This window comes from Onychostruthus taczanowskii, unplaced genomic scaffold (assembly GCF_017590055.1).
Source record: "Onychostruthus taczanowskii isolate IOZ18803 unplaced genomic scaffold, ASM1759005v1 scaffold29, whole genome shotgun sequence".
NCBI classification, from domain to species: domain Eukaryota; kingdom Metazoa; phylum Chordata; class Aves; order Passeriformes; family Passeridae; genus Onychostruthus; species Onychostruthus taczanowskii.
The window spans coordinates 2887336-2948283 of NW_024500239.1; the positions used below are offsets into that span (position 1 = coordinate 2887336).

A 60948-nucleotide genomic window follows, 5' to 3' on the forward strand; every position below is an offset into this window, starting at 1 on the left:
CAGACCTTACAACTATTTGAATGTTTTAACTTCCATGTGGCCCAGTGGAGCTCAGTGAGGAGTCCCATTCCTCATGTGGACACCGGAGAGGGAAAGGCACACTATTAGAGGACTCAGGCAGAGTGCCTGGAGCAGACAGCATCCATGTCCCCTCTGGAAGGGTGATCCTCTTCATCCAGCTGTCTGTGTATATGGACAGTGACACACTTGTATAACCTTGCAGCAATTCCTACACTCACCTTTTGAAACAAGAATGGATCCAATTGCGATCCTCATACTGATTGTAATCAAAACACTCTCTTAAAAGGAATAGGTACACTTAGGGTACATTTATTCCAGAATGTATCTTTAGAGTAGTCTATCTCCTCTAAATTGAGAGTGAAGTGCCAGACATTGCATGTGTACTTCATGGAATCACAGAATCAATGGTTTAGGTTGGAAAAGAACTTGAAGATCATCCAGTTCCAACCCCCCTGCCACAGGCAGGGACACCTCCCACTTGACCAGGTTTCTCCAAGCCCCATCCAACCTGGACACGAAGACTTGCAGGGACGGGGCATCCACAGTTTCTCTGGGCAACCCATTCCAGAGAATCTGAATTATTAAATTAATTCACATTCAATTTTCAATTTTTAAAAATCACATTAATGTAAATAACTATCTAAACTATTTGAAGATGTTACCCTTTAATAGGAAGAACATATTTTGTCAGATTTTTCTGCTGATAAAAAGCTCAGACACCAGGAACAAGTAACACCCCATGTGAAGTGCCTGACTGCAGTGCCAGGTGTGGAATTCAGGGTGTTGCTGGACAGGCCCAAGCCCAGCCCAAGGCATCTCCTGATCAGAAGAGTAGCAGGGGAAGGAGTGATGGTGATGTGTGCCCTGGGACCCCTGACACTGTGCAAGGGCTGCCAAACCACCCTGTGTGTCCAGTTCGTGTGTGCCCTCTGAGTGAGACAACCCCGACAAGACACTGGGAAGTTGAGTTGCTCCGTCTGTGAGTCTGGATTTTTGCAGAGGTGTAAACAGATGAGCTGTGACAGCCCAGGGAGAATCAGGCACCCTTGATCTCAAACTGGCTTCTGGTTGGATGATCTGCAACCTGATCCCATTTGTGTGCTTAGCTGCAGAGCAGGGCTTGTATTTTGGGGAAAACAATTCACCCTCACTTAGAAACTACCCATTTAGAGAGGGGAATCCAGGCATAAACTGTTGATGTACTGAGGCAAGCAAGCTGACTAGCTGCCCTGTTTAGTGTGGAGTGAACTGATTTGGCATGCACACCAGCAAAACCCTGGTATGACTGAAAGAAAACAGAAAAATACTCTCACATACTTTCAATTGAAGGAAAGCATTCAGTTCTTGCATTCATCAGTAACTATTTAATGAATAATAAAAACTGTCACTGGGGATTCATTGACAGGTGGGAAGTGATTAACTTCTAGCAACTATTGTGAAAATGGACTAAATTCTAATGTCTGAACGTACAAGGTCTAATTTTTCTTGGCTTTTTTTTCTAATTGACTTTTTGTATTTGGAAAAGATGCCTTCATTTATTTACTTCTATTAATAAACTAAGAAAGGAAATGCCAACGTTTTATTCACAGATTTTCACAGGTATTTTGCAATTTTAATTAGACTGCTGCAAAAGTTTCTTTTTAATTATATTCATTGTCACACTTCTCTGACAGAGTCTGAGAACATAAGGAGAACAGAAAATAAAAACCTGTTTGATCCTGAGTTACCCATTAACAACATATTTCCAAGCCGTCTAACTATAGAAGGAGCTGCAAAAAAGGCAAGAGTGGTAACTCTCTATATAATAATAATTCCTGGTTTTGTCTTTAAACTGCAGCCTTGGCAATGACACAGCCCTTTGCATCAGATAAAAAGAAAGCTCCACCTCTCTTCGAAGATCCTTCTGTCACCCTGCATAAAACCTGTAGGAGAGACAGATTTTGAAGCATCTTCCCATTTTTAAGGAAAGGGGCCAAGGAGCCACGGACGTTTCATTAAAATGTCACAAGATTTATCAGCAATACCTGAAACCCCCAAAGAAGATGGCAGACCCAAGTGGGACAATAAGTTCCAGTATCTCTTAAGCTGTATCGGATTTGCCGTTGGCCTGGGTAACGTGTGGCGGTTTCCATACTTGTGTCAGATACACGGAGGCGGTAAGATTGGAACGGGACTTTGCCAAAATACTGAACTGCAATTCTCATGCAACTATACTATCTTCTGATGGGCATGGGAATTACATAATTTATATCAGTTGTATCCCTTTTTAAAAATGCTGATTGTCATTAATGTTTTGCACCAGTTAATTAGCTCTTTCCATAGAAAGATATTTAATTATAAAATGATATGTTCAGTTAGGAAAACCAGACTGATGCTGACCTGACTGATGATAGAACAAATATATGTTGAAGTTTTTATATTGCTACTACAGTCCCAATGGAAGCAGGAAACTGAACCTGCAGCTGGCTACCTTAAGGAGAAATGAGAAGCCCTGGGGAGGCCTGAGGGAACTGGCCCCTAGACAAATGGCCACTGAACTTCCCTTTGGGATGGTGAGTGAGCCATTCGCCACCCATGATCTTAGGAGGTACCTCATAATGTGGAATTGCCTCTGAACAAAACTAAATTGTGCTTTTGGTTGTCTGTGAGACTGTTTAAAACGCTCAGCTGATGGAGCAGCAACAGGAGCCTGCCAGGTGTCACGGACAGCTGCCTAAGCCTGTGCCTGGGCATCAGTTCACAAAGAATTGCTTTGGAAGCAGACAATTAGGATCTGAAAAGAGTACTTGGTAACTAACTGTTCACAGAAGTTTTTGAAATCTGCCACAGTAAGCTGTCTAAAGAAGAGGGAGCAAATTGTTTCAGCCCAGTATTATTAATCTTTCAATTAATTGGAGAAACCGAAAATTCACACCTGGAGAAACTGTCAAGTGACAGAAAATTTTATCACATCCAAGTGTGTTTTACTGAGGTGTCTGTATTTCTTGATGAACTACATATATTTCAATCAAGCAAGGAACGAAGAATTGATATAGCCTGCAAAGGAAGGTGTTTCAGAGAGAAGCAGCCACTTAGATAGGGACTATGGTGAGTAGCTCAATGAATGAGCTATAGCAGGTTGCATCAAGAGAAAGAACCTTGGCAGATGTAAGCAGAACACTAGGAAGTAGACAGAGATATTGCTGCCTATAGTAAGATGACTTCTGAGTCTCTGACTTTTTCTGAAAGTCCACTTTTTGAAGTCAACATTAAAAATTAGACAAAATTTTTGAAGACAAAATGCAGAAAAGTCCCAGCATTTATTCAAGGGTTAGAAAACTTCTGGGACACAAAACAACTCAAGAATTCAATCTATTTAGGCCATGAAGTTGAAAATTAAAGAGTATGATTAGCATAGCCTATAAACAAGAAAATGGAAATTATTTTATGACAAGGAGCCTTTTAAGGCCGAATATGCAACAATTGAGAGTTACACAAACAGAAATAAGAAAAGACAAGAAGCAGTAGATTAGATTCCTCCCAGGACACTTGATGGTTTCTGTTATTTATTTCAAAAATGTGACACCCAGTGAAACTCCCACAGAAAAGCACCATCAGTGGGTGGTTAGAAAGCCAGGACTGCGCACTGTTTCTCTGCATTTGTCCAGAGAATGGACAAATTGGGAATTACTGGGAAAAAACCTGTCAATTTAGTTAATGATACTGGCATTTATGAGACATGATGAACATCTTTAGAGAGACATCCCCATAGCAGATATGGCATGAGACCTGCAAGGAAAATATTCTTATGCAGCAGGAGCTATAGGTCAAATCTCAGGTGATCTTTCTATCATGGAAAGCAAGGGGAAAAGCATTCAGGATTAACAAATAACATAATAAAGCAAATACAATGTGATGTTTTTGTAATGTAGTGAATGATTAACACAAAGTGCTCAGTGGAAAGTTTGAAAATCCCAGGCAGGGCCATAGGAAGATGAAGCTCCTCCACACATTTCATTGCACAGAGCAGCTTCTAGAGCCACCAGCTGCAGGAGGCTGCACAAAATTTGTGCTAAATTGGGATTAAGATGAAATATTGTTCTACTGGCCATAAAAAGGCTCTCACACTTTCCTATGAAGTGCCAATTGTTGCTTCTCCTTGGCCAGTTATGGCCAGTGGTATTTCAGATCCCAGCCTCACTTCAGAAGGAAGCAGCGCTCATCTGTTCCTGAGGTTTGATCTCTCCCCTCCACCCTCCCTTCTGGGGTTCCCTGCACCCCTATCCTCACTGCCCCAAGAGAAGGTGACCCCATGAGGTCACCTGTCTTATGGACTTCGCAGTGCTCAGAAAGCCTGCTTGCTTGTGCATCCAGCTCCAGAACTCCACTATTTCCCACAGGAACTTCTAGGGACAAGCAGGTTTGAAGAGGGTAAAAACAGGGAAATGCTGCAGGGGCAAGGGCTGAGTTGCTCCTTTGCTCCCTGAGTAGTAATGCTGCCAGTGAGAAACCAACTTAAAATAGCCACCAGACTCAGGAATGGCAAACAGCTGCTTTGCATCACCACCAAGAGTGGCACAAGACAGTGGTGAATTAAGGTCAATGTATGGATTGGCAGCCAGTGTTTGGTCTCAAAGTGCTCAGTAGCAGGATGGACTCTCTAACAGAGAGTGCTGTGAGGTTTCTGAATAATTTATACTAGAAAGCTGGCATTGGAAAAGTCGAGTGAGTTATGAAGATCACTGAGAAAACAGAACTCTTGCATTTACATCTGTGTGTAAGGTAGCTGCATTTTTCTTCTGTTAATTTAAAGCAGTGACGTGGTTTGGGTTTGCATTTTCAAAAGCAAACAACTCAGGTGCAAAAGCCCAACAGATTTTCAGGGGTACTGGAGCACAAATCCTGTGTGTATGCATGTGAAGATGTGCACATGGGAGACACCAGCAGCACTGTGTTTAACTGGGAGCCCTGAGAGTTGCCATTGCTTTCTGCATGCAGCCATAACCACAAGCATGGAGAAACCAGGTATGGATATGGCACAGACATCCTTGCAGGCTGGATGGCTTCTGCGGTAGTTTTACAGCTGGTTCAGGTGATATCCTCATTTCTGCATCTTTTCAAAAACAAGAGATGAAAACAAGTGCTTGTACATTTGTCTCATGTCAGCTGTTCCCATCAGACCTCTGGCCCTGATTCATTGCACATTAGTGTTACTCAGTAACTCAGATCTAATATAATATCAGTTCTGCTGACATTTATCACCTGCTGCCGTTACTGATTATTTGGGTTTATTGCCTGAGTTAAGTTAGCTATTTACTTTTCATGACTAATGGGTATGAAGGTTGTTTGCCACAGTTGGTAGAGACAAACACAAACGTTCCCAGGCAACTGGGATTGAAAAGAATTCTCTAAATAGTCCAGTACAGACTTTGTCACTTAAAACTGAGACACTAACAAGTCATGCATCTATATGTGTACACAGAGTCATCTGAGTATACTTAGAGAAACAAACTCAGTTCTAGCTAGAACTGACTGCAGTGGTTTACTTTGGATTATAGCTAATGTGTATATATATATATATTTATATATATATACATATATGTCATATATATGCATGCTTGCTTAACCCATGGGTATTAAAAATGTGTATGGTGCCTGAGCCTATAAAATTACTGAAAAATATCTGTAATATAAAATACAGTTTCTTTCTAGGAAAAGAAAAACACAAAAACACTACTATAGGTAGCAGCAACCACCATCTAAACCCCATGCTGTTACACACTACAGTCATGCTACAAATGGAGAACTGTTTACTTCTGGGACAACCATTTACAGACTTTCATAACTCGTGGCCTACTGGACCTTTTGCTCAAATTTGAACTAAAATGTGCTGTGAAATGCCTGGTTCACTGTGTCCTCAAAAGGAAAACAAAACCTAAGAGGAACAAATTGTATAACTGAAAGATGTAAAAAAAAAAAAAAAAAAAAAAAAAACCAACCAAAAAGCTAAGCAGTAAACCCCAAAACAAACATAGTATGTTGGGAAGAGCAGAACTATTCACTGTCTGACAGAAAAAATTGGGTTACAGCTAGTAAAAAACTTCATTTTCCGGTTTATTGCCATATCCTGCTTAAGCCCTTGGTGAAAAGATGTGACCTACAAAGTCAATCCTTTCATAATTTGTTATATTTGATTGCCCTTTACATCTCAGGTTGGTTCCTGCTTGTATTTGAAAGCTGCCTGCTTGCATACGTCAAATTTCACAGGGGAGTTTGCTAAGCTTATTTTATGAGTTATCTGTGGGTGTTACCCATCTTCATTTGAAATGGCCATTGCCCCTTTGGTTTTCTGGACAAGGCTTTGGCTCCCTCGCTGTAGCTCAAGGAGGTATAGTCATTTATGTGGGAAATTCAACCCTGCCAAGCTTCAGTCAGTAAGCTGTGCCTGAAAGGCAGTATCAGTGCCATTATAAGTGTGCTGCACAAATAGAATGTTTAGAGTAGCTCATACTTTTCATCTGTATTGATGCATGTGAGAAGACATAAAAGAGGTCATGGAGTGCTGTTTTCTAGAGAGAGAGCTGAGTGTGATTAAGTTGCTTTTTTTCCTACCTGATGTCTTGATGTAATTCCTTGCTGTGTTGACAATACCACACTGCTTAGCCACTGAACTGCCATGGAGAGAATGGTCAGGTCTGAAAATCCACTTTGAATAGCTAATATCTTTCTCTGCATCTGAACAAGTAGTTCTCACCTATTGCATAAAATTGCATAAATTATCTCAGGTATCTTGCCATTAAGTTCTTAGTCTTTTGGAAAAGTACACCCATCCCTGTTCCTCCTATGTACCAACAGAACTGATGAAGTGGATCTTTGAATGCTTGCTGCATTTTATCACATCGAGATGTGCTTTCTGAATTTTTCAGACCCTACGGATGCATTTCCTTCAAAACTACTATTTTGCCACTTTCAAGGTCATTTCAGTCTTTATTATCATTCCTTTTTCTACTCCCAAATTGCTATCTGAAGGAAAAGTATTATTCATGTTCTGGACTTTCAGATGCTGTTGTGTCTTTGAATCATCATTTCAAGTCACTTGCTTTTCTTCTGCTAGCGGATTCACAGGTACTGGTAAGATGCAAGACTGAATCATGGATCAGTCCTTCCTGATTTTTGATCAGTCCTCCCTACAGTTTTCTCCACCATTTAGGAAGTCTTAGTACCCCAATATCAAGCGAACCTACTGGGTCTTTTTCTCTGCTTCTCACTGAGCCACATCGATTTCTGCAGGTCTTAGTACAAGTAGATTAGGAGGTTGCCCCAGCTGATACTTCAAACTGCTTTACATTTCCACTAGCCCAGTCTGTGGGTCTCTCTTTCCAAGTGACAAACCCAATCTGGTTGTTTCACTCTGCTTTGCTGGTTGCTGAGAGCCAACTTTAGACTGTGCTCCTTCCGGAGCCTCCTGGTGTCTCTGTCCCGTGGATCACTGGCAGCTCTCCCCAGGCTGCCCAGAGGGTCCTGCACTTCCCCCCCAGACTGTCACGTGCAGGTGATACAACAAAGGTTGTGCCCCTCAAGTGTCATTTTGCTGGACATGGTTGGGCAGCTGCTGTCCTGACCTGACTTGCCCGTGCACTGCAATCGAGGGGTCAGGTTTTAAAATCCCTCTGTGTATCTCGAGTGCACCGGCTCCTTCCTTTCCTACTGCTGTGGCTGTGGAGCTGTCTCCACTCCAATGGTTCTTCAGCAGTCTTGTTACACAGGGGTGCTCCTCAACACTTGGGACTCTCTTGCAAATGACACCAGCTAACCAGTAGTGCAGTTTTTGATAGCCTGATTTGAAAAAGCTTTTGTAGCCTTCTGTGCCTTCTCATGTGCAGGGGATTGTTCCACGGCTTTGTGATATCCTCGTGCAGGATTCCTTCCAAAATAACTTTTGACTCTTGCAAGTTCTGAAGAGTTTTGGGGTTTTTTTTCCCTCGACCTTCTTTTAGTACCACGTGTTTTTACTTGCAGGATTGATGCTTTATGAGTCTTCAGTGTCTTTCTGACAGAAGGAATGTTGTAGACTAAAATTTTCCAGAGTCACACCCCAGGGATGGAACTAAATAATGCTTTGGCAATACTTGAATATACAAATACAAGATAATTTGTTGCTTGTGCTTTATGATACTTTGGCAATACTTTTTATTTTTATGGACATTTCTCCATGATTTTAAAGTATTTAAAAATGCTTCACGACTATAATTTTCCTTTTTCACTTTTCGAGAGGAAAAAAGACTCCTAAACTCTTTTTTTTTTTTTTTTTTTAGGTAGAATATACAAATACAAGATAATTTGTTGCTTGTGCTTTATGATTTTTTCTGCTACAGTTTCCTTTTCTCATGCCCCATGGAAGCCAAATCTACAGAGTTTTGCTGTGCCTGGGCTTAAAATCACATGGGTTCTGCTGAGGCTTTGCTGTGCTTGTGTTTTGAATGCTCTGGTTTGTGGTACCTGCTGTGCCTTAGGTTCTCTGCTTCTTGGATTTTCTGCTTGCTTTCTCCATGGTTAGATTTCTCATGGCATTTTTTAAAATAGGTACTCACTTTTTGCCTTCTGGCACATCCTTTTCTATCTATTAATCAGAGTCCTCAACTATACAGTGCTGGAGGATTCCTACTAACTATTCCGTATCTGATAACTTACTGTTAATGTTTCTCCATGTTTTTCTATAGGTGGAAAAGAGTAAGCTTCAAGTGCTTCAGCAGACTGTCTGCTCTTCTTCTCTGTTTTTTTTTTTTTTTTGACTAAAAGTATTGTGATGCAAAGGAATGAATAACTAAAAACTTTACACTACAAGCCATTTACTTGAATTAGGTTTGAGAAAGATTAGATTCATAGACTATTTCTTGTTAACCCATTCCTTTACCATATTTTCATATTTTCAGATAGGAGATTATTTTATACAATTCTCATGGAAAACCAGTATTTTTTTCCAAGTGCGACATCATGTTTTGCCATGCTGTAAATATGCCTGAAGATACACACAAGCCAGCACAAAGTAAACATGCTCTTATCAGCAGAATGTCTAAACACGCTCTGCTGCCAGTGGTTCAACTAGCAAACAGAGAAGGGGAGACAGATAACAGTTTGCACTAATTATTACCCAGTTATTTCCCAGGAGATATGATATGGGAGATAGGCTGGTCTCTTATGGAGTGCTCTGCTAGCGAGTGCTCAGCACAGATTGCAGCACGGATTGCAGCTGCTGCCCAGAGCTGGTGGAGAGCCAGGCAGATGGATGAAGAAGTAGAGCACTCCATACTGCAGTGCTCTGGTCACTTGCCTCAATAGTTTGCTCTTCTCAGGAAATAGCCCAAGGCATCAGAAGGGCTGGGCTGGCACCCTCAGATGTGCTGTGGAGAGGGATACTGCATCAGGTTTGAAACAGACCATGGGACTGAGCATGGCAACAGGTTACTGGGTTCTTCTTGAAGGGACCTCAAACTGAAAATTTAACATACTGGGAATTAACTGTGAGGTTCCTTTTTCAAATCTGCTTCTCAGTTAAAAACATTTCAAGAATAGAGATCTTAAGGTGAGACATTTATTTCCAAGTTTCACAGGTTAAGAACAGTTCTTTGCTGAGTAGAGATTTTTGATTTTTGTTTCCACGCATAACTTGATAAAAGGCTAAACCATCCAACAACACACCTTCTCTGGGTGTTGTATTTATTGCAGCATGTAACAAGAGGTAGCAAAGTTATTGCAATACAACACTAGCTCAAGAGATTAGATTTTATCTGCCCAGCCTTTCTAAATAGCCATGGATTGCAGAACCCAGGCGCCATTCCAGGTGGAGACCAGAAATCCTTGTGCATTCCCCCACCTCTCTCTCAGGGCCAAAGACAGAGCATAGAGAAAGTTTCCTGAGCTGGAAGAGCAGAGGTAAGCAGACCCAGATAAGAGGCCTGGAAGTAAATCAGAAATGGCAGAACACGGCACAGGTTTATTGACAAAGCTATGAGGAGCACAGAATCTGCTCCCTTTTTAGGAGGATGGGGAGGTGGCTGAGGCAGGACTTCTGTCTTTGTCCCCCTGGAGAAAAGAGACTTTGTGGTCACAGTTGCTGGTCATGGCAATAAACTTCAGTCTATTTCACCATTTCAGTTTAATTGGCCATTTGGGCAGGTGGTACAAACATACTAATGAAACTTCTGGTCTCATGAAAGTCAGCATCTGTGCAAAAGAAGGGAGACCCAAATGTGTGTCCCTTCTGGGGGAAGGTGGGGGAAATGAGGCATGGCACACAGTTTAGCAGGAATCAGCCAGGCTGTTGGTAGGACTGGTCCCTTCCCACAAGCAACCAACAGGACATGCTGCTTCTGGCCCAAGGGAGATGTGAGGAAAACAGAAAAGATGTAAAGGACACAAACTGGGAAGAAATGAAGTTTCATGGCTCACATGTCTCAGAGAACAACTTCAGCCTTGCTTTCAATTTTTCATTAGCTAGAGGCTCTGTCGTCTGAGCAGAACTTCATGCAATAAAATAACCTGGTCTCTTGGGGTTATACAGCACATAATCCTGCTTTTCCAGTGCAGGACAGAGGAACACAGCCCTGAGAGCCTTAAGAAATGGAACGAGGCAATGCACTGAAGGGAAAACAGATGGAAGAGGGGACAGGCAAACCCTTGTGCTTTATGAGAAGGGGGACAAAAGAAGATGCTTAAAAGAAAGGGAAATGGATGAAATAGCGAGGCTACTTATAATGGGCTGTAGCAATGCCTGAGGGAAGTGTCCTGCAGCACTAAGCATCCCTGTCCCTCCTCCTTCATCTTCAGTACCAAAATTACCAGCAAAAGATGTCACTTGTAGGTGTACCTAGCAATGATCCCGCTCTCAACACATCCTACAAGGACTTTGTTAGGCTCATAAAGCAAATTACTTACAAACCAATAATTTCAGTGAGATGCAGAAAAATCATGTGGCTTAATCACACTTAAATGTCTTTTCAGGGGCTTTCCTGATACCATACTTCATTGCTCTTCTTTTTGAAGGAATCCCACTGCTACACCTTGAGCTGGCCCTTGGGCAGTGCCTGAGGAAAGGCAGCATTGGAGCCTGGAACACCATCTCTCCTTACCTTGGAGGCGTTGGTACGTCCCTTCAGCCCCAGCTCAAGGAACTGCAGACAGCTCCCACCCAGCACTCACTTCCTACAGACCTGTGCCTGATGTGTTTTAGGATATAAAAAGAAATGAGTGTTAGGATTAAAAAGAAATATTTTGTAATGAGGGTGGTGAGATATTTAGGGGTGGTTTCCCTAGAAACATTCAAGGCCATGTTGGATGGGGTTCTGAGCAACCTGGTCTAGTTGAAATGTCCCCGTGCATGGCAGGGAGGTGGCATAAATGATCTTTAATGTCCCTTCCAACACGAACATTCTGTGATTGTGCAACTGTGTATTCCTCTCAGCAGGCGTTACTCCAGGCACATTTTAGGATCATTTGAAGAGCCTAAAATGCAAACCTAATAACCTTTGCTGTGGGGAGCATAATGAACCTGGGCTCAGCTCCTCAACACTGCCCCATACCAACCAGACCCTGGTGCTCAACAAAAGCTGCCTGCCCACAGTGCTTCTTGCTCCTCTCTCACAGGCCCTCCAGGACCCAGTCTTCTCTGTCCATGAATAGCCAGACTTGAGGAAGGACAGAAAGACAGGAAATCAAGGATCCTGGTACCTCCTAATGAGTGCAAAGCACATGGGAAGGCTCCCCTCCATCAGAGGGTGGGGCTACTGAAGGGATTTTGTCAACACCGCTGGGCATGAGGGACAATCCACATGACATAGTGCATCAGACTGATGTGCAGTCCTCTACTAACAGCTCTTTTCTACTTATTTAATATATGAAAAACCACATCTGGTGCCCCATGTCCACCATTGTTAGGCTGCAAAAAGTGATCCAGAATAGCCACCAGGAGGAGGTTAAGGCATCGACTCTACTGGGTATTTGACAACACCCCTGTGCCTGCAGGGCAAGGGGAAACTCCTGCATGCTTCAGCCAGCTCTGCTTGATCATGACCTGCTTCAAGCAGGTGCCTGAAATGCGCTTGGCACTGATAGCCCTGCCTGTGGGCCTGTGTGGGAGGAGAAGGGGAGGGTAAGAGGGGTCAACTAAGGGCTGGAAGGCAACAAGAAAGAAATACCAAGTTGCAGGTGGTGCTTCCAGCTAAACCCATCTCCTACAACCAGGCATGCTCATACTCCCTTGCAAAAATGCAAGAAAGCAGAAACTGTGGCGTTGATAGTCTTCCCTCCTCATCACAGGAGTAAAACAGTGCCCAATTTAGGGCACCTGTGCATGATTTGGGACAAGAGTGGCCTCATGCAGCTACAGCACACTATAAAACTTTGGTCTCTTTTGCTCTCTGCTATTACAGTTGTCCAGTTGTATTGTAGAAAACAATGGACTACATACTACAGCAAAGATTTGAACCCTTACCTTCTATGTAAGTAGAGAGTCTCAGCATTCCTGGAGCAGGGCTGGTGATCTGGGGGATTGTGCACCAGTGTTTGGCTACTGAGGACACAAATGCCCATCCTTCATGGGAAAATCTCAGGATGGCGTCAGGGGGATGGAGAAGAAAATCTTGAAAAACTAGGAAATGTGAGCTTCTAACAGCTAGTGCTGTGACTGACTGATAACCTTTTCCAAAACTTTTCTGAAGTAAGATCTTGTGCTTTCTGTAGGAGTTGGTTCATGGATGGTGTCGGTTCTGGTGAGCTTATACTACAACACCGTTTTAACTTGGGTGATGTGGTATTTTATAAACTCCTTCCAAGAACCTCTTCCTTGGAGTGTCTGTCCTCTAAACGAAAACAGAACAGGTAAGTACACCTCCATGAGCACTGCTAGCAAAACATCAGACTCTGGGCTAAGCAAGAAACCACATTTTATTTTGCCCCGAACTGTGCACGAGTCCTGGTTTGATTTCCTTTTAAAAAGGTACAAGAGTCATGCTAGCTTACTCAAATTCATCATCCTCACAGGAACAACGATAGCCAGAAAGTCCACGAGTCCTTTTGCTTGACTTTAAAATGGGAAAGAAAATAAAGAGCAAGTTCTGTTATCCATTACAAAACCTTTACTAAGACTAAAGAGAGACAGTGTACATAAGCAGAATAAGGAAGAATGCTCTCAGGTTTTAAAAATATTTTTAAGCTTCCTTTTTTTCTCAGAGCAGGAGAGAGAACAAGTTTCAGGGCACAGCAAGAAATACCACCTGAGTAAAAGGCTAAGAAAAAAGACAAAACATAGTGGAATTAAACTTCCTTTTGGAGGCCTTAGGACTGCTCTGGAGTAGGAAGACAAATGGACATCACAGGTTGCAGTGTACACCACGTTCCCAGTTCCCTTTTCTTCAGGCACAGAGCCTGGCTGGGGAATGCCCTGCATACAGATGCCTGAAGTTCCTGTTCACAAAAGTCCTGGAAACTCAAAGAGGCCAATGCCCCAATGCCTGGGTCTTTCCCCACCAGAGGGCCATGACAAAGCCAGGGAAGCCTGGACTTAAATGTATTCTCAGGTGCCTGAAGTTTGTTATGGCTCCACCAGCTTGTAGCTATACAGCTAAAAAATTTCATTGTTTTCATTACAATTAGTGTAGGTTTTACCTTGCACTGAGTGCAACACTGTTTCTAATCAGAAAGTTATCCCCTGTATAAAATGCTGGTGATATTCTGGTGAAGGTCTCTCCTAAGTCTCACAGTCTCAGCCTGCTGTGAGTTTGTCTTGCTGTACATTACAGAGAGTGCAGAAAGTCCATCTCTGTATTAGACTTTGCAACCCACAATTTATTCTAACACGTGCCACTTTTTTTTTTTTCCAGGGTTTAATGAAGATTTTGCAGCCCACAATTTATTCTAACACTTGCCACTTTTTTTTTTTCAGGGTTTAATGAAGAATGTTATGAAAGCACTGCAGTAAATTATTTTTGGTACAGGAAAACTTTGAACATAACACCTGATATTGCTGAGAGTGGCACATTCCAGTGGTGGCTCATTTTATGCTTAGCAGCTTGCTGGGCAATCGTCTATCTCTGCACTATCCGAGGAATTGAAACCACAGGGAAGGTATGGAAAGGGCAGAGAAGTGATTATCCTGCAGTTTGAAATCTTGCCCTCCAGACACTGAGTTTTTACCACAAGGAAAACCCCATTTGCCCCATTTTACCCCATTTACCACACTGCCATTCAGTATGCTCCCCGTCCAACAAATTGAGAACAGCAGTACAAGTGGCTTAAAATGATGCTTCTCTCTTTTTCCACTGCAAACACTTCTGCCCTACCAGCCTTCCCTCTCACAGTTTTAAGAGCCATTTTGTTACAAATATGTTCTGCAAAAGTACCCCCTGCTTATGTGAAAGATGGCCATACTCATCTGTAGCTGTCTGATCTAATATTATTATTATTATTGTATGTTGCAATATTTTAAATAGGATTGATTGAACTTACTGCCAGTAACTCTCTGTCTTCTGACCTCCTTACTTTAGGCAATTTATGTAACAGCAATATTTCCATATCTGGTCCTGACTATATTCCTTATTCAAGGACTCACTCTACCAGGAGCCACTGAGGGTCTGATTTACCTCTTCACCCCTAATGTAAGTATTAATTTTCCTTTTACTCCTCCTCAGATTTCATACCATTTTCCAATAACTCCTGGTTTAGATGTCCATCCAAGAACTCAGCTAAGCTCTTTTTCTGAGATTAAGCAACTTATTTTAATATATTCTCAAAAGAAAATAAGCAGCAAAAAATTTAACTGTTCAGTAGTAAGCCTATAAGAAAATACTGGAAAATTAAGTTTAAGAATGTTATGGGTGCCTCAGTCTTTAATGTGTAAGTGAAACTGATGTACTTCACAAGTACATGAGAAATATGGGATTTCCCTGCCACTGCTACAGAATTGACACAGCTTTAATCTTTTAAGAATTTACAAAGAGAACTACTGAGGATTTACACCGTAAAGTGATTTTTTTTGGAAGGCTGAAAGTAATTTTCCCCTGCCCCTGTTTCTTCACAGTATTTCTCCACTGCCCCATATCTCTTCCTAAAAGACAGAAATGCTGGAGAACAGCCCTTCTCCCATTTTTCTTAACTTCTCATATGTTGAACTTCTCACATGGACAGGAGTTCCAGATCCCTCCACATGCTGGCCATTTCAGAAGCACCTTTCCTACACTGTCCTTGGCAGCATTCCTAAATGCAAAGTCAAACTGTCCTACTAAGTGGTTGCTATCCACTAGAGGCTCCTCACAACTCTGCCTTCATGGCTAAAAAGCTCCATGAAGTGGTGGGTGTAGAGGAGGAAAAGCAGCACTCACTGACAGATTCTTGAGCATCCGCTGCCTCCACAGCCACAGCAGTGCTTCAAACACAGGAGCACTGAACTTTTCCTTTCCTTTCCTACAACAAGAACACAGATATTAAAGAAAACATAAGCCAAGAAGCTCAGATATTTTATACGTCACGCTGGAAAAGGACAAGAGCAAGAGAAAGCTCACATGAGACACTGTTTTATCCCTCTTTCTACAAGCCCAGTGGCACAGACACCCATTTAATGCTGCCAGAGTTCAAGGACAAGCTTGGTTTTTACAGATGATCAGGATATTCACTTATATTTTTGAAGGGGCAGACAGGACTGGAAGCAATGTCTTAGGGAAGAAAGCAGCTTTGACAACACAAAGAAACATGCCTCAGCCTGTCATCAGTTGGTCTCAGCTAGGCTGTCAGGTTTCTCGGGAAGAGCTCAGGCATTTTTGGAATTTAGTTTGCAATGATTCTGAACTGAATGCAGGAAACTAGATTTGTGTGTACTCACAAAGCCTGGAGCTATTGCAGTGCTGAGGAGGAGCAGATCATCGTAAAAGAGACGGATGGATTTGTACACTGGCAACAGAAGTCAGAATGAAAATCCACCTGCAGAGAGCCTGCAGTCGATGGTCAGCTGGTTTGAGGAAGCAGATCCTGGGCACATTCATGAAAAGTCGTCTGAAGATGGTTTTAGTGATGTTCTTATCTACAAATGTGGAAAAGCCAATGTAACAGCCTGGTGAGTGTATATCGGTGTTGCCATTGCACAGAAAGTTAGCGTAGCACAGATGGCTTTGTTGAACTAACCTACCAATTGCTACACAGGGTTGTGGCACTTCAAGGACTTCAAAGGCACAGTAAGCACGCAGCTTCAACACTGCCCTTCTCTCTTCATCCCTTTACTCCACAGCTGCAGTACCAGTATTGCTTTTGCTGTTAGGCTATTCCCACCCTCCCTGTGAGCAAACACCAGCTTTTCTTTTACACCTCCACAGGGGATGCCTCAAAGTGAGTTGTACAGCAGGGCTGTTATTTACAGGGCAGAGATGTACTTGGCCCACCCAGACTCCACCAGTTTACAAAACTGTAAAGCATATTTCTCAAATGTGTGCTGTTTTCCTCTTCTTTTCCTTTTTGCAGAAGAAGTTTTAGCAAAATAAAGTAAGAATTAAATCACCTACTGTCTGTTTCAGCTTGTTTTAAAAATACATAACATCAACCTTCTTGACATTTTTCCCTGACTGGAGGCAATATTTTTCAACTTCTTTCCAACTCTGCAGTGCAGCAGAAATTGTAGTTTCTCTGTAACAGCTGCTACACCCATTATCTCATAACTGTGACACCTCATTTTTGTTTGTGAAAGTCTGTGAAAGTAATACCTAGCACAAAAAGTTCCATCTTACCCAGTTTCAACACCATAGCCACCTAACTGAATTTGTTTTTCTAAACCACAATTTTTTGAAGTTTATTCACTTTCCAAGCTTGGAAAGTGTTAATAAGTACCACAAATAATAAAAGCATACATATGGATTTTAATTATGTGAGGCTGTGTTTTTATTTTCATGGAAAAATACACAATCAGCTTTTGTCATCTGACACACTTTCCACCTTAAATTTCAGAATAAATAATTAATACTTCTTTTCATTGACTTTCAGACATAAAGAAGTCTGATGATTCACTCACTTTCTCGAAATTCTTGGTTACTTGGAAAATGAAGCTACCAAGAAAACAAAAAAGTATCCTGAAGTGACACCTGAGGTGAAAGCAGAAGTTGCACGACGATGAAGCCACACAGGGGCTGGAACAGACTTTTGGAAAGGTTTTTGGAAAACATGTAACCAGAGGCAGCAGAAATAAATAAACTAGATTCCATCATGCATCAGCAACAGTCTGCATGGTTCAGCTTCAGGGGACACCTGTGTAACCTAAGGAATACAAATATCTCCTTCTCCAGTCTCTTTCATATTTGAAAGAACTTCAGAGATTGTAAATATTTGGAGGTTCTCTGGCAATGAACAATTCCAAGAACTTGGTAGGGAAACTGTTGCCTGTGCCCAGAACTGAGCAGCTGTTTAACAAGCAGAGAATGAAAAAAGAAGAAAAAAAGAAAAAAAGAAAAAAAGAAAAAAAGAAAAAAAGAAAAAAAGAAAAAAGTCAGCACAGACCCCAAATCCTCTATTCACAAAACCATCAGCTGTTTTTACACCAAAATTACATATCACAGGGATCCCAGTAATTTCTAATTCTGTTTCTGTCTGTGCTTCACATATACAAGAATCCAAACACCTTACTACTCACGAGGGAGCAATTATATCTCCTTTCCTCCTTACTCCCCTGTTCATTCATTAACACTGATTGTATATCTTCATCCACATGTTTCTGACATCAGCACATTTTTCTTCTGAAGATAGGCTTATAAATCTTATGCCATACAAATACAAAATACTTTTAACAATTTGCTGAAGACCAGATAATGACATTGCTACCATTACATGCTTTCTTGCCCATTATCTTTTCAAGTTTGGGGGTTGATTAGTACCTTTTGGAGTCAATAAATGCACTGCACATAGTACCAGTCTAAACTATCTCCAGACTCATTTGCCAAAGTTCTCAGTGAGAAAGCCAGACTTTTAGGAGTCAGATCTGTCAGCATCAACTGACTTGGCAGCACTTAATCAAAGTGTGAAGGCCACAGAGCCATATGAGTGCCAAGTTTCTGCACTGCACCAGCACCTGCACAAGGTCCTGCCAATGAGCACTCTGGCCTTTGAGGGCTTGACTATGATCTTCCAAAATAAACCTCTAGAAGGGTTTACCTTTGCTGAATCACTTCAGCTGGCAATGGTTACACGAATCTGCTTGTTATGTTGTGTTGTAGAAGAGGTGACACTGGTTCTGCTGTGGTCAAAGCACTGGCCTCCCTGTGGAGAGAGCACCTGCAGTAATGGCATTGCCTGAATCCATCCAACCGAGGTGGACCCATTGTTCTTGCTCTTCAAGCTCAGGCCGGCTTCAGAGAAACCCAAAATGCTATGAAGGGTCTCGTGGCGTACTTACCTCTCACTCCTACATATGTTCCAGTCATGGACTTGGATCACTAGCACAGGCACACAGACACAAAACACACAAGCTGTCCTGCACAACTGGGATGCAGATTTGACTCAGACTGTTGCAAAACAAAGTGAAATAGTCTACAGTCCCAGCATCACTTTTGAACTATCTGGCTTTTAAAACATTTTCAGCAAAACATTCTTCTAGTCCCTCTCCTTGATAATGGATCAGAGAGCAATTCACATGGTAGGATATAACACACCACTTTGTAGTTTCTGCAGTAAAATAACATTCATTGATCATGTTTACATTTTGCGCATTACTCGTGTTCTATCTCTTTCTTTTATATAGATTTCAACATCAAGACTCCTTAGTGGATCTATCTAAAACTGCTTAATTTTCTCAGTAATCCACCAATCATTGCTTTTTAATTTACCTTCCTGTATCATACTGCCCTTACAAAAAAATTCAAATTTCACTATCAGTTTCTCCTCTTTTCTTGTATTACCTATGCTGACATTCTATCTTTTATTGCTGTTTTCACAGCACTTTGAATAGCAGATGCTGTTCTTAATAACTCTCTTCTTGCCTGCTTGTACTTTTAGTCACTTCTATTAAATTATTTTTTAAGCAAATTTGGACAGCTACAGAATCACTTTCCATCTTAAAACAGTTTAGGTTTAGTATTTGTTTATAGAGTTTTAAGAAGACAATATTCTTTAACTGCAGGTTAAGTATGTGAATTTTTAAAAAAAGAAAGTAATTGAGGAAACATGTATTTTCCCTATTGTGTTCCTAGTGTGGTCTATCACTTAGAATCACATTTTTATCATCAGACAGACAAAGATAAAGAAGATTCTGTAATTGTTGCACACATTTAAAAGCCTCAATGACACTCTTGAAAACACCTGTTTTACTGACCTGTTTAGTACCTATTCCCATTTTCATAGTATTCAGATGGCAACTCAGCACAAAATTCAGAAATGAAATAACAGATGAGCTATGAGAAAAGAGAAAAATAAATTTTAATTTAAGCCATGTAATAATACATGTAATACATGCATTTATTCTTATTATTTCAGCTGAACACTTTGAAAAATCCCCGTGTATGGCTTGATGCAGCTACACAGATTTTCTTCTCTCTCTCTTTGGCTTTTGGAGGGCTTATTGCATTTGCGAGCTACAATCCAACAAAGTGAGTAGAACTACAACCTTTATTAGCTGGCTGAATTCTTGCTGCATTTTGTGCAATTTCTTTAAACTTTCAAAATGTTTCCCTTAACTTTTCTGAAGGATCTTTAGAAAAGTATCTGTCTTTCTAAAAGGCCCACTAGATTTTCTAACAGAACAGAGAAGGGGAGGGAGGGAGAAAAGAAATTTTAAAAAAATGTTTGCATTAATAACTGCATCACAGATAAGAAAACCTGCCTTTTTAATCACTTCACTTGTTTGAATGCTATCTCTAGAAATGACTGTGAAAAGGATGCTGTGACAGTAGCAATTGTGAATAGCGTGACATCTCTCTATGCTTCCATCCCAGTCTTTTCTGTTTTGGGGTTTAAAGCAACCACAGCCTACTGGGACTGCTTGGACAGGTGAGAAAGTTGTGTTCCCAAAGTTATACTGTGGTTTCAGTGCCTAAACAGATAATGTGATAATGTGTTATTTGAAAGACATCTATTTGAAAAATTTATTTTCATTAGAAAGGAAAAGCACCAGTATGGAGAAGTTTAATGTAAAAATATAAAGTACTATGGGATTGAGTCAAGGGTGATCATTTGTAAGAAGCAAGACAAATTGCAGAACAACCCATTTCAAGTAGTGAACCAAGGCTTGCACCTTACTCTCAGGCTAGAATTAGAAGTAGTAAAAATCTCCACCTTTTTCTATTTCACCAGAAATTTATTTCCTTAACTTATTAAACACAAGTAGTAGAAATGGTCTGGAAACCTGATAAAATAAAAATGTTTTAGAGATTGCATCTGTATAAAGTACTCAGAGTTTTTGTCCTAGACAACATTAAATAGTCTGAATATTTTCTGTTTTATATATAAGCTGCCAAATAATATTCTCCTTTATATTGTAAACAGCAACACAGAAAGTAAACACGTCTTTGAAGTAGCATCTGAATACACAGCATAGCATTTCCAGCCACATCATCTGCAAACTTTTAAACTAAAGTTTAAATATGTTGGCTTCTCTGGCAGGAACATTATCAATATCATCAATGAATTTGATCTTCCAGAAGAAAGCATCATGCGACAGAACTATACATACTGGATTAATTTTTTGAATTCATCATACCCAGAAAAAATTGCTGGACTCAAACTGAAAAGCTGTGACCTTCAAGAATTTCTTGATCAGGTACTGTAACTGCTTTCAACAGGTAATCCTTAAACAAAGTTAGGTAGAAGAACTGGTATCTTCCTTTCTCTTTTAAGTACATGCACTCTGTCCTACCTGCAATTATATATTACACATAATCATGCAACAAATCAACATTTCTTGCATGATTATGTGTAATATATAATTACATCTTTCAACATTTGAAATAACAATAGTGCTGTAGGATAGTCTGAATGTATAGCTGTCTGTTATGGCAAACAAAACTATACATTATTACCACAAAACCCATCTTCCAGGATGCTCCCACCAGAAGTATACCATGGACACTAGACACAGTCCTAGTTTGGTTTACAGAAGTAAGCATAATGGGGGATCACATCTAGATGAAAGATTATAGAAAAAGGATGCTGAATGGGAATTTCCTAAATATGTGTTTAGGAAAGTATCAAAAAATCTATTACAATGTACACTGTTCACCACCAAAGTACATCACGAGCCTCTCCTAATTTTCAAACCTTCCTGTAGCATTCCCCCTACCACTAAACACAGATGTTTCTTCTCTGTTTTCTTGTCCTACCTAATTCCACTTGCTCCAGGGATCCTGTTTGGCACAGTCAGTGTGTGCTGAAGCATGACAGGCCTAACACACAATAACAATAAAGTAGGCTATTTTACTCACATGATGGAGAAGTGCAACGACAACATTCCAGCCCTGGTAAAAGTCAGTTTCTTCTGTCTCACTTCTTCTGATGGCATCCATTTCTGATTTACAGTTTGAAATATTCCAAGTTATAGCAACAGTAGCATTTTTCAATGCTTAGATTTGAATATCCTTATCCTCAGGAGACTAAATCAAAAGAAACTTGGTTGAAATTGGCTTTTTCCCTATTAGTCTTTTCTGCCTTGGCCATTACAGGGGGTTTTGTGACCAGTGATTCATGAAGTCTCTTTGGTGTTAAGAGTGATAATCATATCCTTATTTACACCTCTTTTTTTCCATAAGCTACTACATCATAAATTTTTTAAAAGCACATTTAAGATGGTATTAGCAAAACAATTTCTATTACAACTCTCCAAACTACTTTACTCTGAACCCATCTCTCTGTGCAGGCTAAAATTCTGCTCTATGACTGTCCAGATATCTCTAGAACACTTGAAATTAAACTCCCCACTGCCCATTTTCTCAACTGCTGGCTGCCACAGAGGCCACAGGGTGACCATCAACCTTGACTCCAGAAAAGGACAGCAATGTGTTTTAATTACTTTATGCACAAGAAATTACATTGTAATGTGTATTTTTATCTATCTGTTTGTGAATGCTGCAGAGCGTCTCAGGAACTGGCTTGGCTTTCATCGTTTTCACTCAAGCTATCATCCTCATGCCAGGCTCCCAAGCCTGGGCCATCCTGTTTTTCATAATGTTGTTCAGCTTGGGCCTTTCTTCAATGTTTGGAAACATTGAGGGTGTCTTCACTCCTCTTCTAGAGCTTCAAATTATACCTAAGTCAGCACCTAAAGAGCTATTATCTGGTAAGGCATTTGCTTTGTTCAAAGAACGTGACTTCCTTATAGATGCACAAACTATTAACTGCTTAATTAATATCACAGAGGAATTAATAATTTTTAGTATTAATTCAGCTGAATGTCATAGTGCAAGTAAGGGCAGTGGATTGTGTTTGCATAAGATAAGCAGAGAGATGAGGTAGCAGTTGTGGCAAAAGCTGTCAGGTGACTATATTGTATTGCCCTGGCCAGTTTTTGTCTTAGTTTGCAAGTTAAGCTGCTCCAGTCTGAGAAAGCTTGTTAAATTGCTATTCCTGGAGTCCACTCCACTCTGAGCTGTTGCAGTCATCAGGAAGAGCCTTGCCTTCCCTTAAGCCTTTGGCACTGATACAAATCACTTTAAGGCACCCAGTGACATCAGCTGCTCTGCCATAACCACCCGCACTTGAACTTACCACTGTAAGAGAGGTCATTCACCCCTATTTCACCCAGATCCATGCTGCTGCAGATTCACATTTACTGTGAACAGGTCAGAGTAGAAAATTACCACTTGACAACGAGGAATGAAGGTGTGTGATCCTGTTCTGGCACCAAAACTGGAATCTTTTCAACCAGCCATGGTTATTAAACGAAACCTGCTCCTGAAGAACCAGACTCAATAAGAGTCTGAGAGATCCTACAATGAAATTGGTCCAGAAAAATCTATGGCAGTTGCAAGTAATGGATAAATATTTCTGCAACGTGCTGTTTTAAATTCTTATGGGAAATATTGCTGTCAAGCCTTTTGTAGAGTCTTCTGTGTCATCTAAATTGTATCCCTAACTTTACAATTTCTCATGTAAAAACAAATTTATTCTCAACTTGATGAGTTAACAATATTATTTTTAAATTGATTTTACAATTGTGAACTTTAAAAAATAATAATAAAAAAAAAAAAGTCTGGAGCCAACATTTCACAGAACTGACCCAAAGGCCATCTCAGAGTTAGAAGCAATTAGCCACACATTAGAAACACATACAAACTGATTTGTAGCCTGTGTCTGTGTCCAGGAATACCTTTATTCCTGTCCAGTTTTTCTCTCAATTACTCCAAATCTAAATCTTGGCTAAAGGGGAACTGGCTGTACAGAAGCATGTTGAAACCCAAATGATACGTGCTGGAACACAAGGGACACCCACATTTGTAGCTCTGGGCTCTTTGAGGAAATGGGGACAGAAATCCCGAGAGTCCTTACACTTCTGAGGTGGCACCTGCCTGTGGTTTAAGCCTATGGCTGCATGGAAATGAGGCACTTGAACCTCACTACAGCAGTCAAAAATTAACACTGGCTCACAGCACAGCCCAGGCTGTCTGATGGAAGGAAGCATGAACTGAAGGATGCTCTGAATCACATCAATGCATTCCTCCTGCAACAGTAGTGCTCTTGGCCAACACACAGGGGAAAATTGAGTTTGGGAAGTGGTATTAGCTCCCCTAATGAGAAAACAGCTTGTTGTAACTCTATAGAGAGGGAGAGAATAAAAATTATTAGAACAATAACAAAGCAATTTAGAATAAAAATAAACATACCAGTACTCCAGTAACAAAGATATCTTTTTTATTTCAGGTATAATATGTCTAATTAGCTTCCTCATTGCTCTGTGTTTTACACTGGGTTCAGGGAGTTATTGGATTGACATTTTTGACAGATATGCAGGTTCAGTGCCTCTTCTTGTCATCGCTTTCTTTGAAGTGATTGGAGTTGTGTACATCTATAAAATTAAAAGGTATGTTGGAAAGAGATGAAATTTTCTTCTTCTAAGACATAAATGCAGCTCAGGCTGCAGTAACTTTGATCCTGACCTGATTTGATTTGGTGCTGGTAACTGAGACATCTTCCTGGCAGTCTACGTTTATTCCCTTGGCAATTTTGTCTTTTTATTTTAAATATCTGAATAGTTTACAGAACTGCTGCAATATTACCATCATTTATTTAAGCTTAGAAACCTTACACTAGGTGCTCAGGTAATTAAACTGACAATGTAAATTGGTCATTCATCTCTGGTATGGCTCAACAAAGACCTACTTGAATGATATTATTATTTACTCAAGCAAGCAGTGAGTTATTACAGAATGGTGTGGAATAGAAAACATTTACAGCACTGTACTCTGTGTTTCCAACTTACAGGAAGCTATAAAACAGGGAAACTCTTACCACTCTAGATCTGACATCATCATAAACATGCCCTCTTTTACAAGGTTCAGTGAAGATGTGGAATGGATGACCGGACGAAAACTCAGTCTCTTCTGGCAGATCACATGGAGGTTTATTAGCCCTCTGCTCCTGCTAATTGTCTTCATGGCCTTTGTTACTCTTCAGATGCAGAAGCCGCCAAGCTACACAGCCTGGAACCCTAAATATGTATGTGCTCAAATATTTTTAGAACTTCTAAAAAAAGGAAGAATTACCTATTTTCTTCCCTTACCAGATCCTTTAATATCATTGTTATCTACTGCTGACCCATTGAACATAGCTTGAAGTGATGTAGTGTTCAGAATGAGAAGGCACTGACTGAATTAGGTGTCTTCTCTTGAGGTATCCTGCTTATCCCATGCTCCATATTTCTTATGGATATGTGTAATGCTCAGAAGTGTTCAAGAGAAACTTGTCACAGACATTCCATACCCACAGGGGGTTCAGAGGTAGAATAAATGCCTGAGAAGAGCTTTAGAGCTGCATAACAGACATCAGGGATAAAGGCATTTCTCAGTGAGAGCTACCAGTATCACTGGGGCCCTGGTGGATATATGAATGTGTACTTTACACAGGCAGACAGGGAGGCAGTGGTCTGAGTACAGTGTTGGTTAATTTAGCAACAAAGACATGCCCATGCTGAGAACATTTCATCTGGATGCCACTGTCTCACATCAATTGCAGTTTCTTTGACTGTTCTCAAATCCACCCTTGTGTGGGGGTTTGAAGATTGATTCTGTTCCTAAACTACATGAGGATTACACAGCAGCAGTGTCTCCCCCAAATACCATCAAGTATCTATCATCCCAAATAAAACTCATATCCACAGACTTGCAGAAATTGCTCTATCACCATTCCACCAAAATCTCTAATATACAACTTCCCTATGTGACAAAGAACATACGCAGTAATTGTTGAAACCAGTTAAGCTTTGTGTACAACAAAAATGAACATAGTTTAACCAAGAGAGGGTGAAGACTTGATAACACTTGGGGCAATCCCCATATCCCTAGGAATGTGTCACAATTCCAGCTATACATCTTTGAAAGTGTAAAACATTTACAGCTGTCTCTAGACCCACAAGAAGGGTTTGCAGAGAACACAGCCACTGACTGCTATTGTAGACAGAGTAAAACTTGCTATCCTTACTAAAACAGTGTAAGAAAATAAAAACAGAAATCATAGCAACATCAAAGTGTACCTACAAATTATTTCTTTTGCTTGCTTTTTTATCTCCACAGGAAGGCTTCCCCATGAAAGAGGAGAAAGTTTATCCACCTTGGGTACAGGCCATTTGTGTGCTGTTGGCTGCCCTTCCTTGCGTGTGCGTGCCACTGGTAGCACTCTTCCACCTGGTCAAACAAAAGCGCAGGAGCAAGGAGCCAAGCTTTGTACCACCAGAAGTCTCCTCCTGTCAGGGGACTAATAGCAACTTTTCTCATCCAAAAGAATAAATATCCATTGTACCTGTCTGTAAGCAAAAATATGACACCCTTTGTTAGACACTATTAGCTGTCGTTTGGTATCATCCAACCAACCTGCTATACACAGTTCATATGCTTACAGCAACCACTACACTCTGTAAATAATGCCATTGTGTTTCCTTTAATTTCAAGCAATTTCACAGCTTCATGTATCTCTCCAGACAGAATTTGAACTTGGAAAGCCTGTTAAGTATTGTTGCTGGCTTCTGTCTTTCTTCACTTTTAAAACACTGGTCTGCTCCCAAGCATCAGCAACAAAAATTGGAACACAAGCATCTACAGTTTCACTCACTGCCCTGCCCCCCTGCTCCAGGAGAAGCAGAATGAGAGCCCTCTAAAAATAAGGACTGCTCTTTACCACTACACTCTAATTTTTGTAAATCCCTATACACACTTAAACAGCAGTCATTTTGTGATTATTTCATATTCTCAAGCATTGCAAGGAGCAAAGATAAAGCATCAGCAGATAAAGAATGTTAGGTAAATTTGAGCAATTAATTCTGCACAAATATCTTATCTTAGTAGATTCCAGAATTTATCGTAGTGGAAACTACTGTTAAAAAAAGAAGTCCCCATTTCTGTCCTTTTTGTTTCTCATACTAAACACAATAGCTCAATAGCATAACAAAAATGCAGATGTATAGCAGCCTTTCAGTGAGCTGCAAGCTTACAGGACATGACAATGAAATTAATCTTTACTGAAAAACAGTACTTGGCTGTACTTTTCCTGTACTTGGCTGAAGATTCTGGCCACTCTGTAGTGCTGGGAGATGAGGATTCCTCTTGTCACAATACTTAAGGAATCAGCAGCCTCTGAAAAAATATGGAGAAAATATATGAGGATAAAGTATGACGATACCTTTAGGCTGAGTAACTGAGTCAAGGAAAAGAAAGGATTAAGGTTATAAAGCTGAAAATACACAAATAAGAGTTTTTAACTAACTGAAGCATACATTTTATACTCATGTTTCTGATTACAGATAGCTAAATGTTCATTAAAATCCTATAGGCAACTACATGCAGCAGGTTTAAGTAGTCGGAGTTCTGTTCTTAAACGAAAACACATCCAATTAATACAGAGAGAAGCTGAGAAAATAATTAAACTACATCTAAAAGACCTTCAAATCTATAAATCTGTCTTGAGTCACTGTCACGGTATCCAGACTTGACTTTTGAGCTGTCCCTTCCATTCAGCAGAAGGAAGACTTTATGGATCACCGGACATGCAGTTCAACCCAGGACAGGACTCTGGGGGAGGACAGTTTTCACCCCCAGTCACTACAAATGATGGCTGGGAAACACAAGCTGAAGTTACTGTTTAGCTCAAGTAGGCATGTAGAAAAACGTGTTGAGCAACTCCTGCATGAACACTGCTTTTCTGTTGTCAGTGCCCTTCTGATGTTACAGCTACCAAAATTCCAAAACTGTAGCCTTATTCCAAAAAAGTTAGTGATATAGGTTCCCCTTCTTAATCATGAAGAGTAAGATGACATCCTATAGGTACATTTTTCTCCTGAACAGCTCGACTGTTTTACTTGAGGAAGCACGTGTATGCAAACACCTTCCACTCACTCTTTTCCCAATCTTTTATCTCCATATTCCATCAAATCTTCTTTGCTCTAATCCCCTGCTGCGAACTCATAATGTTGTGACAAGACAAGACTTTCCTAGAATTGTCTAGACTGCCAGAACCACCTGGGTTCTTTGGGGGTAAATCAGTAAAAGACACAAACACAGCTATGGTGATGTTCAGCCTTAGCCAGAATCCACAGCCCTAAAACAAGGAGATCAATTGCCTATTAAAGGAAAAAGCCTCAGAAGGAGCATTGGAACAGCAGATAAATAAGGACACACCCAAATTATCATAATACAGTAAACAGAAAACAGATGCAGAAAGAAAAGCACAATCCTTCTGGAACACAGGAGTTTCCTACGTTGTGAAATTTGACACCTACCTCAACCTGAGATTCCCAAAAGCAAATAGTGGAGAGAAGGACTTCTTTGATGGATGCATCCAAGATATTGTGATTTCCCCTAGAGGGGCTTCTGTCAAATTCCTTCCTTACACCTCTGTAGACACACTAAAAACAATGTTCAGCCCTATTTCTCCCCATCCCCATTTAAACCCTCCAGCAAGCTCAACTTCCTGAGAGGTTTGCAACACTTGCAGCGCAGGGAGTTACGTTCAGTGGTTTAGCTCTCAATCCCTCTACTTACCTTCTCTTAAATACTGAGACCTTAACACCTCACCGCAACTCTCAAAGATTTTGAAATTTTCCCAGCTGTACAATGATTGTTGAAAATCCACATTACAGATTCAGAATGCTCCTAAGGTAATTCATTTAATATTTCTAGATTCAAGTTATTCACTCTACCCAAACGTTTCCTGTCAGCAGTTGCTGTTTAACGCACTGCCTTGCTACCAATTAAGTAGAATATATTTTACCACCACAATGGATCATACTACTTCTTTTAGAACAGTTCTGTGTTGGAATAGCTTTATGGAATATTTCTACCGTCCCAACTTCATAAACATCTATTTTTAGAGCAAAAACTGTGTGCCTCTGCCATGGTTAATCTATTCCTTACACATATACTGATAGTATTTTCTTTCCAATTATCATAAGCCACAGCAGCAACTTCAAGTTTCCAGTATAGACTACCAGCTCTTCTTCAATTCTCCAAATTCTCCACTTCCTAAAACAAATACCAGTTTCACTTTACTTTCACTTGCCTTTTTGGGGGAAGGATATTTTTAATGAAACAATCTTCTCTTGTGATTTCTACACTGTATTTGTATCTGTTTACAAAGAGCTACTCTTTAAAACTGATGACTCAGCCAGTAATTGTTGGGAAAGGCTCAAACATCAGCTCGGAGAATTGCAAGCATTACCCTGTATTCATTTTTATAAAATAACACCTTCAGCTGAGACCACATCATAAATTTATATTCTCAAAGAGAAAGATGGGCTAATCCAAGCCATTGGTGAAGTTTACATTCCCTACTTTCTTCATGTTGGAGCATCTTGCTGTCTCTTCCTGCCACACAATCCCATAAAATTAAGTTTTCTGCACTGCCAGGCCTCTCTTATGCAATGCTGTTCCTGACAGTGCTCCCTCATCCAGCATCACTCAGACCACTGAGAGGCATGGGGGTGTTTAAATGTTTGAGCTGCTGGCTGGAGAGCAAGAGTGTTGTTCTTCATTTCTAGTAGGAACAACTGCTCTGTGACTTTTTTAAAATGTATTTTAAGAGTGCCACTTCGCAGACAGAAAAAGCCCAAACCTGTATGACTGACTGTACATTTTGAACTGAGTTAGGATGTAAGTGGACAGACTGCCATACTGCAATTTAACCACCAGTCCCTGTGTGGTGGGGATTTGTCAGCAATGAGGCAACCATTACTTCTCTGGGGAACCTCTTCCAGCAACTCAACACCATCACACTAAACAATTTCTTCCTTATATGGAATGTAAACCAAACCCCAGTTTAAAGCCATTCTCCCTTTTTCTACCACCACATGTCCTTGTAAAAAATTTGGTTTTGGAGAGCCAAAGGTATGCAAATAGAAAAGCAATATACTTGGTATATTATCTCATCGAGAACTTTTGTTTTGTAGGTATAAATACACCAGCATCATTCTGTATAACACTGCATTAAAATATCACTAAGTATTCAAAATAAATAAAACATACACCAAATATAATCAGCTTGGACAGTGAAATTTGGGCATATATTATTTGTGATCTGCAAAGCATAAAATTTCAAGCCTCTGCATCTTGCCATGAAATGCATTTGCCTGTGCAGATAACTGCTTTTTGTGACGTAAACCAGCATATTAAAGATTACTACAAAATAAAGGCCATGTAGATAAATATGTGTTATTGCAATTAACCAGCCAATTTATTACAAAATAGTCTGCAACACAGAGAAGTAAAAAACAGCCCTTCAAGACAACTCATTGAAACATGAAAGTTAGTAATTTTGTACAAAACATAGTTTAATGATTTCTTCATCAAGAAGGTAAGAATCACAGAACATAATCAAGTAAATTACTTCAAACAGCCTGTGAATTTACAAAAAAAAACCCCACAAACAAAAAGAAACCTGAACAGGAAGGCATTAACAAAATTGTCTGCACTTTTTGTGTCCTCGTAGGGTATCTGAGAAACAGACACATAAAACTTCTGCTTGAACTTGCTTTTGGCCCACTGTACCAAAATAAACTACAGAGAAGTCACCTAAAGACACAGCATTTATTTTCAAACCTGAGAAAATCATGACATAAACCTCAACCAGTTAGTCCAGGATAGCTTTGAAATCTTGACAAAGAGACGGTTCTGTCACTGCCTGCAGTAGTGCCACAGTATCCTTTGGGATCCTCCTGATTAGCTTCTTCTTACCTACCAAAACATCAGAAACAATTCATTACGACTGGTTTAGGGAAAATGCTAATGAAGCAATGAAATCCATACTAGCTAAAACCACCTAAAAAGCTGAAACACCTGGAATATGGGGACAAAAAAAGCTATAATAAAAGATGCTACTGTTTCTCCACACTTAAATCAGGCTAACAAATAAAGAAGTTTAAAAATTGTATGTGAAAATATTATCAAAGAAAGTAGGAGGAATTTGCTCCTTGATTTTCTGTTTTTGTGGAGTTTTTTTTCAGATTTGAGAACTTCACTGAATTTTGAAAAGTATAAGCCCATTTGTTCAACAACTTTACCCACCAAATAAGGCCTTCCATTAAACCTCAGTTACTTTGAAAGACTGAATGTTCCATCAATAAAAATACAGACAGCAAAAAGAACTTCTTACAGATTAGAAAGAACATGTAAAATCCTAGCAACAGTTTAAGTCCATCACTAAACAGAGTCAGCAAAATTGTCAATGATGCAGAAAGCCAGAAGTACTCAATAAACATTTGCCCTGTATCTGGAAAGGAGACAGATGATGTATTTATATCTCATCATGATAAGGAAAGATTCTTGCTCCCTTCCCCACTGGTAATAACAGGAGGGATGTTAAACAATAACTGTGTTTTAAATACTTAACTCTGAAGAATTATGACAACTCATGACAAACCCCTGATGTTGATATTTAATAGGTTTGGGAATAGTGGGAAGAACCTCCTCCCCAAAACCTATGAGCTTCATTTCAATTCCCATGGAGAGCAATGGAAAGGCACGTGCAGGGACACAAGAGAAAACAACATTTATATCAATTCCTGTCAACAATATCATCTTACAGAGGTAATAGGTTTTATACAGCCAACACAAACTCCAAAATGACAACAGAAATTGCAGCTGTTAAGTCAACATAGGGGCTTTTACCAGCCTTGTTTATCTCCGTGCTACAGATTACTGCAGCATGTAGAGATACTGAGCAAACTTCACAGGATCCCACCTGAAAGTCAGTGACTTCCCTGTCATGACTACTGACATCCACACACGCTACCTGATTTCCAGAAGATAAAACTTAAAATACCATGTTTAGAATTAGCTCTGACATCTCTACATAATGCTTAGCTCTCTAGTAACCATCTCTACAAGATGATGTTCAGATTACAATAACATTGCCCAGGACTAGGTCTGGTGCAGGGCAAACAAAACTAACTTGAAACTGCATAGAAAACTATCAATATCTCTGTAAATGGATTTCATTGTATGCCCAAAGGATCAGGACACTTAGTATAGTACCAAATTCAGAAGAAAATACAAATATAAACACTATGTACAATCAGGGTCTGAAAAACAGCCTTCACTTATGACCAGAGACCTTGGGGATACAGAGATAATGATCCCCATTCACACCAAGGGTATGCATGTGACTTGTCACCACAAGGTGTCTTTGTACAGCTCCACCAATTACTGTATCAACCCCTGCTGCACCAGTGGGACAGGGCTAGTGGAAGTACAGGTAAGATTTTAAGCTGGCTATAAGCAAATGGAGACAGCATTTGAATTACTTGGACCCCAGTGATCTGTCAACCAATCACAGTGAAAGTTTCCATCTTAAAAGTTTCATAGTAAAGTCACAAGTCACAGCCTGCTAATTGTTCAGGCAGCTGTTAAGCAAAGATTTCTGAAGCCTTGATCTCTCAGTAGAGTACTTGAAGTCTCAGATATGTCCAAAAGAAACCGGACTCTGTAGATAAGAAGAGTGGATTGTCTTAACACTATGGATGTGAAGAACAGATTCTGCCTCAGAGAAGGTAAGATTTATGAAAGAAAAGCAGAAAATCACTCTTTTCAAGAGAACACCACCAACGACTTTCTATAGACCTTTGGACTTTTCCTGCTGCACCTCCACAATACTCAGGAAGTACAATGTAAACAGACTTCCTCGGGAATTTAGGAAGAAAGATTATTCCCTTTCTAAAGGGCAACTCTCACTATTCTCACTGTCAGAGAAGCCAACTGTGGTCAGCTTTCTCTTCCTGGGTAAGAAACTGTGCAGAGTTAGGCCTGGACCACATGCAAGTTTCAGGTCGGTATTGCAGTCAGGCAAGCAGCTCTGTGGGTACAGCAGAAGGAACCCAGTGACAATCACTATTCAGACTAGGAAAACTTCACCTCTACTTCCCAGCCCACTTTCCCTGGCATCTGTGGTGGTGTGACTTTGTGGACGGCAGAGACCACTTTTATGGCTGATGCACACAGCCATGGAAGGTGAGATTCTGCTGAGCAGTAAAGCTGCCTGGGACTGTGCCTCCACCCTGGAAGCGGAGGCACAGATTAAACAGCAAAGCGTGCACAGAGAAGGATGGAGGAGCTTTGGCTTGGATTTTAGTTCGCCAGTCAAAGATCCCAAGAGAAAAACCTTCAGCATTAGAGATGAAAACTCAAATGTGCCCTATATGGATCTCAGAGAAGTGAGGCAGCTCCCAGAGAAGCCACTGTCCTATTGGTTGTGTATACTGCATTCACTGCTTAGTCCCTGTCCCCTCCAAGTGAAGCACCTGCCCTGGTTTCTCAGCAGCAGTGAGCAGACTTGGGGCCTCTGGTTTTGGTGTCAGTGAGTAACTCAGAGAAGGAGTTCCTCTGGGAAAGGCTGTTGGAATTCTGCTCCATACAGACAGTCCACAGCTCTCAAGAATGTGGCTGGCAAAATCCCAACCATCAGTTTGTTTCCTGTGAGAGTGTAAGTGTCGTCTTGATACATTCACACTGCACCACCAAAAATCAGACTCTGCACTCAGGCATTGCTGCAAACCTTTGATATGGGAAGGAAATGCTTCTTTCCAAAAGAGCTGCTTTATTTTGGGGGCACTGGAACTCAGCAGCTATCAAAGGAAGCTTATGATATATTTCAAATCAAATAGGTGTTACTCTGGAATGAGACCTAGGAATTTCTTGGTCTTGTATAACAAAACTGCCTAAGCACTGACTCAGAGTGCAAATCACAGAGTCAGCAATGAGAATCTGGCCATCACCGCAGCTAAATTCATAAGCAGTACTGGCTGCTTCAGGAAAACATCTTGCTGTCTACTTTTAGTATCTTAAAACTGAAAATTCTATTATTTCTGAGGCTGGCAGGCAGACTGCACAACTGTTTAAGGAAAGAGCTCCCCAGGGGCCAGGGACACAGACAGCTTCTTTCACCAAATGGAAGTGTAAGAGACACACCAACACCACAACTCTGCAAGAATACACATGCAGTGGAGCCACTGCTTCTGCTTCCAAGTGACTCTGGTGACACTATTTTGGGTAAAAGTTTAAATTGTGGGAGAAGCTTATTTAGTCGCCAGTTAATCTACGTTTTTAAAAATAGGAGATTGAGCATTTGTGTTTCATTTACTTAAGCCTGCTGACAATACTTACATATTTAACAGTCTTATTAAGCCTTCTGGACTGTACAAGCTTACTGAGTGCCAAGCATCAACAGTCCTGTGAGAATAAGGTTCTAGAAAATACAGTGCTGGAAAACATTTTAAATCTGCCTACTTAGTAAATTTGAATAAAATCAGAAAGATCATTAATGTACATCTGAGAACAACATTTTAGGATTAGAAAACTTTAAAAATCCACTAGTTTTTAAGTTTAATTACAATGAACCATAGACAAAACTGTAAAAATAGCTGAATACTTACAGACTTTTAAGGATGTAAGCAGACATTTGTAAACAGCTTTGTGATTTAACAGTTTGACAGTGAAGGCATGGTAGCAGAGCCATTCTGCTACCTGAATAGGGAATATGTCAGATACACCTTTGTTAGATTTAGCAATCCCTAGAGATAGAAAAGGAAAATAATGTAACTGAAAATGATGAGCATTAAAAAGTATGTCTGGTCTCTACTCTCTTTCTAGAAAATCACCCCAGGATTTTTTACTAGAAACCTGTGCAGTCAGTGAAGTCTTGTGCATCAGCAGAAAACTAAGAAACTAGTGCCTGAAACACAATCTTCAGAAAACTGAGTTTGAGAAGAAAAATACACTGTGATTCTTATTATGCATTTCACATAATTAATTCCTGATTTTTATCCCAAAATTACACCATTGGACTGCACATTCAAGATGTTCTATGTGTCTAAAAAAACCCCAAACAAATCCAAACCCACTACTTCATTGCCATTAATGTCCCATACCTGCATTTATTGTTTTCAGGATAGCATAGCAGCATGATGCAGTCTGAGAGATAATCCTTAGGAAGAAATCAGGATTTTTTCTAACTTGCTGGCTGAATGGTAATTGGAGAACACAGGCATGGAACCTGTTCACAAAAACAGCCTATTCAATAAAATGTCATTTGCAATTTCAAGTGAAACTATGACTACATAGCTTAGGCACTATACAACATTTAAATGCACACAATAGTCTTTAGGTGTATCAACACTGTTACTGCACAATACCTCTCCCATATACAAACATTCCTGGAAAGTCAGATGCAAACTATGCTTGTTTCTAAATTTAATGCTGAAAGAAGATCTTGAAGCTATCTAGTTCTAGTTTAGAACACTAAACTACCCATTGTCACCAATTCCACATCACACAGAGAACACTCACATGAGAGAGAGTGAGAGGAAGAAAATCAAGGCAAAACCCCACAATAAATTCTGTTCAGGTATGCAGAAAAATAGACTTCCAAATGATTTCACAGTCCAGCCTTTGCCTATTTGGAAGCCAACTCTATAGATGTTATTTGTATCATATGCTTTCTTACACCTGTTAGAAAATATTTGGAAACTGCTGACTTTTTTTTACCTTCAGACTCTGGCATTATAATCCTGCTTATGCTGAATATAGCCAAGTACACTGTAGATTTTTAATTAATCAACAATGTATACACTTGTTTATTAAATTAACCCAGCAATCACTTAAAAAATGGTGACATTTTCAATATATAAAGGATAGACCTAAGTACCATGCTGCATTAAAGATCTTTGGCTGAATTAACCTGACATACACTTATCATGATGGACAGTCTTTTAAATAACATATAAAGGCCACTATTAGAATGTTACCATAAAATCAGTCTGAAGAAACTAAGTGATCACATCTATCAGAGAAAAATCTTAAATCAAGATTTAATCAAGCCAAAAGTTTAAGAGCTGGACACATCAGTGCTGTACTAGACAAACCCAATTACACTTCTTGGACAAAGAAAAGAGCTTGAATGTGGACCAAGATGAATTTACGAACAAAACCAAAATGTCCCTTCATAACAAGTGTGACCATAGCAAAAGAGCAACATCTGATTTCTGTGAACAGTGAAGAACGTCTTGCACGTTTTTGTGTTAAAACAATAAAAACCCAATTACTTCCTGCTGCCAATCATTCCAAGTTTTCAATGTACATAGTTTAGTATTTTCTTCCAACCTGCTAATCAGTTTTGATTTCTATCCCTTATCGTAGTTTGAAACATTCACTTCCTCTAAAGATCAAGCCAAGGTCACAAATGCCAAGATATTACCAGCTAAGGAGCAACTAAAATGTTATCAGAAATAAGAAACTGCAATTAACTTGGTAGAATGAAACCTCACTTTACCTAGAGTTATACTGGTCAAAGTTCTGTATGACTTTAACAGATACAAAGTTCTAAATATAAACTATCTAATATTTAACTGATCTAAAAAAAAAATTGTTAATAAGGCTTCTTATCATACTCCTGAATCAAAACAGACTGGTTATCTTAAGGTCAGCTGTCAAAACCAAGACACTGAAAATCCATTTGGCAAAGTATCACTTAAACACACACATCAAACATATTCCTGTATCCTAAATCTAACAGTATTACTTAAGAACAGTGTTGAAACAAGAATAACTTGACCTACTACTGACATTTCCTATTGCACACATCATACATATATATACATAAATACATATACACACACTGCACACCTACATGGCACACTTTTTTTCTGATTCATAGCTCCTCCATGTGTCAAGAAAGAGTAATGAAATATTCATGCTTATTTCAAAAGACAGTGACCCACCTGTAAGCCTGGAGTAAAAATATCTTGTAGACGTTAATGAGAACTGTTCTAAGGCTGTTGATCTAGAACAGAAACCGATCTATAAGAATATTTTAGTGTCATAATAGGATTGGTTGAAGATCTAGACAAAAACATTTTATGCTAAACTTAAAAGATTTCTTTTATGTAACCAAGTTAACAATGTTGTGAAGGATCAGTTCCGGAATCCTACACTTTATTTGATGTCAACATTTCCAGATTATGTGGATTTTCTCTCAAAATAAACTTTTATGTTAGAACTCAAAGCAGTTTTAATGCTCTTCAAAACTAATCACTGTATTGCCAAACATCCATTTTCATATTCCCACCTGTAAATCAAGAAATAAACTATGACATTTCAGTTTGAGGACTGCACTCAGTTTGTATTTCATGTTTTTCCCAGCTGTTATACTTGAATTGAAGGAAAGACTTGATCTGATAGAAGTACAGCTGTAACTAGAAAAAAAAAGTAAAAAAAAAAGTAGTTACTCTATGGGCTAACAGACTAACTAAATTAAATTCTGTAAAGTAAGCGTCATTTAACTTCCCATGTTACAGAGATTTCCTGCTAACCAATGAGCCAGTAGCTAAAAGATGACCATAATTAAATTCAGTGTTGAAAGAGAATAGGCCCTGTGGCATTAAGGGTACTAGCTAAGGGCTGACTTCAATATCTCAGGGCTGAAAAATTCAGCCTGTTAAAAAAAGCTAAATCAATAACCTTAAAAACAAATTAAATTTATTTCTTAAACACATTGTTTAGCCAGAACATTATTAATTACTCCAGTGACAATCATCTTATCTATATCTATGATCCATGCAATGCAGGAGCTTAGACTTGAAGCCACCTTAGTTACCGGAACAACCGTGGTGTTCCAGCTAGTTAAGTCAAGCTTATCAAAAGCAAAGCCTTGAAACAAACACTGTGGTGGGCTTGGCAGTACTGGGGTTATGGTTAGACTTGATCTTAAAGATTTTTTCCAACATAAACAATTCTGTGATTTTATGATTCTGATTAGTGTCTCCCAGACCAGTAGCATCAATATCCTTTTCAACATAAAGTGCTTCTTTCGAGAACTCAGCTAGTGAATAAATCTCTTTGGCTGTTGAGTTTGGTCCTTCGCTATGGGAAACCATGTCGTATAAACTCCTTTCCTAAAGTGACCAAGCTTTTCTGTTTAGGAAGACTACTGAGGAACTTTACCACTCTATTGGTAGAAAAGCTCCTCCAAATTTTCCACTTAAATGCTTAAGGGATGTTTACACTAAAAATGGTCAATAACCAAGCTAATGAAGCAATATTATCCTTGCGTTTAAACAGTTCTTTCTTTTCGACCTTTAGCAAATACCTAATGCCACCTCTAGTAGTCCATGTACAGGGTCTGCAGAACTTTTCAGTAGGATACATTCTTCCTGTCTGGAGTTCTATGCCACTTCAGACTGCTTTGTGTAAATGGTCAAGGTTGCTAGTTTAAAGAGAAGTTCCCTTCCCCACACATTCTTTCCCATCTGAAGTGCACAGGAGGGAACACCTCTGATGTTGAAAGGATTGCTAGTCCCTCTAGTCTATACCAAATTAATCCCAATCTATTTTGCAATTAATTCAACTACACCATTCCCAACACCCTTGTGCTTCTCCCACTATGTACGAGATATTGTAAAGCTGACACTGGAGTGCACAACTCTATTTACCTGGAGTAATCGCAGTAAACCTCAAGTGTTTTTATATCTAATAACAAACCACACCATGGGATCAATCGACAATCTGGCAGCTGTTTAAATTTGGAACATCCTCGGATATCATCAACAGGAAAATTCACCACTGTCTTATTTGGATTTATTAAAAGGCCATACTCAGGAATACCTGTTGTTAAAGTCCTAAAACAGATATAAACAGTTAGGCTAAGCCCCCTCAGCAAAGCAGACAAAAACTGGCACCATGCTGCAAGACAGAAGATCTTGAACAAAAGGGCAGAAATCAAAGAACGAAGGGAACCACAGCCAACTCTTCAGGTTAAGAAACACAGCTAGAAATAAAGAAAGAGAAGAGATTAGAGGTAAATAAATACATAAAATAAATAAATTTGAGGATAATGGAAAAAAAATTATAGATTAATGCAAATTAAGCACGTCAGCCATGCAACTTGAGACCAGCTATATGAACCACACTCACAGAAACCTCTGAAATAAAAATCACTGAAAAATATGACAACTTACTGTTTTTGGAAGTTAACAAAACCAAGGAGAATCCATATAACAGAAACCTCACTCATCTGACAAAAAGTTTTGAAGGGGAACAGTTTCCCTAAGAATGGTTTCACTGCCAGAAGGCCTGCTGATTACCTGCTACAGCAGTGTCACAGACAAGAAGCAGTTCATCTTACTTGGCAAAGTACTTATGTGCAGGCTTTTAAAGAGAGAAAGAGGTAGGCTCTTCTTGGGGAGTCACAGTCTTAATGCTGTCTCCTCAAAACCAATTTACTGAGTCCCCCAGTTCTAATACTACATTAGGAAAATCTGGTTCTACTCCATTTGTGGCAGAGGGCTCATAGGATCTGATCTGTAAACAGTTCTGGAAATCTCTCACAGAAAAGGCTACTTCTCTACAGAAAATCAATACAGCTGGTACAGAAGTTGATAGAACAAAGATGCAGACAACTTCAAAGGGCAAGATACTGGATCAGCAGTGTCACGGACAAGAAGCAGTTCATCTTACTTGGCAAAGTACTTATGTGCAGGCTTTTAAAGAGAGGAAGAGGTAGGCTCTTCTTGGGGAGTCACAGTCTTAATGCTGTCTCCTCAAAACCAATTTACTGAGTCCCCCAGTTCTAATACTACATTAGGAAAATCTGGTTCTACTCCATTTGTGGCAGAGGGCTCATAGGATCTGATCTGTAAACAGTTCTGGAAATCTCTCACAGAAAAGGCTACTTCTCTACAGAAAATCAATACAGCTGGTACAGAAGTTGATAGAACAAAGATGCAGACAACTTCAAAGGGCAAGAAGGACAATATCTGCACCGCTACTCAAGTGACATTGTGCTGAAAAGACATTATAAGAGATTAATAGCTTGAAGCTCTCATTGTTATTTTGATTTATCTGTAAACCCTAGAAATTTATTTCTATTCTGATAAGGAAATGAGGACAAATGAAGTCTTCAGAATAGACTACCACTATTTCATACAATTTATACTTCAAACTGTACTTAACTGATTGCTCCATCACCTTCCAAGCTCACAACAGAGCTGCATCTTTGTGACTACTGAAAAGCATGATGCAACTGACAAAACTTAGCAGATGCTAAGCTTTTCTTCAAGACCTGTCCTTTGGATATTTATTTTGGTATCAGCTGACCTCCCCTAGGACTGACTGTACACTCCTGTCCACAGTAACCAGGAGCTTCTGGGATTCAATTTTTAAAGAAAAGGTAGTTCTGAAGCACAATGAAGAATTACTGTTTTAAAACTTCAGTGTGAACTGCATACTACCATGCTACTGGTATCTTCAGATACTCATCATGGAATGTTAATGACCAGAAAATTCTTAGCAATATTGGATTGGACCAGAGCTGCATTCTTTCCTGGGGAACAGAAAACAGCAGCATGAGTTCCCAATAAAAAGATTTTGAGAATGGAAATAAGACATCTTAAAAAATTTGAGGGAAAATGGTTTGCAAAGACAACTGTCAGCTGCTTTGGTTAGGCTGCAATACTAATTTTTGCTTGAAGCTCCACCAAGGTTAGTAGGTAGGTCCCTAATTCAAACTTAAGCAGGAATTGCCCACCACGTGAACTGCAACAGATTGTTAACTGGCTATCAAGAATGCAGTTTTAGGATTCTTCCCAAGCACAGGCTACTACCAAGGACTCCAAAACAACCCTTGATCGTTAACTCATAAAACAAATACACCTATGTGCATAAAGATGAAAAATAAAGATGAAAAATAATTACATTAAATATAATAATGCTTACTACTTTGCAGACTATGTCTCTAACAGCATACCTTAGAAAAGTTCTTGCCTTCATTAAATGTGGTGTAAGCAGCAAAAAATCATCAATGAGACGTATTAGGACTCTGTAATCAAGAAGAAACCAATCTTAGATTTTTTTTAATACACAATCTCTTCAAAGGTTTTCATACACTTCAGAGCAACAAATTGCCTGCCTATTTTAATTCACATGATAGAGGCCGATATCAACTCCAAATTGATACTCATGAAGAAATTCTATGTTCTGCTTCTTTCCTAAACATAAATGAAAAAATTAAATAAAATAAAAAAGCAATGAGACTGGCTAGATGAAACATGAAAGAATTTACAACATAATAACTTCCACAATGGCGTCCCTGGATACAGGGCTTTACACTTCTCTAAGGGAGAATTTGCAATATTTTTCTCTATAAGACAAGGGAACGAGGTGCCAGACCAGGTACACAAGTAGATTCTTGATGGGCTTCAACTCTCTCTTTGTTTACCAGGTAATAACTTGTTCATGAAGCTATAGCTTGAATGTAAAGCAGAATACCATCTACCACTGCAAAGGCTAAAATTTTCCAACAGATCGCAAGCATGCCCACATTTTTCTGGTAAATCCTGCCTAGCAGATCTCAGAGAAGTAGCTCTGGAGATGATGATGTACATTCTCATCTTAAAAGCAAGAGTACTGCCATCACTATGCCAGATCAGCTGCACCTTGGCCCATTCAAGCCAATAACCACCTTATTCTTCTGACTTCAAGGACAATTAAATTATCAAGATCATTCAACAGACACTTAAACAACATTCTAAAATCTGCTCTACATAACAACAGCTGCTACATTAAAGAGTGCATTCTTCTGAAGCAGTTTCATAATTTCTGCTTTCTAAACACCCTTTGAAATCAACAGACAGCTTTTTAGACTCACATCAGAGCATCCTCAAGCCTGTAAGAAGTGCTACTTTTCTAGAGAAATGTTTAAAATTCTGAGAGCCAGCAAGCCTCCCAAGAAGAGACACCAGACAGATGTACTTATCTGGAGTACTCCCACAGTTCTTTATTTTCTTGGGGAAGAATTCACAGCAATGAAGGGATATGTCTGAACACAAGTTTCAGGGTCCAGGTCATGACTAAACGCCCTAATCCAGGATTCAGTTGGGGATCTGTTCATACAAAGGTAAAAGGAACCTCAAAACTTTTACAGCTAATTAAGAGGTAAAGTTTTTGTCAGGCTAGCTTTCTGTCAAGCTCCTAAGGAGCAAGCATGTGCAGAGCACAAAGACTAAGAAAATTTACCAAAAATCACACAGGGCTTCAAACAAAAACCAACATACCCCATAAAAATTTGCTATAAAGCTCTGACCTTGATAAAATGTCAAGATTTACTGACAGTGGATTGGAAAGCCCTCAGGCAGAAATCTGGAGTATCAGTATCAGAAAGGATGTAACAAGCATCTCATCTTGTCTGAGGTGACAAGACCACAGATGATGTGGGAATGAGTGAAATATAAACTTCTCAGAAGTACAAGAGCAGCTTGTAAGACTCCTTACAGCATCCCTAAATACAGTACCCTTTCTAAGAATATATCTGCTACCAAAGATACAGGAAAGCTTCTCTGCATTTTCTTCTCAATCTTGTAATGGGGAAATTCTCCCAAAAAAACAACCACAATTTCACTGAAGCTGCAGAGATGTTTGTGCACACCATACTACTAATGAAGTTGGAAATCCTTGAAATTCAAAACTAAATGCCAGAGAAAAATTCTAACACACATACTACGTATTATGAATTACTGTAACAGAGCACAGAATAAAGCATCCCTACCCATCCTGGTTTATTCCAGAGAGCCATTTGTTCTCCATATCTCCATAGAATAAGCTGCAAAGTAAGGTTGACAAAATGGAGCCCTGTGGTATCCCACAGCACTGTAAGTAGTACCTACCAAAGAATAAAAGAAAACAAAAAAAATCAAAACATGTAACAAGATCACAATAGCTGTTAAATATTTTGCAAGCATAACATAACAAATATGCTCTGTGTTTGCCAATTAGCCTTAATTTTTTTTTGTTCTTTCTTCTAAGAATCTACATAGAGATCTAGAAGTTTTAATTTTAAGAGTGAAAAAAACCCCACTAATTCATGTATTCCTTTCATATTAACAAACTCCAGGAGACAACTGCCATTAAATAAAGAAATTGCATAACTGATCTCAAACCACAATGCCTCCTTCTGCTGCAGACACATCCTTCATTGAAGTATTTTAATTCTTTATGCTACATCTTACTGTGACAGCTTCAAGAGAAGTGCTCTTATACACAAAACAAAGTGCACTGGAAGAATTTTCTATGCTGGCATCAACCAAATGGGTATGGCTCACAAAACCCCAGGGAATTTTCACAACATTTCTTTGAAGCAGTGAGGTACTGCTTCAATGGCCATTTCACCACTATTACGACTTGGTGAAGCTGAAGAGAATAAATTCAGACTATGTACTACTTTTGAGCACTGATCTTACCCATATTTTCAGTCATCTGAACACACTCCTGGCAGTAATTTTATTTTCTTACAGACTTTTGTTAAATGCATCAAATGGTATTAAAAGATTGCTTAGAACTCCCCAGCTCAATAATCAGCACTTTTCTCAAAACATCAAGTCAATGTTGACTGACTGTGATTTTTTATGAGAAAAAGAGTCTGTTTACTGAACACATGGGGTTTTTTTGGACAAACAAAAACAAGCTACTTAAAAGGGCTAAGTTCATTTCAGGACAAACAGTGTTTTTTCAGTCAAGTTGTGACTGAATTTGAAAGTGTGAAGCTGGTTTTGTCAGGGTGTGCTTTCTCTGAAACCATTACAATTCCATGAAACATACTCATGTTGGTTAGTCATTACTAAAGTGTGCCACGAAAGCATTCTTATGATCCTGTCAAAGGGAGTGTAAGCATCAATGCTAGAAAAAAATATAAACATGCTTCTATGTGAGTCCTTGAGAGCATTTCTCAGTCTCCCTCAATCCTGTGAGATTCTAAAATAAATATTCTAAAACAAAGATTTTTTTTCCAGAGCAAGAAGCTATTCATTCTAACATAAATTACTCTGACTTTAAAAATAATGATCATGTAAGTACCTTCTTTTTTAGACATGGTACACATTTGCCACCTAGAGGCAAAATACAAGTACCAAGTCAGTATCTCTACCAACACAAGAAGAAGTCAGCATTACTACTTTCTGTAACATCTGATTCTTAATTTTGGAGCTGCCAAATAGTAATTTAAATTCCTATTGCTACTGCCTTTTATTTTTATTGCAACTTGCCAAAGGGCAAAAACATTGCACTTCAGGGAAATTACTAACAAGGCTTTTGCGTGATTGCTTGGATGTTACTCTCACTTTTGCTCACCACTGGGGATCCCACCATTTTAAAGTATATTCCTTTTGAACTACACTTGCAGTTTTAAATGAAGGTCATTCCATATGCTATGGAATAATAGACATTATGAAGGTTATTCCATATTCTGTGGAATAATGCATAGTAACATCAGCCAGGTAGGGAAGAGAAATTATATTAAATATAAAGTTGACTCCAAACTCTTCATGCTTTTTTGGAGCTTAAACTGATACACAAATTTCTCACTAATATGAAATAAAAAAAAACTCTTTAAAACACAGCTATTCAAAATTCCACAGAGCCAATTAAAGGTATCCTCTTAACAGGAAACAAACAAACAAACAAAGCATACTATAAAAGAATAACTAATTTCTTTTTTACCTGTTCCTAATCTCCAGAATGCTGTTATGTATCATTTGAAGGAAAAAATTAAACAGGCTGGAACTTGTCTCATAGAAAGTTAAGCTCTAGAAATGTGACAAAACAAAACAGGATTTGAAATGAAAAATACACTATAACTTTGAAGATACACAGAAATTTTTTAAAAAAGTACTGTAGCAGCTCAAACCCCTATGTAAGTGAAAAAACAAACCCTAAACCCAAGATCTGAACATACATACTAAAAAGTTGCTCATATCCAACAAGTTAATTTTTGTTGGATGTTGGATTTTTTTTTGTTTGTTTGTTTTGTGTTAGGAGAAATCAAATACAACATCTAAACCCACTTTTTTAAGTGCTGGCATAATATAATGGATTATTACAAGCTATAAGACCCTGCTCTTTTGGCCACTTTCTATCCTGTAGGAAAACTTTTGTACGTCATGATCTTTATGATTCCCCAAGTCTTGACACACTCACTTGCCCATTCTGCTGCAAAACACTCTTCAGGTATTACATACACTTCCATGCATGGCTGTCCATCCAATATTTATGGAACATTTTGTTAAAAATTATAAGATAAAAAATCCATTTACAACAATTCAAATACCATTAACAATGACTTAAATCAAATTAAAATAAAATTACTTACTACTTGCACAGATTAGACAGCAGACAAATGCACCCAGCTTTTGATAGAGCCATGCAAGATCACAATTACTTGCATTGAAAAAAGAAGGTGATGTACCAGTGGTACAGACACCTACCCTGACGTGACACTTTTTTCAAAATACTTTGTTTTTTTAAGATAATGACACACAAATTTTTTCAAATGCAAAATATTTTTAAATAGAACACCGCTGCTCATGCAATATCTAGTATAGTTCTCTGAATCTGTTTGAAAAATATACCAAAATGTACTTATACATCAGAGATCCAGCTAGTTTCCATTTTCATCCAGGTACTCTTTAAACTTGCTTATTTTTGTAGGATCCTGGAATTGTACACCAGCCACACCATATATTCTACTCCTATGTCCACAGATACACAAGATCATTTCACTCATATATTAGAAATCACCTTTTGCCAATCTTTGACATTTTCCACTGCCAGGTTTAGAGAAGAAAAATTTGAAGAGGAATTACTAGCTTGAAACAACATATCTGTCTGCTCACTGGCTGCTCAGGAAATCTTGTAGGTTGTTATTATGGAACACCATGATTCCAAGCAAGGAAATGCATGAAGAAACTGTCTGAGCCCATCACCTACTTCTATGCCTTTGTCATGCTGCCTGCATAGAAGGAAGTCTTGAGAACAAGCACTTGTATCACAAGAATGAAAACAGAAGGATGCTTGTTTCTTGCAACAAAGCAACAGTTGGAATAAAGTGAAAATACTTGTAATTTTAAACTATATTTTAATTCACTGAAATCAAGAAATCTCTTTAAACAAAAACTTAAAGAGCTGATCTTGTTTGCTTCGTACTTAACTCCCCCTAAAGAAGAGTTCATTCTCATCAACCTTGACAAGTAATCCTTAAAATCAGCTTTTTAAACTGTTAATTAGGAACAAAGTAAGATCTTAAAGCCAGCAACAACAAAAAGCTGTGCAGTTTGCAAGTCAAGATGCCACATCCTTAGCTACTTGGCTTGTAATACATTTTACTCATTCTTACTTCTGTATGTTTTGGAGATAAGAAGTGTTGATGTCCAGTTGCACTAGACAGTTAATTTCTCACTTGAGGACTGTTGCAAGAAACAATGAAATTAGGAAAGGAAAAAGAAAATACTGGTTAAAATAAAAGTTTGATAAATAATGAGAAAAACTGGGAAAAGTCTAGAAGGACTTTTAGTCAGATTTCTTTCCTGGTGCACTCCTGCCACTGAACACTCAGAGCCTGTTACAAACACCAAAGAAGAGATGACAAAAATCTTTCTACTGAAGAAAAAAGGTAGTGATTAACTAGATGAGAAGTAATGGCACCACATAATATGTCCATACAAGTAAAAATATCAATCTTCCTCTAATTCTTCTGCAGCTTTCTTTTTCAGTTGAAAAGAAGCCTCACAACACTTACCTGTTCAACAACTATTGCATTTCGCAATGAGGCATTCTCCTGAAGCTGGGACACAAACTGCTTCATGTCTGGCATAAAGTCCTTGAAAGTAGAAACCTGTGTAATTGTTTAAATTGTAAAGAAACAAATGACAAAAGCAGTAAAAAATTCAGTAATTGACTTTTCTGTTCAGTGGAGGTCAAAGAATCAGCCTTATTGCATTATTTTAATATAACAATTCTTTTACCATTAAAATGAAATGTCTCACCTACAAATCCCTATTTCCACAACACATTTATTTTTATTTTTACTAAGAGTGAACAAAAATTTTAAAAGGTATGGACTAAAACCAAGCTTTTCTACCCCTGGAAAATATCTAACAGCATTAAAAATATGTTTATTAAGTACTTAACCACTTCAAGGGTGGCTAAATAAAGCTATAAAGGAAAAACTTTCCCTGGACCAAAACATGCTTACAACAGCAAAGAGAAGAAATCAGGCAGTCATACATGTCTCCTATAGAGCCTCCTAGCTCTTCCACTTGGGGTAATCATAATCACAGCGTAGCGCCGTATGCAGTACACGGTTCTCTTCTCAGGCTTCAGGATCCGCGAAATCACTTCCACAAGTTTATTGTGAGGAATGCTATCATAAGCCCTGGACACATCAGCCTGAAACAGAAGGAAGACCTTCCACTACATATTCAGCAATATTGCTGTAAACATTCTGATAGTACAGAGGAAGTATTGCTGTAGTATGTAAGCAAGGCTGAAGGATAGATCACATGACAGTAAAATTATTGCACCATTCAGGCCAAATTTCTGACAAACCAAAAACTCACTGCTTATTTGAAAGAGCTTTCCCCACTCAATTGAGTGTTCCCTTAGAAAGGGATATCCAAATCATCAGTTTTAACACAATTCTTATTACTAACAGAAGATTATACCACATGCAACCTTAAGTCTAACACTAAACTTCTAATCATTTAAGTTAATAACTAATATTTTTATGGTTAAATATTAAGAAACTTGCCTCATCATACAGCCATGGAGATGACACCTTAGACTTTTGGAAAGCTGCAAACCTACATATTTTACCTTTCCCTTCCTTTCCTTTTATACTGGAAACCTACTTATGCTTTTACTTGTCCTAGTAAAACCAGAAAACTTTCTGTAAAAGCAACAATCCTAGGATTATTATAAGATAAACTATATGTCAATGACTCTACCTTTTGTCTAGAAAGATAACAAAACAAAATCATGGAAGTTATTTCAGGGCAGGACAACAAGCAACGTATGAGAGATGAGAACGCAGCTCCCCTACAACACATACAAATCTGTATAATTTACATATTTCTGTATACATTTCCCCAATTCCAAGTTATGAATTGAAATCAAACACATAATGTTGCCTGATAGAAAGAACTGACAAAAGTGCGAAGATGAAGAACAAATTCCTTCAAATAATGGGCTACCATAAGCACTGATTTTTTCCAAGTGGGAGAAGAAACCTCTTGGAAAGACACCAACCAGAAGTCATGTGTTCATTTTCAACAGAAACTAATGATACTGAGATTGAACAGATAAATTTTTTAAGAGACACTGAATTTATTCTAAAGCATGTGGAACATTTCTTTCTGTTTTCATATGGCTCAAAAGGCTATCTGAACTTCTATCTTTCTCCCACTTTGATAACCAGCTAAATGTGACTGCAAAAAATTCAGTGCATGCATAGAAGCAGGAGTTCCTGCACAACAGAAAGATGGACAGAAAAACATCCAGGCAGAGGAAGCTCTACTGCAGGGACACCCACCTACAAAAAACAATCAACCACTCCCATTAAAAAACTAACCAGAGTCTGGAAAGAATGCACAAAATTTTATTTAGAGAAAAAAAATTATGCAGTCAGATTACAGCTAATACAGCTATAAAAGTATCTGCACAAGCTTGTTTTGAAAAGCTAGTTTGAATATGCAATATGTAAAATACATACCTTTACACAGTAGAAATGAGGAATTTCACCACCAGATTCAAGAATCTTTGTAACAAACTGCTTCCATATCTTGTAGATATCATCTTTCCCAAACACTGAAGAGCCTAAAAAACTGGTGTTTATAGTCCGTTCATAATTTAACACACTAAACAGATTTTTTAGTTGAGTGTTGTAATGATTCATCTAAAGAGACCAAAGAGAATCACCTTAAATTATGCTGAAACACATTAAATTCTTTGCAATACAAAGATTATAAATTTAAATGAAGTTTGACATTAAATTTATGTATTTACTATATTATTTGGTTCAACTGAAGCTTTCAGAAAGCCTGAATATCACTGCAGTAACTATTTCAAAGTGATAAAACAGTCTCAAGAGATTTTTCTTTTGGTACAGTTAAATCCTATGGAAAATGTTTTGTTCCTATACTTGACTCTTGGAAATCAAGGTGTAATAGTTACAGTGATAAACAGATGAATGTCAGCAAACAAATCCACTATTGATCTGAAAAAAACTTCTTAAATATTATTCATTCTCTCTGCTGGAGATAACAACACCAACAGGAACAGCAAAGAGAAGGTGTGCTCTGAGATTTTATGCTAACTCCAGCTGCACCATCAGCTGGGCCTCTCAAGGGTACTTTATTCAAGTAATTGAGCAAAGACTTAACTCAGCTGTGGGGATAGTCAAGCACATCAGAGCAGCACTGAAGTCATGCAGGTAGATTAGCTCTGTAAACACCATAATGTGGAATGTTGTGTGAAATAACACTCCACAGTTCAGAACAGCTTTTAGCTAATGCTCTTTTCACCTGGTCTGGGATCACATGGTCTGAACAGTTAGTGCTAAGAAGCTGTTCACATCTCACCCATTTGGGGAACATTCAATCTTGGGAATGAGACTCAGCCTTAAGGAAAAGCAATTAATTCATCTGGGCAAGATAGTGAAACTGGCCTGTCATTATTCCTTCTGGCTAACTGCCCTGTTAAATAGATTATTCTGTGCCCTGAGTGTTCTGTCTGTTCCCGCACTGCAATTACTCTCAGCTTCCTTCCTATCTTTCTGCCATGCTTGTTCCAGCTTCCTGGCCCTTCCTTAGATCCTCTTCTGTAATGCACCCAGCTCACCATTGTTCACTGGCTCCATAGGCAACTTCACAGATCAACATGCACCATCAGTATTAAGGCAAATCCTAACAGGCCATATCAAAAAAACGGGATTACCTTACAAGCCATGTTATTCTATTGGGCTCAATTCCTTAAGGTAGATTTGCAAACAGAAGTTTGTGATGCTGGAACCAGAGGCTTGTGGTAATTAAGCATTGGAAAGGGAGAAGCTAAGCTGCAACAGATCCATTCAGCCATTTTGATCAGAATGTTACAGTCCACCATGTTAAAACTAGTTTTAGGTAACAAAAATCCTTATTCCATTTTATTAGTTACTGAAATCAAATGCATATAAAACAATGAAATGAATAAAAACCTTCTTTTCTCTGCTTTCCTTGCTGAGAGCTTGTGGTTCGACAACACCGCTCACTTTTACTATGGGTCTCAACCCATTTGGTTTTGGAATAAACCGGAGCTTTGATGCCACAGGAACAAATTTTTTTTGACGGATAGTTTCAATCTCCTCTGAAGACAGAGGCCGTAGCTGTACTTTGACAAAATGGTTTCTAAAATACAAATATACACTTAGTGTAAGCAACAGGAAAGGCAGAAAACTAAAACATTTAACGTCGTTATGATAACTAAAGCCAAGTATTTTTCTAAGATAAAACAAACACTAACCTCTACAGAAAGTGACATGAAATTCTGAATTTCTGAACAGTATCATGATATCTTAATGACAATGTAATACAAAAAGAGACCATATAATACTGCTTGATGCAAATAAAAACCCTTATTAACACAAATTAAAATTTAAGCAGACATTTGTGGAATACATATGAACATTATGAAATATGTTTTACACAAGAAACGGGAAGTGGGATATTGCTCAAGGTTTCAGAAGTTTGAAAGGCATTAACAAAGTTGAAAAGAACCTTCCGAAAACTACTCTAAGACAGCTCCTGGGAAGAACATACAAACTGTAATGGCTGTTCTACTCCTAAGAGTTAGGGGATCTACCACTTATTAGGTGCTGGGATACACTGACAACATAAGGGCCTTAGGTATCCAGGACTCTGATGAGCTGGCGTCAGGTGAAGCAAACAGCAGAAAATAATAAAGAACCAAAGGTGCCTAAGTCACAGGTTCTGGGCTTCCCAAGCTCACCTTAATGGGAAATATGTTTTCTCAGATCCCCCCCTCTGGATTTACAGTTCCATGAAAAAATCGAAATCAATACTTTTCCATACAATGAATCAGGAATATGGTGGTGGAGCAAAAGCCCTTGTTTTTACTTAAAATGCAGAGTTAAAGTACCTTACCTGCAACATAAAAGACTTGGATAAATCTCCTGCACTGCTTGTATTGTTCAGATGGACAAAATGTGTCCTACAGGCTGATGGCTATGATATTACCGTGGGAAGGAAGGGAGGCAATTCAAGTCCTCACAAAAGACTGGACATCAGTCTAAATTTGCATGAAGACTTTTTACATCCCACATAATCCAACAGGCTGGTTTAGCAAAAGGAGGCCACACTATTACAAAAGGCAGTGGGTAAATGGTGGAAACTTGGTAAAGATGCTCTAGGAGACACCTGAGAAGCCAAGAATGCAGGTAAGAGAGGCACACAAATACTTCTTTTGTATGCCTATACAAGTCAACTACAAGCTCATGATCCATCTGCTTGGGACTCTTGGTGTCTGAGAGACACAGTGCATGACACCTAGAAGGTATAGCGGCATGCAGGGCCAGTGAGTTGAGCTACTGAAAAGAGTTTTGAGGATTAATATTCAAATTTTTTCAAATTAAATTCCTGGTACAGATGCTGCCGAAAGGAAAGCAGAAATGATTGCTTTTCCACAGTGAGGGATCACTACTCTTTATAGAATTATATTCTTTGCTGAACACATCTACTATACTATTAGATAGATAACCAGGATAAAACAAGTCACTCCAGTTCAACAGAAAAAACTTAAGGATCATATTTCCCTCCCTTTACAGCTCACATTCAAGACCACAAGGAAAAAAAAGTGCAATGAACCTCTATCACTATACTAAAAAATATGGCTTCCTTTGAAAGTGAAGACAAAAACCAATTATTGCCAGACCTTCACTACTCCCTCTGGCCAGCTGGAGATGCCATTTTGCCTGCAGCAACATTCATTGCTTATTTCATGGCATTTACAGCAGTGCTGATGATTTTGAATGTGCGCTAATCTAGCAGACACTGAAGCACACTGCTCTCACTGGCACTCACAACGCTGTTAAGCACTGAAACTTGAAGGAACTTGACTAGATGGTCCTGCTGTCCTTTGACATCTCACCTCAATCTGATGGGGAAGATTCAGAATTTCTGCAGTGTTTTTAATCCTCAGCAGCCACTGTGTGTGGCAAGGGCAGAGATGGCATGAGCTTTAGGAAAACAGGTGTTCTCACCACTGTGCTCATTATTTTTAACTCACAATTTTACACTCTGCAGGCTATTTAACTTGAAGCAACTGTATCACAAAAATGCTGAATTTTTCTTAGCAAATTCTGCTTTTAATTTGGGGACTGAAGTTTGGTATAGCTTCAAAAATTAATACAAAGTTGTCTGTTCACAATGACAGCACACACTGATCTCCACCAATACAGCAAAGCTAATATACAGATCCAGAGCCCCTCTCAGAACCCTGCTCCATATCCTTGAGTGGGATTCTGTCCAGGATGATCTACTCAAAAGGACAGTCCTTCAAGACGAGGATTTACTCCCTAGTGGCAATGCAGTCAGTGCAAAGGTAAGCTCACAAGTACGGTCCAGGTCCACTCAGTCCAGCCTGTTCCATCCATTCTCTTCCTCCAAAGGAGGATGCAGAAGAACTCAACAGGAATCAGTGGCTACCAATGCCGTCCTACGAACCAGCTCAGAGCAACTGCCTTGGGCAGCTCCAGCTGAGGAGAGCCAGAACAAACACAGAAGATCCATTAGGGCAACAACTGAGATCACCAGATACTCCTCCTCCAGAGAAGATGGAAAAAGCTCAACAGCCTTTGGCACTACTTCACCAGCAGTGCCTGGCTGGTTAAGAGCAGACAGCGTCTGAACAGCCTCAAAATGGCCAAGGCTGTCCTAAATACCTTGTATCCCAATATGTCTAAAGACCTATGTTCCAATTTCTTTCCTCCTATGTGAAGTTGGCAGCTGGCCACCTCTATGAATGCAAGAAGCTGGGCTCGTGGCAGACCTCACATGTGAATTAGCAGTGCTGAAAGCCCTGTCAGTGAAGCTTAACTGCAGCTGTTGGAATGAGACTCAGAGTCCTTAGAAGCTATGATTCCTGTAGCCAAAAGCAAACATCCTGTTCTTAGAACACGCCTTTGGCAAGCATGCAGCAGCATTTCCTTAGGATGTTTCTCCAGCTTCCAACAAGTTTAGAGACCTTCCAAGTAAAAGGTGAGAAGGGGCTTCCTGCGTGGTAAGGAAATATGTAGGGAGGAAATCAGAAGAAACAAGACCCTAGATTAAGATCTTTTTAGTTCAAAGCACCTTACACATTGAGTTTTTCTGGGAAACTGGGAACATAAACAAAAGAACTAAATCCCAAGTTGTTTGCTTTTAACCACAAACCCCACAAAAAATCTATTATTTACTACTTCCATTATTTTTTATTGTATCTCTACTATATGAAAGTCAGTGCTCGATCATATTTTGTGCCAAAAAATAGTCTTTAAGTACATTAAAACTGCATAAAACAGTTTTAATTGCAACACTACAGCTGTTAGTTTGAAGACAAGACAAACAGAATGTGTGGGACTGAAAATTACATTCTATTACTATTCAAAGTGCATTTTCTGTGCTACAACTGCAAACAAGATCAAGACCCCATTAAGTGCAAACACAAATGCAAAGAGTGGCACTGGAGATATCAATGTTGAAATCAGAGAGTAATGGGGCAGGAGGGAAAAAATCACACATATAACATATAACATTGTGGACCAAAAGATCAGAGCAAAAGCAAAAGGTTCAAGTGGCTGTTCAAAACAGCCATTAAAACACAAGACATTAAGTATGATAATTTTTCACAGTTCCAAAGCTCTCTCAGATACCAACAATTTATAATGAAAACCTGAAAGATGTGAACTAAGGAGATGGGTGCACAACACTGTTCATTAAAATTGCCTTTCCTATTTTCTCACTTAATTGTTTAAAGTTTTGTCTTAAATAATGCTCTAACTTAAATACATGCGTGCATTTTTAAGACCAAAAAAAAAAAACCAGCATGGAATCTCAGCCATACTAAAAAAGGAGCTGTGGCTTCTAAAACAACCCTTAACCTTTGGAAAAAAAACTGTAAATCCACTATGCCACTGTGTGATTTTTATGAATAGAGTACTACAGCATTTCAGCAGAGCCTTGTTTTTTCTTTTTCTAAATTAAAGTAGTCGAAGGAAATGGAGTATTTTTAAAATGAACTTTGATTTTAAAAGGTTACTTGATTCTATCACTATGTTTTACTCATTGTTAAAATGTATAAAAACTGGACTTATAACAAAATCCTCTTCATACTGGATTTTATTATTGCAAAGATTTCTAATAAAGAAGTATCAATTTGAATTAGTTTTCTCAAACAAAATACTTCTGAAATTACTAACTGTGCATACTACAATCATAGGATGAATTTTCCTCTGGAAAATGAAGCAAATAAAATGAAGATAAATGGGCAATAAATTAAAGCAGAAATATACCTTTACACAACAAAACACATGATTTCTACATGTCCATTAAAGGTTAGTTTTCTAGTGTTACCTAATTCCAATGTTCTGTAACTTGCCCCAGATAAACTTTCGGTAGTAGAAGAGCATGTTTTTCTGGAACATGGTCTCGGTGATATAGAAAAATGATCTGAGCAATTCAACAACATAGGTACCCATCAGCCAGTACAGGAATTTGGCCAAAAGTTCTTCACGGAAACAATGTTCATCGGCAGGAACAAAGTGATCACCTTCAATAAATAATTCAAAGGTAGTTATAGTAACTATCAACTCTTAGCATGAGTAAAGAAAGAGAACACACAAACAACTTGGGTAACGTTCTTGCCCTAGCTTGAGGTCATGAGAAAGAAAAAAGGTAAGTACAAACCAGTACACAGGTGACACTACAGATTTCCAAGGCATTAAATAATGCAACTGACCCAAGGTTAAAGCATAAACACAGGAACTAATCTGCAGTGACAAACTGACACATAGAGGACACAAATACATGCCACAGTAGCCCAAAGACTTATTTTCTTATCCCAACATCAATTGTGCAAGATCATTAATGCACAAAGGCAAGATTATTGTGAAAGGAGAGGTAAAATAAAAAGAAACAAGTCTACTACAATATAAAACTTTAAAAAAAAAAAGGAAGGAAAAGACTGAAAATAACATAGGTATACTATGAAAATTAACAAAAGTAAACTGGGATGATTTGAGGTTAAGAATGATATTCAGATTTCCCAATTACATGAAAATTAACTAATTATAGGGTTAGGCTTTATTTCAGACATCCTAAAACTTATTGTTGCTGTCAAAGAAAAACAGAAAAAATATAAATCACCCAAAGTCTATCAGTACTTCCAACATTTAGATGGGACAATTATGAACCTACAGCATTCCTAACTACTGCCAAATTTAAGGTCACATGGTAATTACATCTAAATACAGACAAACAGGGAATAAGCCCTGGGCTACAATACTGATGTTTTGGCCAACTTTCAATAATAACGTCTCCAATTACATTTAAAGAGTAGAATTTAGCCCAAATGCAACAGGATTCTTAAAGAAACTATGCAGAAATATTAGTTTAGCTGCATAGCACAAATCACAGTTATGGCACAAATGTGTTAAAAAAGCTTAATTTTGATGCAACAGACCTGACAGTAAAATTTATAAAATGGAAATAAATTTTCAGTTTTCTACTCTGTTTCATTTTTGCATGCTCCAGGGCAGAAACATGTATTTACAGCACTTAAAACAAGACTAGTACTACTTCAACAGAAGCTAGTTAACATCAGGGAAAAATTTCACTGCTGGAAAAATCTCTAACTGAAGAGTTGCAATATGCAGTTGTAATATACAAGTTGAATCAGGATGCTGACAGGTAGGTAGCTGCCCTGGAAATTTCTTTTCTAAGTTACTGACAACAGATGTAAACAATGACTACAATTCAGGAAATTCTCAAGAAATCACTACTACTTTGGAGGAAAAAAAAAAACCCACCTACAGTGCAGCAAAGCAATTCAAAGCATGTTTAAACATCAGGCACATGAGAGTACTTCTTTCTGTTTTAGTGAAAATTAAAATAAGCCTATATATTGATTTGCCTGGAATATTGCCAGAGAAGAGGGCACTACATTTTCCAAAGATCAGATGTTCCAAATTACTATGAATCACACACATATTTTACAATAAAGCCTTTTTAAATACTTAACTCCTCAACATTTTGGAAAGTGTGGTTTTGAACCACAGTATCTGAATAAAGAAATACTGTTTCATAGAATTAAGAGTTTCTTATTAAAGTGTAACCTCCCTTACTTTTGACATCAGTTCTCAAACATCAGACTTTTGATCTTCCTCCTACACTTGGAAGAACCTGTAACAGCTTCAAAATTATTGCACCTTTTAACAAAAGAACACCATTTTCAGCTCACATTACTGTAGGATCCAAATACAATACCAGGCAAGAATAAATACTCTAAGCATAACAGTTAAGGGAGTGCAATCCATATTGCATTGCATAGATGAAGAACAGAAGCACAGAAAAATTAATATATGCACTAGATCCTACAGCAATCATCCCAGAACAATGGCTTCAGCCTAGATTTAAATGCTGGGATAGAGTCTGAAAAACAAACTCAAGGAAAGGGAGATTCACCTGTCATTTCAAGAGGATTAAAGAGAAATGGATTCATACACAATCTGGAGCAATCGGCTGTTGCCCTCATGAGAGCTTTTCAGCCAGGCACCACTTAGCCTGGGGACTTCTGCATCACCAATTAGCCAGGCTGAAGCAGTGCTCAGTAAGGCACTCTTGATCCTGGAGAAGGACTCTAGAACAGGTGATAGATGACAGCCCTTTTCACACGACATGTCATGATAGGACAAGGGGGAAACCTTTTAAACTGAAAATATTAGATTTAGATTATGTGTTAGGAAGAAATCCTTTACTGTGAGGGTGGTAAGGCACTGGAACAGATTGCCCAGAGAGATTGTGCATGTCCCAGCCATGGAAGATTCAAGGACAGGCTGAATGGGGTTCTGAACAACCTGGTCTAGTGGAAGGTGTTCCTGCACATGGCAGGGAGGTTGGAACTAGATCTTTAAAGTCACTTCAAATACAAACCATTCTGTGATTCTATAGTAGGCAATCCCTGTACTGAATGGGTCTCATATCTTTCTCACAGGGTTGATGTGAGAGAGTAAAAACCCTGGGCTTTTTTAGCAGAGAACCTGTGCCACTGCAAGTGTCTTGATTTGCTTTTAGTTCTTTCTGAACTCCTACAGTAACAAACAGGCGACAGTTCATTCCTTATGTGCTTAGGTCACACTTCAATGGATTTTCTGAGTTACTGCAATTTGAATTAGTAGGAGAGGACGGGAAAGAGTTTTGGGTTTTGATTAGCCCAGGTTCTGAATTAATGTTTATGAAAACATCATTCTATTAAACACAAACAGCACGAATACAAACAAGTTTTGGAAGGAAGACAAGCTTAAGTGTCCTTCCACCATCAGTTACAAACACTAACAGGTTTGCTCTCTCAGCTATGGTTATTACCAAGGAACTCAGCAATTCCGAGTCCAGATTCAATATCCTCCCCTTCCCACCTTAACCCTAAACACCAATCATCTGACAGCCCCACCACTTAGTTCTTTAATATAAGAAGTACCTTTGCCTAGACGAAGCCACATGCAGTCATTCACTCTCATCCTCCACATCAACTCCCGCAATGAAACCTTAGCAAACCTCCCCCTGGAAATGAACACTTTGACGTTTTTCAGAAACCGGCACTTGTTGTGGTTTGAACCCCAAAGCTCAGCAGGAATGACCTTCTCCAGGCAATCCCTCACAAACATGTACACCTGCCAGTGGCTGCTGTGCTGCTTGAGGAGCTCCGTGAGGGCTGAATCACGTGCCCCTCGCGGGTTTTGCTCCTCACTCGGTGGCAACTCCTCACGCACAGATTCTGCGGGGGCAGCACCTAAGTCGTCTGGCACATCAGTGTGACCAGATTCACATCTGCTGCTTGCCACACACTTAGCAGGCTCTTTCCCGAACTGTTCTGCTTGCTTCTGAAACTCTGCTTCCCCAGGCAAGGCTGCCTGACAAGACAACTTGATTTTTTTCATACTGATTTCAGATATCGAAACGGGGCAATTTTTTCTCAAGAGAGCTAAGTAAGCACATTTCCCATGGTTCTCTAGCAGTTTCTGGAATGTATGCCTCATTTGCCGGAAGCGTTTGGGCAACCTCTTCTTTCTCCGCTTGTGTTTTGGCAGACTTTGGTTGTACCTTTGCTGTACCTGATTTTGGTTAAAGAATATAGCTTCTATAAGCCATCTTCCACCTGCCTGAGAGCCCTGCAAGCGATTCAATACAAATGATTTAGGAAAACATTCTTGGAAACTCCTGCAAGAATACAGAAGAGACTTCCTCCCAATGCATGCTTCAGAACTCAGAAGTCTATTTGGTAACTTCTTGGATAAATGAGGTTGGGGATTTTCCTGCTCTCTGCATTTTGAAGTACCCTCCACAGGTTTGGTTTGTCCTGAAGCCAACTGAGATTCATACGTACAAATCTCTGCTCTTTTCCTATAGAATTCTGCTTGCATTTCAGTGTTGGACTCTAAAGGTTTGTTACTCTGAAATCTCTGCAGAAGAGAGCCTGCCACAAACTTCCTCCTGCCACGAGATGTGTGAACTAAAGAAGGACCAGACACAGCACTCTTACTTCTTTCAGAAATACGGGGGGTTTTAATGACACTTTCAGAACGTGGTGCTACATACCCAGTTTCAGATCTCTTGGAACTACTTTGGTTTACATCAGGAAGACTACAAGTCTTTTCCTCTCTCACTTTCTCCCCTATTTTTGCCCTCTTGGCTGGAATTTCAGATTGTTCTCCATTAATCTTCCTTTTCAGAGATGGAGCTGTGGCTGAAACACATGAACTGGAACTACTCTGTTTTTCCTGATCTTCAGTAACCATTCTGATCTGTTTGCTTGCTTTAGAAACAGCTTTTGCAGTACACTGGTCAGTGGGCACTAAGCTTCGTCTCTTGTTCTTTCTTTCATTTCTCATTCTGGAGACATTAACTTCACATCTTTGTCTGTATGACTTTAAAAGATAATTTCTATGAAACATAAGCCTTTTCCGCATATATTTAAGCAAGCTAGTACGTTTATACTTAGAGAACCTTTGTCTAACAAATACCAGGGATGAGTCTACACTATGTGAAATAAGTTCATAAACGGGTTGCCCACAAACTTGGTAACAATTACTAGGGGGAACCAGCATAAAGACTGCACAGTGTTCCAACAAATACATCATCACATCATCCCCTATCCGGCTCAACAGTGTCTCCCAGAAGCCGCTGATACAAAGAGTTTCTGTGGCAGTGTTGGGTAGGTAGCTGTGTATCTTTGAAAGTGGCATGACTGGGAATTGAGAACTGTTTTCATCCGGTAAGGAGTATCCATATGCGAGGATATTCTTCTTCTTTTTTTCACACAACCTCTGAACGACTCTTGCGGTGACCTCACTCTGACTAGATAACTGAAGAAACAAAGAAAAAAGAAAATTAGCTTTTTTCACTTATTCCTCCGTAAACCACAATATACCCTTTAAATAAAAACACATGCAAAGAGACCCAGCCCTAGACACCAGTTTTCAAAGCAGTATTAATTATTCACAAGCATCATACCCAAAAATTAAGATTTTCCAAGCGTAATGCAAGATGTTCAACGTAAGCCAACGACTTGAAGGAAATCTTTTAACATCTGCCCTTCTGACCCTGGCTTTTACGCCCAGGAAACACCCTACACACTGTTCCCGTTGAGTCCCCCAGCAGCTCAGACTCCACTGCCTCCAGTGAATCCGTGTTCGCAGATCCACGTTTGCAGGCACGCATACGTGCTCGCGCAGGCTCCAACCTCCAGGGAACTAACGCTAATTTTCTTGAGGCCTCCATTTCCTTTCATGTAAAGGAAAATTCAACGAAACGACCCAGCACACAATTCCAAAACCCATTTAACAAGTTGTCCTGGGTTTGCAACATCTGCTTCCTACCACAACACAGTTTGGCTCATATGGCGCTAGGAAAAAAGCGGTCTTCCCTCTCTGAAAAGCTTTTCCTCCGCTTAAACACCGACCGTTCTACCCGCCTCTTCTTTAATCTCTCAAGACTGGGGTACTCTCCATCCCCAGTCGCTCCCCGGCCACATTCGGCTTGTTCATCCCTACCCGCATGGGCAGGCGGAGAGTCAGGGAGCCCCAGCACGCAGAGCTGCAGCGCTATCCGCCCGCCCTACGCCGCCACCCGGGCCTTGCTCTCCCACCCCCAAGAAGAGGCAGGGGCTGATTCCCACCGCTCCCCGCTGGCTCTGGGGCCGGGATGGAGCGGCGCACGGCTGTGGGAGCCGGCCAGGCCCGCCCGGCAGCAGCCAGCAGGGGCCAAGGGCCGCCGCGCCACCCCCGCGCACGCACGGAGCGCGGGAAGCGCCGTCCCCGGGAAGCCCCGGCAGGACTCTCTGAGTGCCCGGACCCCTTCCTACCTGCTGGAAGGTGAAGGGCCGCGGGATAGCGCGGGCGCCGCGGGGGACGCACACGAGGCACTGCCCCACGAAGTTGCGGTAGCCGGGGGCGTCGTCGGCCCGCAGCACCTCGGCGTCCCCGGCGCCGCAGCCGTCCCCCAGCCGCCGGACGAAGGTCTCCAGCGGGACGGCCTCGGCGTAGCAGCGGCGCAGCGCGGACAGCACGGCCGTGAAGGGCTCCCTGCCCGCCATGTTGGGGCCAAAGGGGGCATGGGTCCACCTGGCGCAGCCGCGGCGCCCGTCCGACCCCGCCGCTGGCCCGCCGGGCATCGCGGAGCAGATGCTTAGCGATTAATTAATGAATAAAGAAAAGCATTAGGTGGTGAGGCGGGGGGAAAAGGAAGCAGCCAAAGCATCCTTTTAAAGCTGCGGCGCGGCTGCCGCGGAGCGGTGCTCCCCGCGTGGACGCGGAGCAGCGGCGGGCGGGGCCGGGCCGGGCCGGGCGGGGCCGGGCCGCAGGCCGCTGTCCAGCTCCGCCAGTAGGGACAGAGCGCGGAGATTCCTCTGCGAGGAACGCTTTTTCCTCCTCAGGATCAGCATTCCATTGAGGATCTATCTGAAATAAGAGCAACTGTAGGAGAGATTGTGGTGGAGATGAACACACTAAACCCTACAAATACCGAAGTGGTTCACCGTGTACTTTTTCATCAAACTCATGAATGAAGAAGCCAAATTGCTTGCGGTAGTGTAACCTCCTACTCCAAATTTGCCTTGGTGTCTAAAGACTTCATGATAGAAAACTTGATGCCAGTCTGTGAAAGAGATTGCAGTACAGTCCTGG

At 39.6% G+C, this 60948-nt stretch overlaps 2 protein-coding genes across 2 annotated transcripts; one reads left to right on the plus strand and one right to left on the minus strand.

Annotated features, from left to right (window-relative positions):
- The first annotated feature begins 2020 nt into the window (after window positions 1-2020).
- Window positions 2021-25952, plus strand: LOC121337779 (sodium-dependent neutral amino acid transporter B(0)AT3-like). The gene is made up of 12 exons (XM_041408106.1): window positions 2021-2177; window positions 11002-11142; window positions 12739-12876; window positions 13940-14121; window positions 14541-14651; window positions 19498-19610; window positions 19882-20010; window positions 20623-20779; window positions 22087-22291; window positions 23872-24031; window positions 24504-24666; window positions 25740-25952. Exons 1-12 carry the CDS (start codon window positions 2021-2023, stop codon window positions 25950-25952), a joined length of 1869 nt encoding a protein of 622 aa, XP_041264040.1.
- Window positions 25953-30085: 4133 nt separating this feature from the next.
- TERT (telomerase reverse transcriptase) lies at window positions 30086-60483 on the minus strand. The gene is given in 16 exon segments (XM_041408130.1): window positions 30086-30386; window positions 34079-34216; window positions 34574-34698; window positions 36422-36483; window positions 36769-36895; window positions 40444-40515; window positions 42241-42354; window positions 44187-44272; window positions 46261-46356; window positions 46749-46910; window positions 48232-48414; window positions 49714-49903; window positions 54125-54320; window positions 57246-59130; window positions 60129-60383; window positions 60385-60483. Coding segments are annotated over 16 exon segments (3894 nt in total). The 3' UTR covers window positions 30086-30282.
- Between the last annotated feature and the right edge of the window lie 465 nt (window positions 60484-60948).

What these genes read in the sequence shown, in the direction of transcription:
- LOC121337779 (XM_041408106.1), top strand. Translation starts at nt 2,021, where the DNA reads ATGTCACAAGATTTATCAGCAATACCTGAAACCCCCAAAGAAGATGGC. An exon ending in TACTGGGACTGCTTGGACAG is followed by an intron (nt 20,011 to 20,622) that starts GTGAGAAAGTTG and finishes CTTCTCTGGCAG; the next exon opens with GAACATTATCAATATCATCA. An exon ending in ACCTAAAGAGCTATTATCTG is followed by an intron (nt 22,292 to 23,871) that starts GTAAGGCATTTG and finishes TTTTTATTTCAG; the next exon opens with GTATAATATGTCTAATTAGC.